Source organism: Argopecten irradians, chromosome 12 (assembly GCF_041381155.1).
Source record: "Argopecten irradians isolate NY chromosome 12, Ai_NY, whole genome shotgun sequence".
Lineage (NCBI taxonomy): Eukaryota > Metazoa > Mollusca > Bivalvia > Pectinida > Pectinidae > Argopecten > Argopecten irradians.
In genome coordinates this window covers 34,300,882-34,352,871 of record NC_091145.1, presented here as the reverse complement: position 1 = coordinate 34,352,871, position 51,990 = coordinate 34,300,882, and the positions used below count along the sequence as shown (strand labels likewise).

Sequence of the window (51,990 nt, the reverse complement as noted above, 5' to 3'; positions counted from 1 at the left end):
CTTTTTTAAAACAATTTTCATATCGAATATTAAAAAAAAATCAGAACCATTAATTCGGTTCAAGTGGCATTATACTACCCGGGACATGACCTCGCGTTATGTCCTCTGTTATAATATGATTCTACCAGGGTGGTATAATACTATGTGGACCTCAGCATAGGTCTATAATTGATATGGATTTGATAAAAAATTCTGAAGATGATAAAACAGCTGACCTAACAGGGAAAACAGACTTGCAGGCCGTCACTATGACGGGGCATTACTCCCATCAGGCTTATGTTATCAGCGGGTGTAGTAAACAAGAGAAACGGATGTCAGGCTCGCCCTTACCCAAACACCACGATAAACACACAATTAACCAAACCTTTGATAGCTCTCAAACAGACGTTCACATCCCTCCGGACATCTACAGCGATTTTCTGTAGGCCAGATTCCTTTTTGATGGACTGAACCTGAGAAACACGGAAGCCAAAGCAAAGATATAGCGGTAATTCCTTGTTTGTTTTTCTGCGCCCTAAACCAATGCAAGTAGTTTATCACAACCCAAGCACGACTACCATTTCTTAGTGCAGTTATTTTTTACAAACGACGAAACACGAAAGAACGTAGAACGAATATACCTACCCGGCCTATTATGTTTTCCGGCCGGTCGGTAAAGACAGCACCATTATCTGTCTAGAATTTTTTTGAGCTAAAATATTGCAGCTAGATAGAACGATGATAGAAGGTATATGATGGTCATGATGAGGGAGTCAAACGTTTTGTGTTCATGCATGGTATACACATGAAATATTCCGATATACAAAACATTTATAACTGAATATCACTCACAACATCGAAGTATAGTAATTTTGTTCGGAAAAAAATACGTGTATTTTCGGATCGAAACCTAGTTGGCAGTTAAAATCGGCAGGTAATCCAGTCTACCCTCTCTTGAGCCTCACCAGAGTAGTCTGGAATAGTAACGTATAATATAATTATTGGGTGTTCCTGGAGAGGTTCCGGGTAAAACAAATTGGAGTTAAAATCGGCAGGTAATCCAGTCTACCCTCTCGTGAGCCTCACCAGAGTATTCTGGAATAGTAACGTATAATTTAATTATTGGGTGTTCCTGGAGAGGTTCCGGGTAAAACAAATAAATGGCGGCCTATAGACAAAGCATTGAAAGTTAGTTATTGGTTTATGGCCTACATGACTCTGACTAGTGCCTACAAATGAAGCTTTGTTCTGCCGACTAAAGTCAAGTGTTATTGTTGTGTACATGTAACTACTAACCATCATTGTGAGGCATTTTTGGCCCAAGACCGAAAACATTGCAAATATCTTTAGTACATGTATACAGTTACTTTTCTATTTACTTAGGTGAGAACTTACTAGCTCCCTTCTTTTTTCCCCCAAAAAGCTCGCACTGCTGTTTGCGAACGAACATACCCCTAGAAGCTAGCGTACACCCGCGCTCGCTCGGGTATTTCCGTCGAGCCAATCTGTTTCGAGGTAGGCGAGGTTTGTTTCCTATCATGCCATCAGTTGCCATACGACGTGAAAATTGGGCAGAATTAGTTTTCCGATCACACCATTTCCGTTGACGTAACCAAATGACGTTAAGCTGCTCAGGAACTGAAAGGGAGGCAGCTTTGTGACTGTGATGAATTTGTCACGAACATCGATGTGCAATTTAAAAATATATTTTTGCGAGATAAACAACGAAGTGTCCCGAACGAAAACAGAACAACTTTCATTTTCTCTTTGTCAGTTAGATTAAATCAATTTGCGTATGAATCATCATCATCATCATCATCATCATCATCATCATCATCATCATCATCATCATCATTATTTAATTTTCAAAAGTTCAGAGTATAGAGAAATGAAAAATATATAGATTGTATCTATATTGGAGCGGACTTATTTACATTGAAAGTTCAGATCAAATTTCAGTTAGCGATAAAATGCAGTTTTCAAGATTAAAGGTGGCCCGATGGCCAGAGTCTATAGAAAATCTGGTAGGTCTTTGTAAAATCTTATCATGATGGCTCTATTGACTATGCAAACTTGACATAATTTTTTTTATTCTGCATCCCTGGACAAATTCTGATTCCTATCTATATTTAGTGAAATGCTTGACGAGGATGTTCCATTTCTCATTTTCCTATACCAGCACACATATATTACATGTATTTATACATATACTTGTTCGCACTTTTGTGCCTAATACAGACTTAACACATACATGTATAAATTTTTCACAATAGCAGTAACACATTATTTATCTTCAGCAGCAACATGACCCATAAAAGCACAAATGCATTAATCTATACATGACACAGACAGCGGCGTAGCTAGGTCTGGATAGGCCTGCATGCCTGGGGGTCCAGGGGCGAAGCCCCGGTAGGGGGTATGGGGGGCGAAGCCCCCCAGAAGCTGACGGGAAATTGTTACAACGTAGTAACCATTTTACTTCCTTGTAACTTTTAACGTATATACCAATGGTTAAATGGAGGTCACGATATTAAGGCGATAACCATGCAAAACTATATATATTGTATACATACTAGACTTCCGTGACAAGTGCTCGAACAAAAAACACGGATTTTGGCTGTAAATATTAAATTAGTAAGTAATGGGAGAATTTTGTGTTATTTTAACTAATGAAAATCTTATGGAGAATATCTTAAACAAAATTAAAATTAAGTTTACGTGTTGGTTTGTTTATGACAACGAGTCAAAGACCACTGTCAAAATGGTGGAAATTGCGTAAGAAGGGACCAGTCCTCGACCACCTCAATAAAAATATTGTATTAATGACCTGTTTTTCTACTTATTCTGTTATATTTCTAACAATTACAACAACAAAAATTCTTTTCTAAATAAAAAATCTATTCATATTCGACAAAAATAAAAGTCAACTATTTCGTGACACCGGAAATCACGGATTAACACGCGTTTTAACGGGGCGGGAAGTGAACCAAAATTGATCAATTCACTTTTTCGTTACTAAGGCCAAGAACATGTTGCAATTGCTTTAATTAAGTTGTTTTGCTATCATTTTTAAGATGATTATATGTTTTTAGAATATTTCTAACTTTTCATGCGATGTTGTTTATTTTGGTATTCGTAAGTGTTTCCCGATTCAAAATCCACAATTGCTTGAGGGATTTTGGTGAAGAAGTCTTTTTCTTTAGTTTAAGTCTAATATTGTCTTCGATAAAATTCAAACATAGTTAAACAACTTGGTAACCGGAAATATATAGACTATTTTAATAAATTTCCAGAATGGCCAATCTTCAAGTCTTTCAAATGTGCACAAAGTTATGTCAGGCATACAATTGGGCATATCATATGTATTTATACATAATTTATATTCTGCAGCGTTACGTGTATTCAAATGTGTTTTTTTCTGACTGTTCAAAAATGTAAGTCAGATTATTTTTTGCATGCTTGAGCCACAGGTGTTCGTTTCTAATGTAAGTATAAGTATAATACTGGGTCAAGGTCTATAACTCGGCCGGCCATATAACACTACCCAATTTCAGAAAAAGTATGATTATTATCCAACCGTATAGGATATAATAATAGAAATACTCTCAATCGACAGCCAGATAATTTATCTTTAATTTGGTATATGACACAATATATATCATGCCGTATAAATGTCACTAGGTATCCAGAAACATCGGAAAACAGCCAGATTTCAACTGGTCGGACACTGTGGTGTCCTCCGATAAACACGCCAGGGCTCTAATGGGTAGTTCAAAAACCACTGCATGTCAACATTTCAGCTTCATAGGAAATTAAAGTTTGGTAAAAAACAAACTTACCGGTATGTTAGTGTTTATCTATATACCATCCATTTGCGCAATACAGCCTTTTGAAATTTCCGATTGAAAAAATGTGTGTCTCTAGCCGTCATGTTGATATGTGTGTAGTACATTTGTTTTCTCGGCGTTGATTGGTCAATTAATTTTCGAGAGCCAATCAACGCCGACAAAACAAATATACTGCACACATACTTACATGGCGGCTAGAGACATAATTTTTTCAATCGGAAATTTCAAAGGGCTACGTTAGGCAAATGGATGGTATTTATCCAAGGATTTACTAACTGGTAAGTTTGTTTTCTACCAAACTTTCATTCTTATGACGCTGAAGTGTTGACATGCAGTGGTTTTTGAGCTACCCATTAGAGCCCTGGTGTGTTTATCGGAGGACACCACAGTGTCCGACCAGTGTAAATCTGGCTGTTTTCCAATGTTTCTGGATACCTAGTGACATTTATATGGCATGATTTATATTGTATCATATACCAAATTAAAGATAAATTATCTGGTTAATAATCATACTTTTTCTGAAATTGGGTAGTGTCATATGGCCGGCCGAGTTATAGACCTTGACCCAGTATTATACTTATACTTATATTAGAAACGAATACCTGTGCTTGAGCATGCAAGCATGCACGGGCGCTACGCCACTGACAGAGCTGACTGGGAAAACATATAATAATGATTTCTTGTTTGATCGGGCCAGTCTCTCCCATGGTTCAGATGTGAATGTCGGGCCCGCAATGAACCATGGGAGAGACTGGCCCGTGGGCCTCTTGTTAATCTATAAGATCATCTCACTATGGGAGGACGAAAGCAATAGGTTAGGTGAGGAACATCTCATCAGCCATATAGTTTGGAATCCTCCTGTAGTTGAGAGGTACTATGTATCTATAGATGTGTACAGGGATTATATGAAAATGATATATATTAAAAAAAAAACCCAAAAAACTGTAAGATTAAAATAGTATATAAAGTAGATAAGGTTGAATGAAAGAAGTACATTTGTATATATGATCGAGTGTTGAATGAATCTCAACCTGTGTGAGGACACTTAATGTTATATCATATTATGATTTTTTTAAATAAAATTTGATTTGAAAAAAAAAATCTTGATCCCTAAAGCTTCTAAATACATTGTAGGTCTCAGATCCGTGTGGTTAAAAGTAAAACACATTTAATGTACATATATGTTATGTAGATATACATAATGCAAATATGAAGAAATAAATTGGAAAGCGATAATGTGTAATAATATCGTAATATTGTAACAGATGTATATAGAAGAACAGACGAGTGCCCTGACTAGGATTAGAACCCGGCCGGTCTCCGGTGTGAAAACTACGTCTCTACCGTCTGCATCAGCTGAGTAACAGAGACCGTATTAAACATACATTGTTCTAGCCACAACGATTCACCTCTACATTGATTCTATTTCATGATAATTTGGATCCTCGTATATATAAAGTGACGGCAAACAGATAGGAATTTACAGTGTACAATATAATTACATATGTACCCTGACGGTATCTTGAAAATTACGCAGGTCATGAGAGGTCGCCTGTGGCACAGTTCGATGACGTCATATACATTATGACGTCATATTTCGTTGCGATGAGACAATGCTGGCTGCGATAGCAGTACACCCCACAATATGTAGGGTTTAGAAAGGAACTTAGAATGAATACATAACCCCGAAATATCACCGGTGATAGACCATGAATCGGAGTACACGGGATAGTCTTGTCCAGTTAATGAAAAAGTCCGAGGACAAACGGAAGGACGAAGAACTGAGCGCCCAACTCCCTGTTCTAACATGGAAAATCAAATGTTTACGAGGACTTGACAAAGGTAAGAGGACTTGTCTAAAGTTAAGTGAGGTATGTATGTTACATGTATTTATATTAAAAAGATAATTAAGCAACATGACTGATGTGTGTGTTCAATCAATGAAAATAAAAGTTATTTTTACAGTACCCTCTAATTATATATAAACGAATGTTACATATAAGCCATCCAATTACGGGTCACGTTCTGATAACCCGCACTACCACTATATGTTCTTATTACGAAGGTCTTTTAGGGTCACGTTGAAAAAAATATATATTATGTCGTTATAAGTATCTCGTAATAACGACTTACTTATGTCGTAATAATGACTTAGCTATGTCGTTATAACGACTTAAATATGTCGTAATAACGGCTTAGCAATGCCGTTATAACGACTTAGTATGTCGTAAAAACGAAAACTATTAAGTCGCTAATACGATATACTATAGGTATGTCGTTTTAACGACGTAGCTAAGTCGTTATAATGATATACTAAGTCGTAATTACGACACAACTAAGTCTTTATAACGAGATACTAACGACATAACTAAGTCGTTAAAACGACATAATATTTTTTCAATGTGACCCTAACAGGCTTTCGTACTTTATTGTATTTCACATGAAATAGGAGACGTTGCATTATGTAGATTTATGATATAGTATATCGTTTCCGTGCCGTACCGAGATGGAATGACACGTTACCATCAAATAGCGAGATACCCACCTACCGACATCCAAAGTTACTTCTCTTTGTACAGATCAGAATAACTTACAGGCATGTTACCGATGTTCTCATCCTCAATCCCAGGGGTTGATATCACTATCGTTATATATCTATCCCTGGAATATGTCATATAGTAGAACGGCATAGGGGAAAAAACGGGAGTCACTGAAAAAAATACCTACTTTCGATAATTTTAAGATTGGCCGCTTTATAAACAGTTGAACAGTACAATAGTCATAAAAACACATATGATTTGTATAACACGGTGTCTTCATAAAAATCATATGTATAGTTTTTTTTATCAGAGACACAACTTACATGTATGGGTAAAATCTATTCATTATTTTATTCCATTTCCGATATTTCTATAAAAGCAACTATGTGAAAGTCGAAATATGGACACAAGGATATGTTTAAGTATTGATACGTTTTACATTATTTGAATTTTTATTTATTATGTCAAGTGACAATAGTAAATTGCATATATTTGAGAACAAAGAATAATTCAATAGATAACAGACATCCATATCCGGTCGCTTCCTAAAAAGCACTTGGTGGTAATATTGAAAGGTCATAGTACAATCAAGATGATACATAATGTATGTCATTGAAGAGGTTGGACAGAACTTTCACAACTTTGAACTGAGAATGGCAAACTCTCGTTTTCAATATTCATTTGCACTTATTATATCACAGGAAACAATTCCGTCTTTGCATAATATAGAGTTAGCTCCCCTGTGGGTAGTTAGCAATTGTTACGTTATTATTTTGTGAACGCAGTTCACGTCGTTGTTTCCGAAAATTTATGACGTAACGCTCGCATACACTTGAAATCACAATTAATACCTATTATAAAGGACAGAACAGAAAATTCTGTATTAGCAAACACAGAATACTTACCCAAATCAAACAATGAAAATGACAACATTTAATATAACCGGAAGTGCATTCAGTAGCTTAATTATTTTTGGTAAAGCGATGTGCTTGGTTTCATAAAACCTTTAAATGATTTAATGATGCGACTTTTATCTGTCGCTACCAATTAAACCCAAAGTTACACACAAAATATACTTGATGTATGTTTGTCATATACATGTATGTGTACAATATGCTTCCCGCTAATAGACCAATCATCTTTCAAACAACGTCCTTAAAAACAAGATATTTAAATGCGGTTTTACTTCCATTTTACTGACGACGATGATGGCGGCCATATTGAAAAATACCGGAAGTAGTTTTTTTTTTTCAATGGCTCCCGATTTTAATTTTATTTTGATTGCCTTGGTTACTCATATGCCAATTTGTTATGCTTTTATCAAAAACTGCAGTCTTTTCTTTCAGAACGTATCCGTGTATTGTTTACGAAAATACTTTAAGAACGCATAGGGGAAAAACGGGAGTCACTGAAAAAAATACCTTACGTTTCGATAATTTTAAGATTGGCCGCTTTATAAACAGTTGAAACAGTACAATAAGTCCATAAAAACACATATGATTTGTATAACACGTGTCTTATAAAAATCATGATGTATAGTATGTTTTTTAGTCAGAGACACAACTTACATGTATGGGTAAAATCTATCATTATATTATTCCATTTCCCGATATTTCTATAGAAAGCCAACGTCTGATGAAAGTCGAAATAAGGACACAAGGTAAGATTGATAAAGTAGTGATACGTTTTAGAATACGTTTTACATATTCTGATTTTAATTTTTAAGTTCAAGTGACAATGAGATAAATATGCATATATTCAGTGAGAACAAAGAATAATTCAAGTATTATAACAGACCATCCATAATCCTGTCGCGTCCAAAAAAGTCACTTGTGTGGTAATAATTGAAAAGGTATCATTAGTAACAATCAAGATGATACATACATGTATAGTCAATGAAAGAGGTTGGACAGAACTTTTCACAACTTAGAACAGAGAGAAGGGCAAACTCTCGTATATTCAATATATCATTTGTCACTTATTATAATCACAGGAAACACTACCGATCCTTTGCATAATATTAGAGTTAAGCTCTCCCGTGTGGGTAGTTAGCAAATTGTTACGTTTTTATATTTGTGAACGCAGTTTCACCGTCGTTGTTTCACCGAAAATTTATGACTTTAACGCTCGCATACACTTGAAATCCCCAATTATAAACCTATTTATAAAGGGACAGAACAGTAAAATTCTGGTATTAGCAAACACAGCGTAATACTTACCCAAATCAAACATTGTTAAGCTGAGACAGTTAGCCACAAAGTTTTGCTTTTTGTTATGAGACAGTTAGTAATTCTATAGTATTCCAAAGGTAATAATAAAGTTTTGTTATTAAGTTCTTCATATTGCAAAAACCGGAAGTGTGTGTTGTTGTTTATTGAAATTAAAGACATAGAATTTTGGGTTTTCTTGATTTTCTTACCTCTCTCAATATCATTTTAACATTAAGCTTGTGTGACGAATGCGAATCCAAAGTATCCCAATGAACTTCCTGAATAATGCCTGAATTATAAATGATATCCTGTTAACAATTAAACCGGTAAGCACACACAAAATATACTTGATGTATTTTGTCAATATACGATGTAATGTGTACAAAAAGCTTCCCGCAATAAGACCAAGGTCAACTTTATCAAACCACGCGTCCTATAAAAACAAGAGATATATAAAATGCGGATATATACTTCATATTACTGACGACGATGATGGCGGCCATATTGACAAAAATACGTAAGTAGTTTTATTTGTCAATTGGGCTCCCGATATTTAATTTTATTTTTGATTGCCTTATGGTTACTCTATAGTTGCCACTTTTTTATGCTAATATCAAAAACTGCAGTCTTATTCCTTTCCAGAACGTATCCGTTTGTATTTGTTACGAAACTGCCAGCTCCTAGTTTTTGCCTATCGGAAACATACGCTATCTCGATTAGATACCCGTGAGTATAGATACTAGTTGTTAACCGGCTCCCGGTATTTTATTTAAAGTCTTAATTTTGTGCTGTGTTGGCATACACCACATATTCAAAGCTCCATAACGGGTTCCAGCTGCGATAATTCTATCTTCCCCCCAGAGTGCTTTTATGTTTCCAATAAATGCAATCTAAAAAATCCGTTTTATGAGTTTAAATAGATTAGTCATTGGAATTATGAAAGCAAAAAACACAGAACATTTTTGAACGATTTATGTACACAGTAGCTAGCTAGCCCTTGTAACAAAGTCCTTCTACCACAAACAAAAAGATGTACACCGCCACCAGTCATACATGAATTATCTTGGTGTATATTTAATAAGATATTACCCCTACGGGATGTAATTGAATGTCCCATCCAATCGCACACCCAAGTTGTAGGGACAACATTATAAGATAAATCACCTTTACATTTATATAGACTTGTAACAGGGAAAGTGGATGGTGAACTGATGCGCGTGTGTTGTTATCGCAGTTACCTGACAGAGAAGACAGTCATTCAAGAAACAGGAACCATCACCTTGGAAATAAGTAATACACAATGGTTTGGAAATCTATATACTTTGTTTTCTGACTTTCCATAATCATGCGATGGAGCGTGACGATATAAAATAAATATTTGATATATACTTGTTTCTGACTTTACATAATCATGCGATGGAGCGTGACGATATAAAATAAATGTTTGATATATACTTGTTTCTGACTTTCCATAATCATGCGATGGAGCGTGACGATATAAAATAAATGTTTGATATATACTTGTTTCTGACTTTACATAATCATGCGATGGAGCGTGACGATATAAAATAAATGTTTGAGTTTCTGACTGACGATAATGAAATATTATGTATGACTACATGTATGTACACGATATAAAATAAATGTTGATCAGTTTCTTGACTTTTACATAAAATCATGCGAGGAAGCGATGGACCATGACGAATATGACAGTGATGATACCCCACACGTTTCCGGAATCAGCGAAAAAGTTACGTCAAATCCGGGGTCTCCCACATTTGCACCCAAGTTTGGATTTGCTGTAAAGTTGAAAAAGACGGTCCGGTTCAAAGATCAAGTGAAAACATTCGAGTTGGATCGAAGACAGCTAGGACGCTGTCTCACTAAACTGGGTACATTGTTTACAGTAAATGGTGGTTAAAACGCTCGTAATGACTTTGGGATAGGAAGTCAAAATGGTACAAATAGTTGTGTCAAAACACTCCTCCTCACGGTTGACGGATGGGCTGAAGGGTGGGACCAAATTGACCAATTCAGTCATATTCCCATAAATGATTTTTCTCATTTGTTACGAATAGATATTGCTCATATATTGCAAGTAGCCTTATTGTGGGATATAGATTCAAAGTTGTACAAATGGCTAGGCTGACCCCTGCAAGGGGTCATAGGGGCAGGGCCAAATGGGGCAGGCCTAAAGGTGTCATGTTTGTCATATTTCTATAAGTGACTTCTCTGAAAGCGACGAATGGATACCGCTCATGTTTTGTATGTAGCATCTTTATTGGTTGGGGATTCAACATTGTATAAATGGTTGGAGTGAGAGACGGGGTCAAAGTGTCAATTTGGCCATTTGTAGCCAAACTCGACTTCCTCTTTGAAAATTACATATTGAAATTGATTTTTTTTTCAATGGTTTCATAACAATTAAAATGTTGACTTCGATGATTCATTCTTAATTTTCAAACGAGACTTCAGGACCCATAAACAGCTTAAACGTGTATAGAGGCATTATCTGATCATCTGATTAATTGAATGACAACTTTTTTTTGTAAATAAACTTCCATGAAGTCGTTTTCTTTGTCCTTCAGAAAGTCTGCAGTCTTTTGGAGAGTTGCCCTTCCTTTCCAGTGAATTTGCAGGAGAGGGGAGTGTAGTAGCGGACGAGGATACAGAATTGATGCTTGTTCCCAGTTCAAAAGTCTACGAGAGAGTCCAGGTACTGACATCATCATATTAATCACGGTCTAAATTAAGCACCTGTAAGTGGTATTCGAGAGTCCATGACGTCAATAACCATAGTTATATTCCCTAATTAGTTCCCTACTATCCGCTAGGCTGCGCTCCGCTCAATAAGCAAGGGAGGTAACTTGAGGCGGGAACCAGTAACAGGGTACTGCTCAGTTGTCGATGGTTGACTTAAATGCCACGACAGATTTAGTACTGACGAATTTTTCACTCAGCTGATTCAAGTCAACACATGTTTTCACAAAAATGAATTCCTATATTGTTCAGTGTTGGCTTGTGGCACTGTTAAACACTGTTTTTATATGACTGGCTATGGGATTGGAGGTATCGCAGTCAGTAAATTCTATGTTTAGTTATGAAGTCGTTTTGCGGCAGTGCCGGAACTAACATACTAATCGGAAACACTTCCTTCTGCTCACTATTGATGGTAGTTCTAGATCATGGGCCATTTTTTTTATACTGCCGATCTCTCTGGTTTTGTAGTCTTGTTTAATGAAACGAATTGCTCGATTTTGGTTGCGCTCAAGTTTTAATATGTCCATTTTTAGTAGGGTTCCCAGATGGTGGCTCCACATTCCATTATAGATCTAACGCCGTTGTCCTACATGTCTACGAGAAGTGTTTGAGTTTTTCGCGTAGAAGGCTAGGGTAGAATTGGATTTCCTGGCTACTGTTTATATGTGTGGTCTATTTTAAAGCGGATGAAATTTGAAGTCTGAGCAATGGATTGTCTTGAACCTCTTCTATGATGTGGTTGTTTAGGGTGTAGAATTTTGATTTTTCTTTTGCGTATGCTCACCACGTGGCATTTTTTGGTGTTGAAACGCATTCCCCATGTGTTTGACCATTCCTCTAGGTTATACAGGTCTTTTGGTAAGTTGGTGTGAACAGCTTAAAATTTGATGGTTCTGTAAAGGAGACAGTCATTGGCGAATAATCGAACTTTGGGTGTTAAGTTGTCGGGTAGGTCGTTGGCAGAGGAACATGAGTGGTTCTAGCACAGTGCCCTGGGGACTCCGGAGTCCACTTTCACTTCTTCTGATTTCATTCCCTCGACGATTGTCCTCTTACATATGTAGATTTTGACATTAGTCTTCAAGCAAATACACAATGAACATGAGTAAAACAAACAACAAAGTAGATGTGCATTTTTGGGTCAATGAGGAGGTCAATGCCATGGGAGATGATACGTTGCCATGCGAACGTAGGCGACAATTAGTCTCGAATGCGCTCACACATGCCTCTGATTTTACTAGAATCTTTTCAGTGTTTTTTTTTATAAAATATACGACCATCCATCGTCCACAGGGAATGTATGTGCTTTTCATGGCGTAATTTGTTCAACCGTCCGACTAGAGATGACCTATATTTGGTCAGACTTTCGGTGATGAAGATTTTGTTTCCCATATTTTTGCAGAGTGTTTTGTTCAGAAAGATCTTGTGGCGGTCGGTATACCTAGCAAAACGCGCTATGACAATGGTGGTACCGTTTCTAACTCCTCCAAGAATGTGGGACCTCGACAGGTCATCGCGAGTGATGGTTACATTAATGGCACGCGCAATGTTGATCACTGCCTCATGTGTGTCAAAATTAGAGATATCGCCTCTTGGGATAGGGACATTGTGAAACTTCAGCGCAGTACGTCTTGAGTACTGTTGCTGGTCCTCTAGTGCCGTTTTCAGTTCGCTTATCTCGGATTTTAAATCTTTCATCTCAGACTCTTGAGTTTTCATATGGGCAGTGAGTGAGTGGTGTTAAGCTCGTGTTAACATGTTTGGCAATAATGGTTTGAAGTTGACTATCGTCATTAATGGCAGAAAGTACAGCACGACTTACTATGGGCTGGATAATATTAGAAAGTGACTGTTCAATTTGCTCAGATACCATCTTTGCTATGGTTGGGCATATACTTCTGGCGAAATCGTCCATAAAGTTGGGCGAAAACATGGAGTCGTCAATAGTCACACCATAGTCGGGGCGCTTATTTTCCACTATCTCTGGAGATATAGGACTAGACATTTGTTTTCGCTTCTCCTGTGAATGGTCACTTACTGGGGTAGTATAAGCTAGAGCCTGCTCTTGGGTGATACGAAAAGAAGTATCGTCTTTATCAGATATCATGTTCATTTTTAACCTGTCCGGGCACTAATGACGTGGCTATATATAGAACACAGGACGTCCTAAGCCAAGCAACCAAATCACAAAATGTCAATATTTGGGCTGTAGAATAACTTATATAACAGAATTTGATCCGTTTACATACCACAGTTCATCATAAACACTTACTTGTTTCCAGTTTTTAGAAAAAACTTTCCTTAAATGTCCAATTTAGAAAAGAAGATTAGCACCACACAAACACCGGCCCACGCGATTCAGGCCATCACGTGACTATCGTCGTGCGCCGTGCGCCGTGCGTCGTGCGTAAACTTTTGCATATAAAACGATACTCCTCCTTTACTGCAAAGCAAATTTGATTCATATTTGGTGTGAAACATCATTGTGAAAGGACAACCATATTTTATATAAATGAGATAGGTCCGACCCCTTGGGGCAGAGGGGCGGGGTCCCAAAAGGGGAAATTGTTTTAATCTAAGCTTTAAAATCCTACTCCTTCTTCATCCTTGGATGGATTTCATCCATTTTTGGTGTGAAAAATCATTAGGGAAGGACAATCACTTTTTATATAAATGAGCCAGCTGATTCGAATCCTAGGAGCAAATGGGCGGGGCTCCAAAGGGGGAAATTGTCTTAATTTTAGCTTTAAAATCCTACTCCTCCTTCATCCTTGGATGGATGGCAAACAAATTTGGTGTAGTCATTTAACTGTAAAAAAATACCTGTACAAAAGTATATATATAATTAATCAGCACAACTTTTGCAATTACAATTTGATATTTTGATACAGATTTGGCCATATTCTGCGCTTATTCATGCATGTGAATACCATGGTAACAACAAAAAAAAATACCTGAAAAATTGCAAAATATCATGATTTTTAGCCCAAAATTGCAGAAAATTGTACTCAATTTTTTTCTTAAGACCTACCTTAAATTGAGCACTTCTATCACAATGGCAAAATAAGCTAATTTATTTCATAGGTCGATCGTGTGGATTTTTCAATATTTTTGCCTAAACCCGCGCTATGGATTTTTCTTCAAGTAAAGCTAGCATTTCCGGCCAAGACGCACTTCCGGAGGAGCCCAGAATTGTAATCTCTAACCCATTTTTGTTATGTTTATTTTTGAAAAAATTGAAGCTTAAATCAAACCCTCCATATTGGATGTACCAATTTCAGAATATATTTGATTTTTAATTTTTTATGCATGGCTCAAAACAGGGACTCCCCACTTAATAAAAATATAGACCGGGGCTCCAAAGGGGGAAATTGTCTTAATTTTAGCTTTAAAATCCTACTCCTCCTTCATCCTTGGATGGATGGCAAACAAATTTGGTGTGAAACATCATTGGGGAAAGACAATTTTTTTTATATAAAAAGCCTGGTCCTATCCCAAGAGGCTGAGGGATGGGGCCCTAAAAGGACAAATTTTCTTAGTTTTAGCTTTAAAATCCTATTCCTCCATCCTTGAATGGATGGCAAATAATTTGTTTTGAAACATTGTTGGTAAAGGCAAATCATATATAATATAAATGAGCCTGCTCTGACCCTGGGGGCTGAGGGACTGGACCCTAAATGGGGAAAATTTCTTATTTTTTGCTTTAAAATCCTACTTCTCCTTTATCTTTGGATGGATTTCATCCATATTTGGTGTGAAACATTATTGGGGAAGGGTTATCATTATTGATATAAATGAGTTAAGTACGACCCCAAGAAGCAGAGGGGCGGGGCCGCAAAAGGGGATTTATTTTAAATTTTAGCTTTAAAATGCTACTACACCTTCATCTTTGGATGGATGACAGCCATATTTGGTTGACACATTGTTGGGAAAGGGAAATAATATTTCATATAAACGAATTAGGTCCGACCCCTTGGGGCTGGGGGGTTTGGCCCCAAAAGGGGAAATTTTCTTTAGTTTAGTAAATTTGCTTAAAAATCCTACACCTCCTTAATCCTTAAGTGGATAGCAACCATATTTGGTGTGAAACATCTTTTGGGAAGGACAATGATAATTCATATAACCGAGTTAGGTCAGACCCCTGGGGACAGAGGGGTGGGGCCAAGAAGGGATAACTTTGGTGAAATTTGGCTTTAAAAACCTACTTCTCCTTAACACTTGAGTGGATTACATCCATATTAGGTGTAAAATATCTTGCTGAAGGGCATTCTTATTTTATATAGATGAGGTAGGTCCGACGCCTAGGGATAGAGGGGCGGGGCTCAGAAAGGGGAACTTTGATGAAATTTGGCTTTAGAATCCTATTGCTCCTTAACCCTTGAGTGGATAACAACCATATGTGATGCGAAACATCATTGGGTAAGGACAATCAATTTATATAAACGACTTAGGTCCAACCCCTGGGGACAGAGGGACGGCGCTCAGTAGAGGGAACTTTGATAACATTTGGCTTTAAAGTGAACAGGCGGGCAAGGATGGCTAAAGTCGGTAAAAATGGTGTGAATGTATCCAGTTTAATTTCTTATGAAATAGAAAAATAAAATCTCGTCAAAATCTGTCTGCGTACGAAGAAATTGATTTAAAGTATAGGAATCCTAAAACGTCCTCCTGGCTGACTATGTCCGTGGTTACATTTCCACGCAGCCTCCCTTTCAATGCTTTCAACTTTTCTTTATTTCAATGGTTCAGAACTGGGAAACTTAAGCAGAACTTGACCGTCGTATTAATACGGACTTTTGGAGGTCCGACAACTGGGGACAGAGGGGCAGCGCTCAGAAGGGGGGACTTTGATAACATTTGGCTTTAAATTCCTACTTATTCTTAACCCTGGAGAGGATAGCAACCATATTTGATGGGAAACATCATTGGGGAAGATCAATGATATTTTATATAAACGAGTTAAGTTCTACCCCTGGGGACAGAGGGCGGGGCTTAGAAGGGGTAAATTGACTGAAATTTGACTCTAAATTCATATTTTTTTATCTAGTCTGGGGTTTTCTTAATGAGTGTTTTTCCTTTGTGTTTGAGCCAGGCGTAGATTTTTTTTATTTATTTGGATGGGCTATGTTCATCCATGTTTTCCTGGAGTTTTTTTTCTTAATTGTGTTCCATAGATCGTGCACACTGCTGCTACTCTCTTTGATGGTAGTTGCCAGATTATCTAGTGTTTGGTTGAGCTGTTCCCAGTTTATGCAGCATTTTCGAGATGGATTGGGTTAGTATCGTGGCTTTGTTTCCATGTCAGTTATAACGATGCCGTGGTCCGATATTCCTGGTACACATTTAGAGGTCCTTATGAGCGAAAAGTTTGATGTGAACACAAAGTCCAGTATGTTATCTTCTCTCGTGGGTTTGTTTTGTATTTGGGCTAGCCCTGCTTTTGTTGGTACTTCTATAAGTTGTTGTTGTATGTCCGTGTCTCTGCCTGGTTTGGTGGTCAGGTTTTCCCAGTTTATGTCTGGGCAATCGAAGTCTCCTGCCACGATGATGTTTTTATCCCATAGTTTTGTTTATTTTTTTCTGTAGGGACTTCTCTAGTTCTCTCAGGTCTTTTAGTTTTTGATGTGGCATGTAGTAGCTCGGGATGTACATATACTTGCTTGTTTTTTTGTTTTTGTTTTTTTTTTTAATTTTGACCCATTCGATTTCACAGTCTGTTACAAGTTCTGGTTGTTCTTCTAAGATGATGTTTTTGTCGACTAAGATAAAAACTCCTCATCCGTTTGAGACAGGTTATGTATGATAAATACAGAGATAGAGTCAGTAGACAGTGTCATTTCTGACAGCTTGGTAGTTAGGTGGAAATACTTCACTGGACCTGATGGCGTCGCCAGTAGCGTATGTGACTGGTCTAAACTCTTTTAGACAGGATTCTGTACCACAGATTATGTAGGGTTTTAGATATTCTGTGGCTGCTCTTAGTTCCGGTGTTTTATCTTTGATGCTTCTGCAGTTGACTGTCATGATACGTAGGTTTGTTAGGAGCTTCGGATGGGTTTTCTTCTGTAGATTTAATGATGTTTTTTAAAATCTCTTACTCTTAGAGTTTGATGTGATGTTCCTTACATTTGGGCTGCTGGTTTTAATAGGGCTGAACACTTCAGATCTTACGGAGCCCATGCTTATTTCTATACCACTGAGTCCGGATGGTGGTTCATATACGTTGCTGGTGTTGATTTCGTAGATTTTTGCTCTCATATTTGCAGCGTAGCCACTGTGCATTTGATCTTTCGAGGAGTTCGTAGTCATAGGCGCAGAGTTCAATACACGAGTTGTGGTGCAACACATCACATCCGCTACATATATCTTTACAATTCCAAGTGACTGGGTGTTCGCAGAGTCCACATGGGTAGATGTTTTTTGTTTTTGTTAGGGTATAGGGTTAATTTCAATGTCTCAAGCTAGTAGTTGTGCCAATATGATTATACTTGAAATTTTTGTATATATGCATGGTTAATTCATGGGTCTTCTGCTATGTACAAGGACAAGAGATAGAAAATACAAGGTTAACATGATTGGTTTAGTGCGGAAGCCCACGCTGACCAGTACAGTATAGCACGGACAATGCTACCCGGACTGTTATTACCTCTGCTTCTATAGTCTTGCTTTGTGTTGTCAAAAGTCACTCTTGGGCTATTGATGGTTGATTTCCTAAAAGGCCTGCTTCGTGAGCTCACTTATTTTCGTAGCCACATTTTCCCCCAAGTAGAATATCCAGGTGTATGCCGTCTGCATACAGGTTGAAATTATAGTACCTTCGGAGTTTTATTCTCCTGTCTCTGCCGCAACGGTATTTTGATGTTGCACTTACGTCTGCGGAGAAAGCAGGGGATCGGGTTGTTGTTTAATAGTCTGATCTTATTTTTGATGTTGATGATTTGGTCCTTTAGAATTTTATCTTGCCTGGCAAATATTTCTTGGTTAGTGTGACCTTTGTGCGTGTTCTATTTCTTTATTGAGTATATCGGTATATCCAGTCTGGTGATTTTGGAGCCTGGATAGGTTTTGACAGTTTGTATAATATTCTTCTGGCTGTAGTAGAATTTATTTATTTCATCGTCAGTTTCAGTTCTTATGGCCTTCTTTTTCTTTTTCGTGAGGTTGCATATCCCAAACCATACATTTAGCCAGATGTCGCTGTTTACGATGTAAAGGCGCCGTTATATAATCTAGCCCAAGTTTATACTCGAAAGAATCTAGGTAATGACGCTATTACCACCTTACAAAGCTCTGTGAGATAGATAGGTGGAACCTTTTCGTTTTTGGGGTATTCCATGGATGTTCAGTCGACATATATTTATTTGTTTGTGCATGATATCGCACGGATAGTCCCACGGCACGTTTAGAATCGGAGATTACATACTGTCGCTTTTTAATTCATTCGATTTATGCAATGATAAAGGAAGCGGCATTCTCGATACTCCAGGGGTTCCGATCACTTAAGATCTCTACACCCCTGGACTATCTCATAGTAAAACTGGAGGCAGCTCAGAGGAAAAAATCTGAACCAATCACAGATCAGCAAATATTTCCTTTGGAGACTACAGAGAGAGCGACGCCCAAATTCAAAGCCACACAGTCGACCACAGTGTACCGTTATACGGCTCTTTTGATGTGCATCCATGACATAATTACCTGTTCTGTTATGTTGCCTTCAGTTTTACTATGAGATAGTCCAGGGGTGTAGAGATCGTAAGTGATCGGAAGCCTTTGAGTATCGAGGATGAGAAAGTGAATATTAAAAATTTTCCCGCTTCCATATGTACCCATAAAATATCGACTTATCGACTTATAAATCCTGCATGCACATCTGTTTTTCTAACGGATAGACACACAAGTTGATTCTAGTATACCTCATGACTTTATTGCAGTGGGTATAGAGCTACTTGATTTAGTCATCTTGCATGTTACAGTGTTACGAGAAAAGAGAACTGGACCAGAAAAAGCTGTTTGTACGAACACATTCATTCTTCTCTAAATGGCCGGAACCTCAACAGGAGCAGATTATTAGTGAACTCACTCGGAGTTACTGCCCTTTGGGATGCACGGTTGTAAGACAAGGTGCACCCGTGGACGGACTGCATTTCCTTATAAGGTAAGAATTTCTCCCGATTAAAGCATTACTTCTGCCAGGAATATCTATTAATTAAAATTTCGTTGATTGAAACAAAATTAGCTGACACTCCTTCATGGTTAAAACCTGTGTCAGCTAAATGCTACGTTTTGAATATTGTTTGTTATTCACAGAGGTCGCGCCCGTCTGTCCACAACACCATCAAAACATCGAAAGCAGTATCCTGACCTTTTCGTTACCTTGGATGGACTCCGAAAGACGCCCGATTTCTCGTAAGTACAACAAAATGGAAGTGCAAAATAATATCAAATCAATTATTCTGTTCGAAAAGTGCCAATAATTTCGCTTCAATATCCCCAATCATCACCAATTTCTCCCAATACGGTCTATACCATGTCATGATGATTTGTTTTTTATGTCCCAGCAAATTCTCTTCTCTGTCGATGATTTCGATTGCTTATGGCAACCTCCTAACTTAAAGTTTTGCATCCTCTAGACATTCTATATTAATGTGATTGCATTATGTTTGTTTTACTTGTCTGGGCTCCGTGTACATGGATTCATGTACAGTCAATGGCTTTAATACTGTACGCACGTGAACGTTTTACTATATTAATTAAACATATTTTCAATAAGTTATTTCTAATGTCCTTTCTAATGTTCTTTGCATTCAAGCGTAACAAGATCGTATGCACCGACAACAAACTATTTTGCATCCTTCAAAGATTATCCAAAATATTTTCCATGCCACATATATCGAGAAATCGATCTGAACTCTAAAAATATACTTTTTTATGACGCCGTTTCAGTATAGACAAAGAAGAAAATGGCGACGTCATGAAACTTTGTTTGGATATAAACGCTCACAGGTCAGAACGGAAAAACATATACATTGTTTCAAAATAAGCACTGGAGAGCTATCTTTTATGTTGTCAACTTTGAAGTTTTTAACGTTTGCCATCGTTTTCATGTGCATGCACCGTGGCGTTCACATCCACATACTGACTTTTTCAGGTCTGAATTAGTGGTTAAATTGCCGCCACTTAACACCCGTGGTACCATGGTACACCACACCCAGGTAAAGCGCACAGGCGGGTATGCTGCGGCGGAACGGTTAGTGTTTGACCAAAATATTGAGTTGTGTTTCGTCGAAGAGGGCGAGATCTGCTGCGACACTGAAATACTCCTTGGTTTAGAAACCAACATCTTTACCGTAACTGCTTCAACTTCCTGTGAACTGTACACATTAAATTTGAAAAATTATGAAAAATACATCATCAAGAAAAATCCACAGACAGTTAATCTAATCAGGATGATAGTAGAAACCAAGCTTCTGGGGAGGAAATCAACTATTCCCGGAAACAAAATCGAACTGCTTCCGTTATTGCTGGATCGACTGCGGTATGTCCGCCAAGTTCACATCGATCTAGCAGAAGAATCTAAAGAAGATGGAAGAGGAGTTGATAGTTCAGTTCACGACGGTTCACAAGAAAGAAACGCGAACCCAAAATCTAAAAAACATTTGAATACTCTCGAAAACAAGAAGAGTGAAGGTATAATAGTAGAGTGGTATAAGAAGAACAAAGCGCCGCTTTTAAAGCCAGTCACAGAGGGTGCTATTTATTACAAGGATTTGATGCAAAAACGCGCTAAAATTAGGGAGGACATGCGCAGCATTCCGACCGACACTGCGGTGTGTCAAGCCATCAGGAAACGTGTGAAGGACGCCATACTGGTGAGTATTAAAGAAGGACTTAAAACGGACAAGATGGTGAGGAAATTACAACTCCAACTGTCAAAGGGAACTATCATGTCCAGGTGGAAATAAGCGGAAAACAAACAGAGAAAAACCTAAAGGAAGGAGAAATACCAACGAGAATTACACAAGTTGTTGATTGAAAATTTCGTTATTAAAGTCAAATGAAAAATTACTTTTCCCCTTTGCCTTTTTTTACTTTCTATTGTTCGAAGTTGATGTTGTATTTGTGTGTTGATAAAAAAGATAGACTGCCTTGAAAATTCAACATTTAAACGTAAATATATAAAGGATGTGTTTTCACAATTTTAGTTTTATACTTATATTTCTGTCATGTTTTAGAAAGCAACCATATTTGTATTTTCATATAAATGTATTTGTATTTTAATTTAGGTATTTTCTTTATTAAACTTTTTTTCTGTGATAACTGTATATTTATATATATATTTATATATATATATATATATTGATGAAGGACCATATTGTAAATTTGACCTGTTTGAATATGTAACCCTAGTTAAAATTTACATTTTGCCACTGCGACTCCCATTACTCTAGTGATAATCGTGATCTGCATTATGAGCCAATAAATGCAGCCTAGACTTGGTGTAGTAATATCTACATAAATGGATGTGAGTCTTGTTTACTGATACCATGTTATTTCGCACGGGAAAATTGACATTGTAGTTGAATGAACCAGTTTGGTTATGAAACTTATAAAAAAAAATCTTTTAAATGTCTGGATAATTGAAAGTAAACTGAAAAGCTATTGAAAAATATTGAAATTTTGTTATCTTTTCAAATTTTTATAGGGACTATTTTTATCACATTGAACTTGACTCTGTTTTGAGTCTAGACCCATTTTTTGTGAATCGGTGTTACATCTGATGGTAGTGTTCCTTCTTCTATTGATTTCTTGAATATTATTTCTAGTGGCTCAATCAGTTCATCAGATGTTTCTAAAATCAGTTTTGGATGGAATATGTCTGGACCTGATGATTTGTTTGGATTCAGTTTCAAGATTGCTGATTGGATTTTTTCTTTAGTTATGATGACGTTTTCCAATGCAGAGTTGAAATTTCTAGTAGTGAAAGTAGGTAGGTCTCCGTCTGGTTCAACTTTGAAAACACTAGAGAAGTATTCATTAAACATTTGAAATTGAAGTCTCCAGTTGTTAAAGTATGGCTAAATGATCGTTTCAGTGCATCAGTTAAAAGGTGTAATTTGATGTTATTGTCGTTATCACTGTTCGGGCTTCTGTAGATGTTTCCAATCAATAATTTATCTTTGTTTTTCAAATTTATGCTGCACCATACATGTTCGTCGAAATCAATTGAAATTAATTCTTTCATAGCGTTGAGATTTTTCTTTGTCTTAATAAGAACTCCCCTTTTTCCTTCTTCGTTTCGGTAAGTGTCATAACCCGGTATATTGTAGAGTTCCTGATATACTTTTGTGGTGGCTTTTGGGTAAACTTCAGTAAGAGATATAATTTCTGGTGATTTTTCGACTGCCATTTGCTCCAGCTCTGATAATTTGCTTGGCGTGAGGGTATCAACATTTGAATAAAAAACGATGAGGGAAGGTGATTGGTCGATAGTGGTATTGATGTCATTATTTACAGTAAAAGCCTCCTTAAAATCAAAATCCTAGACTCTTTCAACTTCTGGCGATGTCGGAACTCTACTGTCAAGGATAGTGTCCTGGCTGTACACTTACGTCATGTCACCTGAAGATACGTCATGATTGTATGACGTCATGTTGAAGGACCGTCTTATAGGACTAATCTCATTTGTTGATCTGACAGAATTCGATGTTGTCAACATGTTGTTAGTAAACAAGACTCACATTCATTTATGTAGATATTACTAAACCAAGTCTAGGCTGCATTTATTGGCTCATGATGCAGATTACGATTATCATTAGAGTAATGGGAGTCGCAGTGGCAAAATGTAAATATGTATTAAATAAAAGATTGTGTTATTATTTTTTATTACATATGGCAAGCCAACATGACATTTATTCAGAGAGCAATATCGATCCTTGATTTCAATGTATTATCTCATATACTGCTTTACTGAAGGGAAAGGATTTAAGAATGTCTATAATGTCAGTCGGTTGACATTGTGTATCGGTTATTAGCTCACCTGGTCTGTTATGTTATTACGCGGCGTCCTTCGTCCGTCAACTTTTCACAAAACTCCCTACTAATCATAAACGGCAGAATGGATTTTCACCAAATTTGGTCTGAAGCTTCCTTGGATGAAGGAAAACAAACTTGTATAAACGATGACTTTCATGTAACGTCACAGGAGTCAAATATGCTAAAATCATTAAACGACTTATTATGAATAACAAAGATACCTAGATACTTGATATTTGGTCTGTAACGTGAAGGGCTACCACGCTTGTTCAATTAAATTATCTTGATATTCATTCAAGGCCGGAGTAGTCAAATACTTGACAAAATGACCGTTAAGGCCAAGGGGCCAATGGAAAATCTCGGTAGCCATTTTCGTCAACATGTATAAACCTAATATTAGATCTCTGGACTTTCTATAACTTGAGGAGAAGATTTCTTTTAAAATACTGTTGTCACACCTTCAATTCATGCCCCACAGTATGATGACACGGTTCTTTTTTGTTTTTTGTTGTTGTTTTTTTAGACACGTTCATTGACATATCTCTTACCATTTCGGAGATCGTGTAGAATAATAATAATAAAAACTAGAAATTGCCATAGACAATTTGGCGTGCTTTTCACTATATTTAGTTTACAATACCGTCATTGCCAGGTAAGTTAAGAACTAGGTAATGCATGGGTTTTGAAGTTGTAACCAATAAATGACCTTGACTTTCAGCCCTGAATAAAAGTGTTTTAGTGAAGATCTGCATGAAGTTTGATCAACCGAAGAGAACTCTCTGCAAAAAATATATTATTGGATGAAATCTGTGAAAAGAACTGTTAATGATTTATAAGCATTTTTAAATTTGGCGGGAATTTAGCAAAGATCAAAGGATTGTTTTTCAAAATGGCATACAGCATTAACCGGAAGTGCTACCGAAAAATAAAAGACACCAATTCATCAGAATGACATTCTGCATCGATATGTTAAAAGAAATTTCGCAAAATCAAAAAAAAATAATAATTCGCGAACGTTGACCCCATAGCGAACTTTTTTGTTTGACCTCTGACCTAATTGCTGTAATTGAATAAAAGTTAGTCTTTTATACGATCTACATAAAACATAAAAAATATTTGCTGTATCTTAAACGGTTTTTGAGTTATGGCTTGTTTTAAACTTTTTAGGTATGACGTCATGGCGGCCATCTTGGATTTTTGACCTACTTAAAAATGTTGCGGTCACCCCTTCAACTCATGCCATACAATATAACAATAAGGCCATTGGCATACCTCTTACCATTTTGAAGATCTTTTGGACACAAAAAAGTGTAGAAGAATAATAATAACAAGAGGCCCAAAGGGCCTGTATCGCTCACCTGTTTTTTTGTTTTTTTTTTTTTTTTTTTTTGTAATTATCACAAAGACTCTTACAATGAGAAAAATTAGTACAATTGACTCCAAAATTTGTTTAATTTTGAAACACAACCATATAATGATGCTATAGATACCATACAAATATGCTATCCAATACAAAGGTTCAGAGAGGAAGTAATTTATATGAAAATAGTAGCCTAATTGACCTTTTTGGCCCCGCGTCTAAGGCCCCAGGGAGTCAGCCCTATACTTTGTGAGTGTGGCGTATATCGTCACTGTTAAACCCAAAGCAAATAGAGAATCTGAACCCATAACAAGTTATGATTGACAGTTGTCACCACAAGATGAATTAGCCGTGGTCAGTGTATACCTAATTATATGGTAATTATATATGTATACGGTGTAATTGTAAAGGCGCTGATATCCCACAAAATTACGGTAAACTGTACGGGAAAGAACAAATCAAATCATGAATATTAGTAAATCAATACATGTCTATATATAAAGGATACAATTCAATTCTGCCTCATACATTCTGTTGGTCTCATGTAAAACTCAAGCCGTTCTCTTCGAAATTTCAGTACATGTAATCATAATTCACATAATTAAAACTTATTTTAACGTCTTTCATAACTAAGAACAAACATTTGCTCAAATTCACTAAATTTTTGACACATGTACATTTGATTTCTAATAGTTTAACAAAATGTTTCACATACTATCATTTGGACGTTTTCTATTTAATTAATGAGAAAGATAATCTATTTCTTGTAATTTCTTAGATACTGATATGTGAGCTACATGTAATTCGTTTTGTAAGATAATGTTACAAGCAAAACTTACCACATATTTTACAGTGAACATTTAGAAGACAAATGTATATAATCAACACACTGAACATATTGAAAAAATTTACAATAATTAAAGATTTGAATATATTTATTACTTTAACTGCATTCTCAATATTTTTCGTTTGTCAAAATATCAAAAACTCCTACTAAACAAGTACAAGTAATTTCCCAGTTAAATGCTAGCACTTCCCTTTTCAACAATATCTTCGTCTCAAGCATACATGAATCGACGAGAAATCAATACTAAAAGTATTTTGAAGACATTTCAAATTGATTTCTTACTTGAATATTAGATCTATCAAACGCTGCTAGAGATCGTGAACGTAAAAAAAATCATCATTTGAAACATCATTTACATGTATATGTAGGTATACAGTATTAACCTAACCAACCATCTTTAATAAGATATACAACAAACATGTTCATTCATTTAAATTTACTTTTAATTAATCTCAATGTGTTCCGTCATAAGCTTTGTCTTATATCTGCCTACATAAAAGTGAGGCCGTTTCGACTGGGGCCGTTTTAACTGGGGCCGTTATTACAGTGGGGCCGTTTTAACCGAACTCCAGCTAGAAAACAGAACAAAAACAATAGGTCTTTTCACCACATGGTGAAAAGCCCTGTGGTGAAAAGCCCTAATTATGATTCGAGATATCAAAATATGACCAAAAAAGCTGTAACAAACCAATTGTGCTGAAATTCCCACCGGGAATCGAACCCGGGTCTCCTGCCACATAGTGACAATTGTGATAACCACTTCACCATAGGAATTGCTTTCAACACTACATGGTCTTTCACAGTGTTTGTTCGTTTTTTTTAAATGAAAAGAAAAAAATGATGCAAATTTCACATAAAATTACGCAATTTAATTTGCAAAATGACCCCAAAATGAAAATATCATATACAATTACACAATTCAATTCGCAACATGAACCAAGAATTTTATCTTTGAATGATCCTTCATATAATTATGACTCGAGATATCAAAATATGACCAAAAAAGCTGTAACAAACCAATTGTGCCGAAATTCCCACCAGGAATCGAACCCGGGTCTCCTGCCACTTAGTGACAATTGTGATAGCCACTTCACCATAGGAATTGCTATCGACACTACACGATTTATCACAGTGTTTGTTGGGGTTTTTTCAGTGAATACAAATATTTCCCCTCTGCTTTTTCAAGGGCTTGGGACCTTCTACCAATGTTGCTAGGCAGCATTAAAATATTTATATCCCCCCTCGTGCCTTGATGTTCAGCACTTGGTATATGTAAACGGAGATCAGGGATCCCTAAATCTTGGTATTTCTCTGGTGGTGTAGCTTCTAGCCTTCATCGTCTCTGTCCATTCTTCAAATGATAATATTGCAGTCCTCACAACCCTGCCTTTCTCGACCTCTTCGTTTTGACGTTTGTAGTACGAGTTGCTGCTTCGCGATGGGCCAGGGCTGGATGGTGACGGACGAAGTGGTGATGGTAGACGCGACATCGTGGATTCCTGTGGTACAATCGAGACAAACTGCTGAGATGGAGTGGTGCTTTGAGGAACCACTTGGACAGGACTTGGTAGAGGAGGGGATGGCAGTATCTGTATAGGGACGAACTGCTGAGTCGGAATGGCATTTTGAGGAACCACCTGGACAGGACTTTGTTGAGGCGGGATGGCTGTATTGGTATCGGAACAAACTGCTGACCTGGACTAGGCATCTGTAACAGAAGAGGAACAGTCATCGAAGGGGCAGACCCAAAGTATATCTGGTATGGCCCTTGAGGAATCGTGTCAAAGGGAGCCGGGACAGAAGTAACAGAAACCGGCGCAGAGACAACGGTCGTGGTATTTTGATATTTAAAGTTGATACAAGATCAATAAGTTGAATAACGTATTTTCCTGAAATAACTGAAGTAAATTTATTTCAAATTTCTTATTTCTGAAATAACAATTTCAACACTAATAAATCCAGTATAAATCAAAGTGCCGTTTCTTAATCAAATTAATCATTTCTATATTCATATATTAATTACTAAAATTACCAATGTCTCTTCAAAGAAAAAATTAAATAAAAAAGTAAATATATCCATATCTTTATGTTTACTTAATTTGAGAATATTTTCGAAAAAAATAACATTAGAAGTATTACCATTTCCTTTTTAGAAAACCAACATGGCTGCTTACATGTGTATCACTTTGATTTGCCGTTTTTTGACTTATAAATCATGGCCAGATACTTTTGCCAAATAAAAAGTACATAAATTGGTTACTTATAACACTTTTTGTGAAATGAAACATTTCTGCAAGTAATACACTGTGTATTTTTGTTTAAACACAGCTTGAACAAGTCGAACAACAAGTGCTATGCACTGTTACTAAATATTGGAGTATTACAGAAATAACACAAAACGTTCATTCTCAAAAACATATTATACCTGGGAAAGTACCAATTTTAATTTTAGTCACTATCCAGGAATGTCTGCCATCTGATGGTCGTCACTATCTTGATGGTTGTCATTATCCTGATGGTCGTCTGATTGGCTATGAATGCCAACTGAAAGGTATTCATTACAATGATTCCAACATCAATGACTTCTGTTACATCATCTATGACTTTTTCGTGTATTGAATCATTTTGTAACTGAAGAATGTGTCTGATAATTGGACTTAAACTTTTCATCAAACATGTTTATTTCCACAAGTTTCATGTTCCCTCCATTTTCATCAGTACCTTGTTTCTCTGACATTCCTTCATTATCGTAATTTCCATATTTCCTAACCCATTCCTCATCGTTGTAGCAGATCTGGCTTACCTCATTATGGTATCAAAGGCTTCGTGTTTGTTATTTTTTCTTCCCTCGAGTCTTCATGTCTTCTCCATTGTTACAGGCTACATGCAGATGCTTGTCTTCTCCGCCATCAGATAACCATACCGTCCTTGTGGAGGTAGCCATATCTTTGCCAAACAGTTAATTGAGAGCTATGAGAAGGTCTCCTCATAAGATGTAGGTCCAGATAATTTCCTGTAATTTTTGGATATCATTGCAAGACTTATAAAATGTTTTATAAATTCAAGTAATTATATCATAGAATAAACAGATATTTTTTATAAATACGACCAATTTGTGAATGGCCCACTCGTCGGTCCAATCGGTCAGAATAGCTTTGAAGGAAGGCGCGGCCCAAGTCCCAAAATATCACGTCTGCCGCGGAAATTTACTGGGAACCTGTGAAATACCACTCATTTCCAAGACCGTCTGTTCTTTATAACATTTTCAAATACCGTTTTGTTCAGAATTACTTTTAATGTGTAAAATCTCAATTTGTCAACTATGAGTGTTTGTTTGCTAGAACTAATTAAACAGAAACTAGCGATGAAAATGTCGACTTTTGCCTGTTTGACCCAAAATTTCTCCCTCAAATGAATTTTCGCAGAGTCAACATCTATCTCAGTCGATAGATCACGCCAGGATTTACTTAACTTTAAAATATCGTTACAAAGAATCTGTCAGTTTCCTTATTAATTAACTTGCGGTTATAAGCGTGTTGGTAGGTAAACGTTGTCGTGTTAACATGATAACTCTGTTATCGCACCTTACGTCTCTCATTTCATACTAGTGGGGCGACACCTGAAGGAGTGTCGCAGATTAAATGAAGAGACTTGCGAAAGGGAGATAACTCTTGGAGCTTTTTCATTATGTTAGGAAATCATATCCCAGTTTCAAGAAAAATTAAAGTAAAGGAATGTCACAGATGAAATGAAGGGAAACGATCTATAATGTACAGGTCCGAGTCAAAAAATACATTTTATGGAAAATTGAAGAAGACTATTTTATGGAGATTAGCCACTTGACAAAAAACGCGCTACAGACAATCTGTATCGGTCTAAATGTCCAGTGTTTCCAGGTGCGCCACGTGGAGGCCCTCCAATTGCACCCTATGTTTATGTGTGTTTGTTGCATGATTGTACAGGTTAAAATGTGCCAGAATATAAAACGGTATAGTAGTATTTAAGTCAAAAGATACACTAATGAGTGTCGTGTAGGGTGATATAAAGGTACTTGACTGACAGAAGCCAGCAAACCTCAATTAAGATCTTTTCCATCAAAACACAAATATTATATCGGAGATAAGCAATTAATATTTACACAGCAGGGGAGGCACTCATGAAATGGCCTCGGCAGTCAGGGACAAGGATTGGGTACGAACATCAAATCTAATTTAGCATGTCATCATGTCATTTGGTCATTAACAGGACATATGGTATTGTTATGTCTGTTAGTAAGTAGGAAATAAAGGACAGTTCTTAACAGATAATTCCTTATATATTGAATGGCAAAAAATAAATAGAAAAATCGAATAATTTGAATCCATTATCTTGCAATGTTATTGTTACAGGCTTACAGAAAATGCCCCCCCCCCCCCCCCCCCCCCTCGTAGTTACAAAGACACAATATGTTAAAGCGTTTGTGTGGTAGCTGCATGTACTTATATTTAGGTATGTAAAAGTGAGAAGAGTATTGGTGCAATGTTGCAGCTGTTAGTAGGAGTTGGGGAAAACTGTCTCCATCATTTAAAAAAATGAACAAAAAACGTGTCACTGCTATTGAGTTCAGTCTGTTGATTTTTTTCAATCCAACAATAGCAATATTTATTAAGAGACGACAATTTTAATGGAAATGAAAACAATATTCAATTGAAAAGATGAAAAATGAACATATTACGTTAAACTGACACATATTCAACCTGTTATTTTTGGTGTGTTACAAATGTAGTGTACTGTCTATTGTATGCGTGCAGAAACTGTTAGACATCAGTCTATCTCGTAAATGATATACATGTACATGAATTTTGTAGTAGAGTATGCCTGTATATATTGGCCATATTGCAAAATGACATCAGCAATTAAGCGCATATCAAGATTCAATAAACAATGTATGGTTATGTCAGCCCTCCATTGGTCCATAACCATTTTTATTTATGTACTCCTCATATTTTATATTCCAAGTGTTTATTACGTATCCAATCATAACTTCGCGATGGTTATGTCAGCCCTCCACTGGTCCATAACCATTTTTATTTATATAATCATCATATGTTATATTCCAAGTGTTTATTACGTATCCAATCATAACTTTGCGATGGTTATGTCAGCCCTCCACTGGTCCATAACCATTTTTATTTATATACTCATCATATGTTATATTTCCATGTGTTTATTACGTATCCAATTATAACTTCGCGATGGTTATGTCAGCCCTCCACTGGTCCATAACCATTTTTATTTATGTACTCATCATATGTTATATTCCATTGTGTTTATTACGTATCCAATCATAACTTCGCGATGGTTATGTCAGCCCTCCACTGGTCCATAACCATTTTTATTTATATAATCATCATATGTTATATTCCAAGTGTTTATTACGTATCCAATCATAACTTCGCGATGGTTATGTCAGCCCTCCACTGGTCCATAACCATTTTTATTTATGTACTCCTCATATGTTATATTTAGTCCAAGTGTTTATTACGTATCCAATCATAACTTCGCGATGGTTATGTCAGCCCTCCACTGGTCCATAACCATTTTTATTTATGTACTCATCATATGTTATATTCCAAGTGTTTATTACGTATCCAATCATAACTTCGCGATGGTTATGTCAGCCCTCCACTGGTCCATAACCATGTTTATTTATATATAATCATCATATGTTATATTTCCAAGTGTTTATTTATTACGTATCCAATCATAACTTCGCGATGGTTATGTCAGCCCTCCACTGGTCCATAACCATTTTTATTTATGTACTCCTCATATGTTATATTCCAAGTGTTTATTACGTATCCATTCTCAGAATCTATACTTCGCGATGGTTATGCGAGGAAAGAAGTATATGGTCCCATAATAGGTATTTATTTATAGTCATAATCACGACAATCCTTCGGATTATTGCTTATATTGCTCATGACCATAGTGCAACAATTTCCTGCGACAATAACCGTCACTCGATATGCAACCAACGCACTCGGCATGGCATAACTTGTCGCGATGGTATGTCAGCCTCCCATCCACTGGTCCAATAACCATTGTATGGGATTATATTTGTACGTTTTTTCTACTTACCTCATAGTGTTATATTCCAAGTGGTTTATTATCCGTATCCAAGGATGTCTTAACCATGTTTACTTACGCGTCATGGTTATGGTCCAGCCCTCGGCCACATGGTTTACATAAACCCAAGTGTTTATTTGATGTATATTTTGATGTGTGATTCAGATAATAATCATTATGCGCCATCCGAAGTGTTATGCCTTGCAACAAAATGCGCTATGCGTACAATCATAACTTCGCGATGGTTGTCAGTCTCCACTGGTCCATAACCATTTTTATCTATATACTTCGCAGTAGGTCATTCAATTTGTTTCAAGAGCAACTCAATTCATCACCCCATGAAATTGACCAAAGCAAGATTCAATCCTTAAATGCAGTTGGTAGTTTTTCACGACTCCAGTTTACCATTCATGGAGGTTAACCATGAGTCCACATCCAAGTGTGCTTACCATGTTGCCCTTCCTGTCGTCACTCGGGTCTCAGAAACTGAAACATATAGCCTCTAAAACGGCCACCGTACGTGGTTACCATTTGCGAGAGAAAGAAGTATATAATTAGTGTGATAGCAGTGTATGTGATGTGCTTATTTCGAAACGTCAATGAATACGACAATGAGTCATACGACAGTGCGCCAATATGTCATGTGACAGTGAGACAAATTCAATATTTATAACAGTGTCTTTACAATTAATATGAGCAGATATTCTGGATATATGTTTGTCACGTTTTCATACTTACCTAAATGCAGTTTGTAGTACGTGACGATTTCAGTTTACCATTCATGGAGGTGAACCATCCGTCGTCATCTAAGGATGCTTACCATGTTGCCTTTCCTGTCGTCACTCGGGTCTCGGAAAACTAAAACATGTGGTACGGCCACCTCCCGTGGTTACCATTTTGAGAGAAAGCAGTATATAATTAGTGTGATAGCAGTATGTATGATGTGCTTATTTCGAGACATCAATCAATACTACAATGCGCCATGCGACAGTGCGAGATTATGCCATGCAACAGTCCGACAATGCGCTATGCGACAAACACACATTGTCACATGGCGCATTGTCGAGTTGTCGCATGCCAAATTGATAAAAATTCATCATTTAGAATAGTTTGTTTACAAAAACGTAAGTTAAAGTATACTTACCTATATGCAGTTGGTAGTTTTTCACGACTCTTTTTTACCATTCATGGAGGCGAACCATCCGTCATCATTAAAGGATGTTTACCATGTTGCCCTTCCTGTTGTCACTCGGGGCTCAAAAAACTGAAACATAGTCTCCACCAACGACTCGTTGTTACCATTTGCGAGAGAAAGAAGTATATAATTAGCGTGATAGCAGTATATATCACGTGCTTATTTCGAAACGTCAATGAATACGACAATGGTTCATGCAACAGTGCGCCATATGCCATGCGATAGTGCGACAATATGTCATTTGACAAGTACGACAATGCGCTATGCAACAAACACTGTCGCATGGCGCATGTCGAGATGTCGAATGACGTATAGTTGCACAAAATGATAAACATTCATTATTTAGAATAATTTCTTTACAATTATGTAAGTTAAAGTATACTTACCTATATGCAGTTGGTAGTTTTTCACGACTCTTTTTTACCATTCGTGAAGGAGAACCATCCGTCGTCATCCAAGGATGCTTACCATGTTGCCATTCCTGTCGTCACTCGGGTCTCGGAAAAACTGAAACATGGTTTCCAAAAACGGCCACCTCACGTGGTTACCATTTGTGAAAGAAAGAAGTGTATAATTAATGTGAAAGGAGTATATATGATGTGCTTATCTCGAGATATCAATCAATACGACAATGCGCCATGCGACAGTGCAACATTATGCCATTCAACAGTTCGACAATGCGCTATGCGACAAAAACATTGTCACATGGCGCATTGTCGAGTTATCGCATGGCGTAAAGTCGATAAAAAATTGATAAACTTTCATTATTTAGAATAGTTTCTTAACAAATACGTAAATCAAAGTATACCTACCTAAATGCAGTTGGTAGTTTTTCACGACTCCAGTTTACCATTCATGGAGGTTAACAATGAGTCGACATCTAAGGATGCTTACCATGTTGCCCTCTCTGTCGTCACTCGGGTCTCAGAAAACTGAAACATATAGTCTCTAAAACGGCAACCGTACGTGGTAACTATTTGCGAGAGAAAGAAGTATATTATCAGTGTGTGATAGTAGTTTATATTGATATGGTCAATGAATACGACAATGGGTCATGCGACAGTGCGTCAATATGCCATGCGATAGTGCAACAAAATGTCGTGCGACAATACGTCAATGCGCTAAGCAACAAACACACTGTCGCATGGCGCATTGTCGAGTTGTCGCATGACGTATTAGTCGCACAAATTGATACAAATTCATTATTTAGATATTAAGAACAGTGTCTTTACAATTAAACTGAGCATGTATTCTGGATATACGTTGTTAACGTTTTTATACTTACCTAAATGCAGTTTGTAGTTTGTGACGATTCATGGAGGTGAACCATCCGTCGTCTCCAAGAATGCTTACCATGTTGCCATTCCTGTCGTCACTCGGGTCTCGGAAAAACTGAAACATATGGTCTCCAAAAACGGCCACCTCACGTGGTTACCATTTGTGAAAGAAAGAAGTGTATAATTAATGTAATAGCAGTATATATGATGTGCTTATCTCGAGATAATCAATCAATACGAACAATGCGCCATGCGACAGTGCAACATTATGCCATGCAACAGTCCGACAATGCGCTATGCGACAAAAACATTGTCACATGGCGCATTGTCGAGTTATCGCATGGCGTAAAGTCGATAAAATTGATAAAATTTCATTATTTAGAATAGTTTCTTAACAAATACGTAAATCAAAGTATACCTACCTAAATGCAGTTGGTAGTTTTTCACGACTCCAATTTACTATTCATGGAGGTTAACCATAAGTCCACATCCAAGTATGCTTACCATGTTGCCCTTCCTGTCGTCACTCGGGTCTCAGAAAACTGAAACATATAGTCTCTAAAACGGCAACCGTACGTGGTAAACTATTTGCGAGAGAAAGAAGTATATTATCAGTGTGATAGTAGTTTATATTGATTATGGTCAATGAATACGACAATGGGTCATGCGGACAGTGCGTCAATATGCCATGCGATAGTGCAACAAAATGAAGTATATGATTATTGTAATATCCAGTCGTAGTGCGACAATACGTCAATGCGCTAAGCAACAAACACACTGTCGCATGGCGCATTGTCGAGTTGTCGCATGACGTATAGTCGCACAAATTGATACAAATTCATTATTTAGAACAGTGTCTTTACAATTAAACTGAGCATGTATTCTGGATATACGTTGTTAACGTTTTTATACTTACCTAAATGCAGTTTGTAGTTTGTGACGATTCATGGAGGTGAACCATCCGTCGTCTCCAAGAATGCTTACCATGTTGCCATTCCTGTCGTCACTCGGGTCTCGGAAAACTGAAACATATGGTCTCCAAAAACGGCCACCTCACGTGGTTACCATTTGTGAAAGAAAGAAGTGTATAATTAATGTAATAGCAGTATATATGATGTGCTTATCTCGAGATATCAAACAATACGACAATGCGCCATGCGACAGTGCAACATTATGCCATGCAACAGTCCGACAATGCGCTATGCGACAAAAACATTGTCACATGGCGCATTGTCGAGTTATCGCATGGCGTAAAGTCGATAAAATTGATAAACATCATTATTTAGAATAGTTTCTTAACAAATACTTAAATCAAAGTATACCTACCTAAATGCGGTTGGTAGTTTTTCATGACTCCAGTTTACCATTCATGGAGGTTAACCATGAGTCGACATCTAAGGATGCTTACCATGTTGCCCTCTCTGTCGTCACTCGGGTCTGAGAAAACTGAAACATATAGTTTCTAAAAAACGGCCACCGTACGTGGTTACCATTTGCGAGAGAAAGAAGTATATAATTAGTGTGATAGCAGTGTATATTATTTCAAAACGTCAATGAATACGACAATGTGTCATGCGACAGTGCGACAATGGGTCATGCAATAGTGCGACAATATGCTATGCGAAAATACGACAATGCGTTATGCAACAAACTGTCGCATGGCGCATTGTCGAGTTGTCGCATGGCGTATAGTTGCACAAATTGATAAACATTCATTATTTAGAATAATTTCTTTACAATTACGTAAGTTAAAGTATACTTACCTAAATGCAGTTGGTAGTTTTTCATGACTCCAGTTTACCATTCATGGAGGTTAACCATGAGTCGACATCTAAGGATGCTTACCATGTTCCCCTTTCTGTCGTCACTCGGGTCTCGGAAAACTGAAACATTATAGTCTTCAAAAATGGCCACCCCTCGTGGTTATCATTTGTAGAGAAAGAAGTATATAATTATTGTAATAACAGTATATATGACTTGCTTATTTCGAAACATCAATGAATACGACAATGAGTCATGCGATAGTGCGCAAAATATGTCATGCGGCAGTGAGACAAATTCAATATTTATAACAGTGTCTTTACAATTAATATGAGCAGATATTCTGGATATATGTTTGTCACGTTTTTATACTTACCTAAATGCAGTTTGTAGTTCGTGACGATTTCAGTTTACCATTCATGGAGGTGAACCATCTGTCGTCATCCAAGGATGCTTACCATGTTGCCTTTTCCTGTCGTCACTCGGGTCTCAAAAAAACTAAAACATATGGTACGGTCACCTCTTGTGGTTACCATTCGCAAGAGAAAGCAGTATATAATTAATGTGATAGCAGTATGAATGATGTGCTTATTTCGAGACATCAATCAATACGACAATGCGCCATGCGACATTGCAACAGTATGCCATGCAACAGTCCGACTATGCACTATGCGACAAAAACATTGTCACATGGCGCATTGTCGAGTTATCGCATGGCGAAAAAGTCGATAAAATTGATAAAAATTCATTATTTAGAATACTTTCTTAACAAATACGTAAATCAAAGTATACCTACCTAAATGCGGTTGGTAGTTTTTCATGACTCCAGTTTACCATTCATGGAGGTTAACAATGAGTCGACATCTAAGGATGCTTACCATGTTGCCCTCTCGGTCGTCACTCGGGTCTCAGAAAACTGAAACATATAGCCTCTAAAAACGGCCACCGTACGTGATTACCATTTGCGAGAGAAAAAAGTATATAATTAGTGTGATAGCAGTGTATATGACGTGCTTATTTCGAAACGTCAATGAATACGACAATGAGTCATACGACAGTGCGCCAATATGTCATGCGACAGTGAGACAAATTCAATATTTATAACAGTGTCTTTACAATTAATATGAGCAGATATTCTGGATATATGTTTGTCACGTTTTTATACTTAACTAAATGCATTTTGTAGTTCGTGACGATTTCATTTTACCATTCATGGAGGTGAACCATCTGTATTCATCCAAGGATGCATAACATGTTGCCTTTCATGTCGTCACTCGGGTCTCGGAAAACTAAAACATATGGTACGGCCACATCCCGTGGTTACCATTTTCGAGAGAAAGCAGTATATGATTAGTGTGATAGCAGTATGTATGATGTGCTTATTTCGAGACATCAATCAATACTACAATGCGCCATGCGACAGTGCGACATTATGCCATGCAACAGTCCGACAATGCGCTATGCGACAAACACATTGTGGCACATGGCGCATTGTCGAGTTGTCGCATGCCAAATTGATAAAAATTCATTATTTAGAATAGTTTCTTTACAAAAACGTAAGTTAAAGTATACTTACCTATATGCAGTTGGTAGTTTTTCACGACTCTTTTTTACCATTCATGGAGGCGAACCATCCGTCGTAATTAAAGGATGTTTACCATGTTGCCCTTCCTGTCGTCACTCGGGGCTCGGAAAACTGAAACATAGTCTCCAACAACGGCCACGACTCGTTGTTACCATTTGCGAGAGAAAGAAGTATATAATTAGCGTGATAGCAGTATATATCACGTGCTTATTTCGAAACGTCAATGAATACGACAATGGTTCATGCAACAGTGCGCCAATATGCCATGCGATAGTGCGACAATATGTCATTTGACAAGTACGACAATGCGCTATGCAACAAACACACTGTCGCATGGCGCATGTCGAGTTCTCGAATGACGTATAGTTGCAAAAAATGATAAACATTCATTATTTAGAATAATTTCTTTACAATTTTGTAAGTTAAAGTATACTTACCTATATGCAGTTGGTAGTTTTTCACGACTCTTTTTTTCCCATTCGTGAAGGAGAACCATCCGTCGTCATCCAAGGATGCTTACCATGTTGCCCTTCCTGTCGTCACTCGGGTCTCGGAAAACTGAAACATATAGTGTCCAACAAGGGCCATGTTTCGTGGTTACCATTTGCGTGAGAAGAAAATATATAATTATTGTAAAGGCAATATATATATGAAGTGCTTATTTTAACACGTCAATCAACATGGCCGACCTTCCCTTCTATTTGATAAGAAGAACTTTAGATATTTCTAATTTCTATGGAGATTGATTAAGGCTTTGTCGCACTGTCGCATGGCACATTATCACACTGTCGCATGGCACATTTGCGTACAAATTGATAAAATTACATTAACCTGGCATATATAACGAGTATTGTCACAGTGAGATTATACTTACCTAAATGCACTTGGTAGTTTTTCAAGACTCTCAGTATACCATTTATGGAGGTGAACCATCCGTCGTCATCCAAGGATGCTTACCATGTTGCCCTTCCTGTCGTCACTCGGGTCTCCAGTATACCATTCATGGAATTGAACAATCCGTCGTCATCCAAGGATTTTTACCATGTTGCCCTTCCTGTCGTCACTCGGTTCTCGGAAAACTGAAAGATATAGTCTCCAACAAGGGCCACGTTTCGTGGTTACCATTTGCGAGAGAAGAAAATATATCAGTACTGTAATGGCAATATATATTTGAAGTGCTTATTTCGAAACGTCATTCAATATGGCTGACTTTCCCTTGCAGTTGATAAGTCGAAAATTAGATATTTCTGATTTCTAAGGTGATTGATTTACGCTTTGTCGCACTGTCGCATGGGCGATAATGCGACATTAGAAAAATGAATGTTGCGACAAACACACTGTCGCATGGCACATTATCGCACTGTCGCATGGCACATTATCGCACTGTCGCATGGCACATTTGCGTACAAATTGACGAAAAAACAGTAACCTGGCAGTTATACCGGGTGTTGTCACAGTGAGAGTATTCTGAACTAAATGCACTTGGTAGTTATTCAAGACTCTCAGTATACCATTTATGGAGGTGAAGCATCCGTCGTCATCCAAGGATGCTTACCGTGTTGCCCTTCCTGTCGTCACTAGGGTCTCGGAAAACCGAAACATATAGTCTCCAACAACGGCCACGTTTCGTGGTTACCATTTGCATGAGAAGAAAATTATGATTATTGTAATGGCAATATATATATGAAGTGCTTATTTTAATACGTCAATCAACATGGCCGACTTTCCCTTCTATTTGATAAGAAGAACTTTAGATATTTCTGATTTCTATGGTGATTGATTTAGGCTTTGTCGCACTGTCGCATGTCACATTTGCGCACAAATTGATGAAAATGCATTAACCTGGTAGATACATCGGGTATTGTCACAGTAAGAGTATACTTACCTAAATGCACTTGGCAGTTTTTCAAGACTCTCAGTATACCATTCATGGAGGTGAACCATCCGTCGTCATCCAAGGATGCTTACCATGTTGCCCTTCCTGTCGTCACTCGGGTCTCGGATATACCATTCATGGCGGTGAACTATCCGTCGTCACTCAAGGATGCTTACCATGTTGCCCTTCCTGTCGTCATTCGGGTATCCAGTATACCATTCATGGAGGTGACCCATCCGTCGTTATCCAAGGATGCTTACCATGTTGCCCTTACCGTCGTCATCGGTTGTCGGAAAACTGAAAGACATAGTCTCTAACAACAGCCACGTTTCGTGGTTACCATTTGCGAGAGACGAAAATATAGAATTATTGTAATGGTAATATAAATATGAAGTGTTTATCTTAACACGTCAATCAACATGGCCGACTTTCCTTTAAGTCGAAACTTAGATATTTCTGAAATCTATGGCGATTGATTTTTGCTTTGTCGCACTGTCGCATGGGTGACAATGCGACATTGTAACAATGAGCCATGCGACAAACACAATGTCGCATGGCACATTATCGCACTGTCGCATGGCACATTTGCGTACAAATTGATGAAAATATATTAACCTGGCAGATATACCGGGTATTGTCACACTGAGAGTATACTTACCTAAATGCACTTGGTAGTTTTTCAAGACTCTCAGTATACCATTCATGGAGTTGAACCATCCGTCGTCATCCAAGGATTTTTACCATGTTGCCCTTCCTGTCGCCACTCGGATCTCGGAAAACTGAAAGATATAGTCTCCAACAAGGGCCACGTTTCGTGGTTACCATTTGCGAAAGAAAAAATATATATCAGTACTGTAATGGCAATATATATTTGAAGTGCTTATTTCGAAACGTCATTCAATATGGCTGACTTTCCCTTGCAGTTGATAAGTCGAAAATCAGATATTTCTGATTTCTTTGGTGATTGATTTAGGCTTTGTCGCAATGCGACATTGTGCACAATGAGCCATGCGACAAACACACTGTCGCATGGCACATTATCGGAATGTCGCATGGCACATTTGCGTACAAATTGAAGAAAATACATTAACCTGGCAGATATACCGGGTGTTGTCACAGTGAGAGTATACTTACCTAAATGCACTTGGTAGTTTTTCAAGACTCTCAGTATACCATTCATGGAGGTGAACCATCCGTCGTCATCCAAGGATGCTTACCATGTTGCCCTTCCTGTCGTCACTCGGGTCTCCAGTATACCATTCATGGAATTGAACAATCCATCGTCATCCAAGGATTTTTACCATGTTGCCCTTGCTGTCGTCACTCGGGTCTCGGAAAACTGAAACATATAGTCTCCAACAACGGCCACGTTTCGTGGTTACCATTTGCGAGAGAAGAAAATATATCAGTACTGTAATGGCAATATATGTTTCAAGTGCTTATTTTAACACGTCAATCAACATGGCCGACTTTCCCCTTTTATTTGATAAGTAGAAAGTTAGATATTTCTGATTTCTAAGGTGATTGATTTACGCTTTGTCGCACTGTCGCATGGGCGATAATGCAACATTAGAAAACTGAGCGTTGCGACAAACACACTGTCGCATGGCACATTATCGCACTGTTGCATGGCACATTTGCGTACAAATTGACGAAAATACATTAACCTGGCAGTTATACCGGGTGTTGTCACAGTGAGAGTATTCTAAAATAAATGCTCTTGGTAGTTATTCAAGACTCTCAGTATACCATTTATGGAGGTGAAGCATCCGTCGTCATCCAAGGATGCTTACCGTGTTACCCTTCCTGTCGTCACTATGATCTCGGAATACCAAACATATAGTCTCCAACAACGGCCACGTTTCGTGGTTACCATTTGCATGAGAAGAAAATTATGATTATTGTAATGGCAATATATACATGAAGTGCTTATTTTAATACGTCAATCAACATGGCCGACTTTCCCTTCTATTTGATAAGAAGAACTTTAGATATTTCTGATTTCTATGGTGATTGATTTAGGCTTTGTCGTACTGTCGCATGGCACATTTGCGCACAAATTGATGAAAATGCATTAACCTGATAGATACATCGGGTATTGTCACAGTAAGAGTATACTTACCTAAATGCATTTGGCAGTTTTTCAAGACTCTCAGTATACCATTCATGGAGGTGAACCATCCGTCGTCATCCAAGGATGCTTACCATGTTGCCCTTCCTGTCGTCACTCGGGTCTCGGATATACCATTCATGGCGCGGTGAACTATCCGTCGTCACTCAAGGATGCTTACCATGTTGCCCTTCCAGTCGTCATTCGGATATCCAGTATACCATTCATGGAGGTGACCCATCCGTCGTTATCCAAGGATGCTTACCATGTTGCCCTTACCGTCGTCATCGGTTGTCGGAAAACTGAAAGACATAGTCTCTAACAACAGCCACGTTTCGTGGTTACCATTTGCGAGAGACGAAAATATAGAATTATTGTAATGGTAATATAAATATGAAGTGTTTATCTTAACACGTCAATCAACATGGCCGACTTTCCTTTCATTTGATAAGTCGAAACTTAGATATTTCTGAAATCTATGGCGATTGATTTAGGCTTTGTCGCACTGTCGCATGGGTGACAATGCGACATTGTAACAATGAGCCATGCGACAAACACACTGTCGCATGGTACATTATCGCAATGTCGCATGGCACATTTGCGCACAAATTGATGAAAATGCATTAACCTGGCTGATATACCGGGTGTTGTCACAGTGAGAGTATACTTACCTAAATGCACTTGGTAGTTTTTCACGACTCCAGTATACCATTCATGGAGGTGAACCATCCGTCTTCATACAAGGATGCTTACCATGTTGCCTTTCCTGTCGTCAAATGGATCTGGGAAAACTGAAACATATAGTTAATCAATATAATTAAATTATAATAAATATCAAATGGATTGAGGAGAGGACACCCGGTTAGCTGTTTTCAGCTTGCTGTTCAAGTGTAAAATGATCAATAAATTTCAATTACAGCGATACCGCTTATTATTTAGCAAAACTTTTAACGGTAAATAGTTCGGATCCCTTTGATCTCCTGCACAGCTCGGCGACGATCAGTTTGCAAAACGTTTTTGATTGGCTGACCAATGAAGGGGAGACAATACATCTCAGGACCACTAGCCTGGAGGCCCTACCCATAATTCCTAGCGGTGGGTTAGGGCCTGGTACACGTCCGATAATGGCGGCCCACATCACCGTAAACAACATGGCGGACGGCAGTAGACAGGTATAGGAATACGATAAAGAAAAGTGTTTTCCGTGTGTTATATTGGTGACATAGGGAAACTGGCGTGCACATGTTTTCTCCATCATCTATTCTAACAGTACAATGTGTTATTTTAGCATGTCATGTGTGATAATGGTAATTTATGATGGATTTGTAACGCTCTGAAGCATGCTGTCGTTTTATACATTTGACAGTTACCAGTAGGTCAATGGCATGCTCGTAAAGTTAACTTATATGGACGACATAGTGAAACTGGTGGACATATATTTTCTTCATCACCTATTTCACCAGTGCAGTGCGTTAATTTAGCATGTCATGTCGGATACATGTGTGCAATATATACATTATTTATATCGCTCTATGTGTTTTGTTTACTTTTGACAGTTACCAGTATGGCATGTTCGGAACGTTACCAATTATGACAGAGTCAAGTTAAATAACAACCTTTATCTGTGTATATAAGCAAATCGTTTCCTATAAGTGTATAATGATACTATTAGTGGTTCTGGTGGTTCTATCCATGAGGGTACTTGGTTCAATTCCAAGGGAACCTAGCTGTTGTCATTATACACATTAGAATTACATTAATGTATCACCCTTTCCCTTATGTAGAATTCAGATCTATAATATGCCATGCTGGTAACCATTTCATTTTCTTATATGTACTACTGATTATGTAGTGCTCAAGCAAAAGACAACACATTGATTTTGGAAAAATGTCATAGGTAATTTATTATCAACATCTACGGGTACATTGTATGTACGTACATGAAGGAGATCAACGCATACATGGTAGCTAAGTCAAATCCACAAGTTACCTATCAAAACATATTCTGGGCTTATTTATCTTATCTATTCTGTTACATCTGATACACATGAGTGAAGAGAATTAATCATAACATTTCTATTCTTGATCTTCAAAGTAACAATACAATGATAATAAAATACTTTGTCAATTTTCCTTACAGCTTGAAGATGCCTTGAATGTATATAACGAAACTTTCAACACTGACATTAAGATGTTGAAAACTCTTCAAATAGAAACTATCCTAAATATTGAATCAAGAGACGTAATTGCGACTTTACCGACTGGTTATGGAAAATCTCTAACATATGAAATTCTGCCTTTATTATTATGGAAACTCAAACACAATATTAACATCTTGATAATTGTAATTGTTCCTTTAAATGTGGTCATGGATCAACAAATAACCAAACTTGGAACATCAGCCATAGTACTCACCAAAGCCTTAGCTACCTGTTGTAATAAAGAGTTTGTCGAAAATTTGAAAACTGGATTCTATCAGTATATGTTTTCTCATCCAGAAAACATCCTGAACAATGCAAACTTAAAAAAATTATTGATAGAAAACAACCAAAGGAAAGTTATTGTTGTCGACGAGGTTCACTGCAAGCTTGACTGGGGACACGATTTTAGACCTGATTTTAAACGTATAGTAAATTTAAGGTCTGTGCTTCCTTCTGCACGTGTTTTGGCCCTGAGTGCTACATTCGTTTATTCGTTATGTTCAACCTAATTCATAACTTGTTGTTTTTTTATGACTTTCAATCCATGAAAAAAGATGTCCCATGTCAAGTTTGGTGATAGGACTTTTTGATACCTTCATACAAGACATACGCCTTCCAGGCACAAGCATAAATGAAGGGTATACATAGAGCAGCTTTATTCATTCCCTGTGAGTTGTTTAACTTGGTCTTTGGCAAACACAATGCTAGCAGGATGGTGATCAGTTGTGGAAAATTTTCAATAAGTTCCTTAACCAAATTTTCCCATTTAAAAGTTTTCATTTCGTTGAAAGATTTGTTAGACAAAACACTTCTGGTTTTTTTTATAGAACTTCTGCTTTTTTTGTGTTTTGGAATATAATTGTTGAAGCTCCATGTTCTGATCTGGCATACTTTTCAAAAAATACAGCATAGCCTTTGCGGGTTCAGACCATTGTTGTGGCTCCTCCTTTGGAAGGAAACTGTCCAAGTTTACAGGTCTGCAAAATATTATGGATATTTTCTTTATCATTTTACTTACCATTTAATAACTATTAAAAAATGATTAACATCAATCATGATTCATGTACATTAATTGTGAACCTCCAATCATTAATTTGTAAATCATTTAAATGATAAACTTGTATGCAAAGCATAGTTGGAGTCTTGTCATTGTTTCACCAAAGACCCCAAAATAACATCAGTAAACTTGTCTGTATTAATTAATTTAGAGATGGTTGTAAAACAGTGTTTACGATATATTCTCAAATGTATATTGAACGCCAGCTTTTATACTGAGATCATTTAATCATAAATTTCTGATAACATAAATGGTAATATCATCCATAATTTGTGTTCCGTAGAATAATTATCACATTTATAAGAATAATTTTGTATTTTATTTTCTGCTCAAAACAGAACACTTAAATGGTATAAGGTCGAGCTGGAGTTTTTATTACGTGTCGTAAAGCTACTGTTACATGATATTTCAGTTGTGTATGACTATCAGATTATGTTTAATATTACATGACATGACTGGATTAAAAATGTAATCTCACATGTCTTTTGGAAATGAAATAGCTGTCTGTGTACCGACATCTGTGGTCCTTTCTTCCATAAGTATAGTCCATCCCATCATCAGGTTCATCCTCTGTCACGTTCAGTTCAGACCTTATCCTGTTGTACATGAGCCTACATGATGCAACTGTAAGTTTTGTTAAGAAGACAAAAGAATTCAATAATTTTGTATTACATGGTACAAGTTTAACAGTAACTACTTTCCTGATTAAAAATTAGAAAATAAAAACTCAATTTGTCTATAAATTTGTTTCTCTGTGACTATGCCCTTGTCATTCTCAATATTCCAGGGTTACCATCACTGTTGTTAAATACACCTCTGAACTATGATACAGCAAACCTGAAAATGTGTGCGACAACAGATGTGATAGGTAGTTTGGTACTTTAATGTACAGTAAAACATGCTTTAGTGGACACATTTTTATAAAGGCCACCTGCTAATTAATAAAATAACTTTTCTGGGGTCCCCAGTGACCAATTTCAACAGAATTCAACCTGTGTATAAAGACAATCTGCTAAATAAGACCACTTTTCTTGTCCTTTGTTGTAACCTTTATAGACAGGTTTAACTGTGCATCAAAAGAATTGAATAATAATACACTGTATGGTATTGAAGTTGAGTACCGTTCCCTGTGGTTTTCAAGTGAGGTATCTGTTAGCCTGTGATGAAGTGTCCACCAGTTTTACTGACATAGTACAGGGGTTGATATTTTGACATTGATAGTAACTCCTAAAATATCGAGAATGATGTATATGTCACTAGTATAATGTAACCTTTCGAGAACGTCGTGACAAAATGGTAGTCTCCATTGGTCTATGATGATTTCATATGAGATTTTATGAAAAGGGTCTAAATAGTTTTACTTTTTGCTTGTCAATGCTCGGGAAAAAAATCAATTTTTCTTTCATAAAAACTCGCATCAAATGTATATGTTTTTACCCCAAGACTAGTCTAACCTGATCTTATAAATCCAGGAATTCCACACAAGCTTTCCTCAATCCATGTCACTTTCCTTCCTTCCATAGTCCAGCAAAAGTTTTTTTTTCTTCTTCTGTCCATGTTGATTTTGGTGTGCTGTATGAAGAATTACAAAATTTATTTTTAAGAATCCCAACTTTAGCTTGTAGTCTATAATGCTTGATGTTGAATCAATCTGTTGGTTATTTAACAGATCATGGAGAACTTAACTCCAAAATTAACTGTATGGAAATTTTATAGACTGACAGAAGAATAATATGAATACATATATTTTTAAGGAGCAATACAAAACACCTCTGTAATGCAACTTTATTGCCAAACTACATTATACTGAACATGCCTAGCCTGGGGACTATATATTATATACTATACAGGCTACAGCATATCATGATATAATTGAAAAAAAAAATATGAATATTACACTCACTCTTTTTTTTTTTTTTTAATTTGAAACAGTATCTGGAAAAGAGTCTCTAAAACCAAAAACTCTAAATCAATATCCTTAACACTTTTGAATTTGGTGTATATCCAGTGGGGCTCATTATTGGCCTTGGACGCTGCTTCAGTTTCTTTTGAGTACATTTCTTTTTGCATTAACAGCAATAGGTATGCATGTTCCCGAGATGTTGAAAGGCTTGCACATCTTTCAGTAGCTTTGCAATTAGCTTCATGGTCAAATGCCTGCAACAAAAATATAGGTTCTATAATGTCATAATACGTTTTGGGTATGGAAGATTGTGTAATAAGTCTACTTGTCAAAACAGGCCACCATTTAATCCGGATCCCTCTCTATTCCAGCATTAATTGTATGGTATTGATTCACCCGAATAATCCTGGCTATTCCAGCTTTATACATTTGTATGCTGATCACAGTGACATTCGGTTTTAGATAAAATTACTCTGTATACTGTATGTGTAACTTCACTCATTTATCATGGTCAGTCTGACATGTGATAACATTGTATGTCAACATGTATTTCAAAATAATCCTGAATTAAATGTAATTCACAACTTTCTATATAGTAAATCTTCAGCATATATTTGTAAAGGAGGAGATGAGAAAAATGTAGCGGCCACACCTGGATTCGAACCCGGGACCCTCCGAACACTAGCCAAGTGCTCTACGGACTGACCGATCATGAGCTACCTGGTCACCAATGATCAACTCAGTCCAATCCCGCTACAAATTATTAGCCTGTGCAATGTATCTCTTGACTGTTTAATTTACACAAAAAACGATCAAATTTACCAAGTACGCTCATGGAGTAGAACTAAAATAACCCCTGGTGATACATGTTTTCTACATGTACGTACATACATGTACCCGTAGATGTTGATAATAAATTACCTATGACGTTTTTCAAAATCAATGTGTTGTCTTTTGCTTGAGCACTACATAATCAGTAGTACATATAAGAAAATGAATGGTTACCAGCATGGCATATTATAGATCTGAATTCTACATAAGGGAAAGGGTGATACATTAATGTAATTCTAATGTGTATAATGACAACAGCTAGGTTCCCTTGGAATTGAACCAAGTACCCTCATGGATAGAACCACCAGAACCACTAATAGTATCATTATACACTTATAGGAAACGATTTGCTTATATTACACAGAGTAAAGGTTGTTATTTAACTTGACTCTGTCATAATTGGTAACGTTCCGAACATGCCATACTGGTAACTGTCAAAAGTAAACGTAAAACACATAGAGCGATATAAATAATGTATCATATTGCACATATGTATCCGACATGACATGCTAAATTAACGCACTGCACTGGTGAAATAGGTGATGAAGTAAAATATATGTCCACCAGTTTCACTATGTCGTCCATATAAGTTAACTTTACGAGCATGCCATTGACCTACTGAAACTAAACCCCCGGTCCGATGGACTCCCAGATACCCCTGTGGCACATGCTCGAAGGCAGTGACATGGAAATCAAATTTGCAGTGTTGTTGCGACACCTGCAACGTTTGGTACCATGTTGACTGCCAAAGGGATAAATAAATCCCAACTCAAGCACTTGGATTCACAGTGGTTGTAACCTGGCGATTGTCCTTTAAACTGTGGTCTTCCAAAATTCTCCTCCCACACTATTTGATACATCCCTAACTGATATTTCGATCACAAACAAAATTTTCACCACCTGTACATGATAGACAAGGCACCCCTTGTTCAAGATAGTGATGACCTACAATATAAGTCCCGGGTCCTCCCAAAGGGCTTCCTCCTCAGACACTAAATACAATAACAAGTACACCTGTTCGCTCCAACACAAACAACAGAGTTCATAGCAAACCCACTAGGATAGCATACTTTTAATTTCCTAATACGATCTCCAATACAAAAACTCAGTAACTGGAAACACCTGCTTCACCACACTGTCTTGAAACGGACTTAGTGTGTGTATCTGGTACAGAAAGACTATGGTCTCGAACAGAATAACATCCCATCCCATACGAAATATTTCCCATTCCACACTCCTATCCAAAACATACAGGGGAAAGACAGAAATCCAAACAAAAAAAGTTTCAAATGTTTTCATGGTTACAAGGAAAAAAGTGCAAAAAATGGAAAACCTTAAATATAGCAAAGGGCACTACTTACATTAAGACCAATTTGTGTATGAAGTTTCTGAATATATCTCTTCTGGTTTTAAAGAGGTTTGCTCCGGGAAGCGAACCTTGACATAAATAGATATTTTCAAGCAATGCTTCCGATGGTTACGGAATAAATCAAAAATCAAACCTAAAAATATACAAAGCGCACGACTAGACCATAAGACCAATGAGTGTATGATGTTTTTCGTGTAATATCTCTACTGGTTTTAGAGTTATGCTTCCGGAAAACATTCGTACGGACGACGGACGAATTACCATTTGTTTTACATAATTCGTTGCCAAAATATAAAACACACATTCTATAATTCATAAAAATTTATATTACAAAAAGTACAGTGACAATATACTAAAGAATTTATAACTAAAAATCATAACGAAATGTTTCTTATGTTTTTATCTTAAACCATGATGAATGAGTAAGAGAATGAAAGCAAATGAGTGTGGAATATATTCTGAAAATATACAATAAAGATTATATGATTTATAAGAAAAAAAGAAGGCTAACAAAAGTATGGAAAGATGGATATAGATTGATTGACCAAATAAATCAGAAATTTTGATATGGGGGTGTGTGAAATGAGTAAAAAGTTGTATGTATAGGAGTATATGTAATTATAAGTTTATATTATATTGTAAAGATGAAATGATTAATTGGGAAAAGGAAAAAAGAAATTAACAGCATTATCTATTAAAGGGAGGTAATGTTATTAAAGGAATGGATTGTCTCCCCTAGACTATTGTTATAGAGTGGGAACAGATTGTCTCCCTTTATGTATTACACAAACTACATGTACTATATATTATCTCTGGTAATTTCTGAAAATAATCCTCAACCAGGATATTAAATCACCAAATATAATAAGTACAAGAGGCCCAGAGGGCCTTTAACTCAGTAAATCAATCGGGAACCTTCATCACTTTCCGTAAACGAGAAAAAATATTCTTTTTTATTTGTATTGCTTTAGAGAATGCCCGAGGAGTTACCGAATGCTCAGTAAATATGACCAAAGTTAGCCTTTTTTAGACCACAGCTACTCCAGACTAGTCCCAATCTGATTAAGATACAGATCCTTATTATCTACTATGCACGTTTTGATCAGAGGATCTGACAACATCCCATTAGGGGTCACGTTCAGGTGACCTTTTGAAAATATTGCCTGCTGCCAGAATGTTTTTGGGACGAAATCAGTTTTTTAAAAAACCAGTCAGAATTATTTTAATGTACATTAGTCATCTCGCCCAAAGAGCACAACAAATTAAAAGCTAAGTGTTATTTATACTGGGACTCGAAATGGCGTTTTCAATTGATGTAGCTAGGAGTAGAAAATGCTTTTGATTTGATGTACAGGTGGTTATAAAGGTCATGCGAAACATGACCTCTTATGGAGATGTTGTCAGATCCTCTTTTGAACGGAGTGGTTATAAGTATTTTAATCAGATAAGTCTATTTACCATGTCCACAGGGACCTGGCACGAAATGTTTTTGAAACCAACAGTATACATATATATATATTTATTACAGTAATTATTTTTATCAAAACCTACAGCTTTTGCCTATGTCTAGGAACTTAGAATATCGATAATATCAGTATTGCGTAAAAAAAAACATCGCCCAAACGACTTTGTGTTCTGGGTATTAACATATAGTAAGGGAACACCAGTATCACATAAGGTTTTGTTATAGATATAAAGTAATCGTTTAAAAAACATTAGCTTTTCGTTCAATTATCTACCATAATAGTATTTATTATTAACATCTTTATGAGGATCTTAGAAACTCTATCACAACCCTTTATTAAATTACGCAGAAGTTTCCAGAAATCTTTTGGTTGTTTTTTTTGGCAAAATTGTCTAATAGTCCATTTACATTAGCGAAAAATAATTCCCATGGTTCTGCGTTTTATAAATTATTGCTTTTTCAAATTTATCTAAATTTAGCAATGGATAGCTACGTTTAAGTTTTTTATGTAACCTATTTCTCACTCTTATTTCATGTCGTATTTCATAGGTAAAACACAGGCTTATACATTAGGTCTTATAATAATATTTTAATAGTGGGAATACAAACATGGGCATAGTCCGAGTATTTTTTTTTTCAGAAAAAAATTTACTCATATCATTACATGATTGAGCGCCTCTAAATAACAACCATAGGGACCTGGCATATTTTGTATAAGATCGGTAATTAGCATTTTTTATACCATGGTCACCAGATCGAACGTAAACAATTATTAGTACATTCAAGGACGTAATTTACTCACTTATAAATCCTTGGTACATTTCAATCATAGTGGCATCGATATCATGATCAGAAAATATATCGTGATCTACATACATCGATAACACCGGCAAGCTCTATTTCGCACGCATCAACGCTGTACCAGCACGCGTACGGGATCTAGTGACAAAGCGCGCGTTTGACCTACACGTGCAGGTTAGTGTATGACATTGGAAAAGGAATATGGACGTATACTATCACCTAAGTATATGTGAACGGGTTTCTGAGAGTCAAATGTTCAAGTCTTCAACTATTATTACATGCCGATTTTCATCAAGTGCGGTTTCAGTGGAGTTTTCAAATTGTTCCCAAAGAGGATTTATACTATTCATTGGGTCTGTAACTGTGTAAAGGAGGTATGAGGAATTATTAAAGAAATATTCTACCCATACGACTTCACCTGATGGAAATTCTAAGTCAAGACAACGTTTGGCATAAATATAATAAAATATATAGACGACAACACCTCCACCATAGGAATGTACACGGTCTGTATATCGTCATCAGAAAAGTGCTGTCTAAATGAGATTCGGTGATGCATACTATACGTGGAATTCACCTGCAATGTTTTGGAGGTGAGTTATTTTATTTCTTAAGCTGCGAATATTTATGTGGAATATAGTCAATATATCAGTGTTTGTGCCTTGACCAGGTTTTACATGTATATCCATACAAATTAATAGTAAAATATGTAGGACTAGAATAAAGTTTGTATTACTGAAATAACCGTGTATAACCTGAGATAGAAGAGTGTAAAATGAGATCTTGAATTTTGGGCAATTAAGGTTTAAGACCCTGTTTAGATATATCATGTCTAAGCTGTTAGTTGAAGAAAACCTAAATAATGTCAAAATTT

At 36.9% G+C, this 51,990-nt stretch overlaps 1 protein-coding gene across 1 annotated transcript; it reads left to right on the top strand.

Annotated features, from left to right (window-relative positions):
* The first annotated feature begins 10,267 nt into the window (after window positions 1-10,267).
* Window positions 10,268-21,402, top strand: LOC138305078 (uncharacterized). Its single transcript, XM_069245480.1, has 5 exons — window positions 10,268-10,469; window positions 11,166-11,293; window positions 19,311-19,492; window positions 19,645-19,743; window positions 20,486-21,402. Exons 1-5 carry the CDS (start codon window positions 10,268-10,270, stop codon window positions 21,297-21,299), a joined length of 1,425 nt encoding a protein of 474 aa, XP_069101581.1. The 3' UTR covers window positions 21,300-21,402.
* The last annotated feature ends 30,588 nt before the right edge of the window (window positions 21,403-51,990 follow it).

What these genes read in the sequence shown, in the direction of transcription:
- LOC138305078 (XM_069245480.1), top strand. Translation starts at nt 10,268, where the DNA reads ATGGACCATGACGAATATGACAGTGATGATACCCCACACGTTTCCGGA. An exon ending in AAGTCTACGAGAGAGTCCAG is followed by an intron (nt 11,294 to 19,310) that starts GTACTGACATCA and finishes TGCATGTTACAG; the next exon opens with TGTTACGAGAAAAGAGAACT. An exon ending in GGACTGCATTTCCTTATAAG is followed by an intron (nt 19,493 to 19,644) that starts GTAAGAATTTCT and finishes TGTTATTCACAG; the next exon opens with AGGTCGCGCCCGTCTGTCCA.